This window comes from Rosa rugosa, chromosome 2 (genome assembly GCF_958449725.1).
Source record: "Rosa rugosa chromosome 2, drRosRugo1.1, whole genome shotgun sequence".
Taxonomy (NCBI): Eukaryota; Viridiplantae; Streptophyta; class Magnoliopsida; order Rosales; family Rosaceae; genus Rosa; species Rosa rugosa.
The window spans coordinates 36,205,545-36,259,379 of NC_084821.1; the positions used below are offsets into that span (position 1 = coordinate 36,205,545).

The window sequence follows — 53,835 nt, forward strand, 5'->3', positions numbered from 1 at the left end:
AAAAAAAAGGTATTTAGAATAATGGTACGTGAACTATCTTTTTTCATATCATTTAGATCTTTTTTTTTTTATGGAAATAAAATACTTAAAGAAGGAAGCTTCTTGTGCAACCAATGCTTACAACGTCAAACATTAAGGCTCTAGACGCCTCACTAGGAACCCTATCACTCTAGGACATAGGAGAAGTAGCATCATGTCCTAATTTGCAATGGCATCAGCTACAAAGTTTGCTTCCCTATAGATATGCTTAAAGGAAATTTGAGAAAAGGAAGTTGCAATAGTTCTAAAGTCTTCAATCATTTTTCAGCAGTCTCCAAGGTGGGATCACTACGCCATTAACTGCATCAATAACCAGCTTCGAGTCTCCTTCAACTTCAACTATAGTCAAAGCTTTGTCTTTGGCCGCAATCGATCAGGCTATCCTTGAGTGCAGTAGCTTGTGCAACATGGGTAGTAGAGTTGCCAACATACTTGGTGGCAGCAATAACTGGTCTTCCATCATGGTCTCTAAAACCACTAGCAGTTGAATCTCTACTAACTGAACCATCAAAATTGATTTTAACAAAAGAACTAGGAGGAGCAGACCACTTAATTGTGGTTGAAATGTTTGAAGTTTTTGCTCCACTAGTACTAGTGTTAAAATCAGCAAATCTTTTCATTATTGCTTCAACTGACATAACAATTGACATAGGATTAGCATAAACTGTTCTGAAAATAACATCATTTCCAGTCTTCCAAACCTGCCAGCACAAAGTAATAATCTTTGCAAATAGCTAGGTCAACGTTGTAAGGTTAGAGTTCCTCAAAAACTCTTAGATATCCTTCCTCCGAGTCCACTGAGGTGTTAATAGTACTATGTGGCAGTCTATGAAATAACCAGATCGTGTAATAATGCATTCTCATATGGTAGTTCCTATGGCGCATGAGCTACTACAAAAATGGGATAGCAAAAGATGTAACTCTATTTTAAGGGCAAATATTTCTCATGCATATATTTGACTTCTTTTTTTTTGTCAACATACTCAGAGAGTCATAGCCTTTTTTCTTTTTGTCCACTTCAAGCCATTCTTCATGGTTACTTTATTGGACATTTGGTAGTTAATTTCAACTATTGCTATGCTCTAATTCAAAGCTGTTGTTGTAAGTACGTAACTAGAAACTTTGTTTGGGTGGTTGGTAAATTCGTTAATTCAATCCATTCCCACCAATTTGTTCCCCAGTGGGATTGATGAAAATGTTTCGGCCACATCCTTGAACAATGAAGGAGAAATTGAAAGCTATGAACATATCAATATTTGTTCTTTTCTTGTTACTAGTCTTTATCAAACTTTCAAACCCTTGTACTAATTCTTCCAAAATGTTCTCCATTCTCCTCTGATAAATAAGAAGTGAGTTCAATGATCTTGGAATGAATTACTAAGGTTCCCTATTGAATTGGCCAGGATTCGAAGAAAAGTTTGATTCTTTAGTTTTTTTAGTTCATAAATTAATATGACCCTTAATCATGGTCAAAGAATAGTACGAAGAGACTACTCCCAATAGACAATATATATAAGCTCCAAGTAGTCTATGCTAATAAAATCAACTCGCCTCCTAGGCAATCTATTCTACCTAACTCTACTATGCCAAGCATGCCATTGTGGTACGAGAGAGCCAGGTACTTCTACAGAGACTTCTAGAGAAGCTCCCACTAGCATAGACATTGTTCTAACTACAACTAAACAACTCAAGCAACTATCACCTCCTTACCCTTGGAAGCTTTGGGTGTACCTTTCTCATTTGGCAAAGTAAACTCCGGGAGGCCATTCACCATTTTTTCTATCTTCTTTGAAGCCTTGCTTTTCTTCATAAGTGAGGTTTTCACCACCTTGCAGTCAATTTTCACCTTGTTTTTTGCACCTCGAGGACGACCCCGCTTCTTAGTACTCTCCTGAGAAGAATTCAAAACAATCCCATAGTAACATTGTCCAAATTGGTTCTGCCCACAGCTAGACTGAGCCTTGGTTTCTTTGGAGAGACACCATCTTCCTCTAATTAATCTTTTCCTCCTCAAACCAACTGCTGGCGATTTCATGGCCACAACCAATTCACCAAATGAAGGTTCGTTAGTCTCGCCATCCTCGTTGTCCTCCAGACTATCAGCATTAGCCTCGACTTCACTCTTCGGGTGCTCGGAACCCCGCACCTCCTGACCATCACCCTCAGGTACCAACTTGCTACCGGAAGAGCCCTCCCCTGCTGGTCTGGGATGGAGTGCCCTTTGAGCACGGGCCTTTAGAGTCGAGGCCGGGATAAACCGATTCAGACCCCCATTCCCATCTCCACCTACCTGAACAAGAAATTCATTTTTATAATTAAAATCTTGTTTTTACATACCCATGGACCATAGACGATCAAGTTCATATTATTTAAAATAAATATTTATTTTCATAAAATAATTTTCACACTTTAGAGATTAAATGTAAAATAATGAAATTTGGTTCGTAAATGAACCATGTGAGATTTATTCACCTCTAAATCCCACTGTGTCTTCATACGCCATACGAGATACATAAGCGTAAAATCCGTCTAAACAATTTCGTCAACACCTGAATAAAATACGACCTGAATTGATTTAGTACCAAAACACTAAAAACAATATAATTTTTAACTCCCAAATTAATCTAAAAATCCAAAAGTAACGCCAATCGAGGCAAAACCTCATCTAAGACCACCTAAAGTCTCCGGAACACTTCTACGGTCAATATATCAAAACTACAAGTCGATTGGACGGACGGATCCTCACGGATCGAAAATTGAGACAATTGCAAACAGTAAAAACCCTAACAAATTCATACTAAATCTGAAAATTACGTATTATATATCAAAACGATCGTATCGACGAGTAGAATATAAATAAAACCAGAAACTGCCCCTGACATGGCCGAAACGCCATGCGCTGCCACAAGTGGCAGCACTTTCACCACCGCCAGCCAAACTCACAGCCACGTTAATCCAACTGTCCAAAATGTGCGCAATGAAGAGAGGAGCAACTTTAATACCTGGAGTTTTAGTCGAATTGACCTAGATCGGCCGAGATCAAGCTCACAAGCCATGGATTTACTGTTCAAGTTGAGTGGACTATTTTCCGGTGAAAATCGTCCACAACCACCACCATGGATCGAAAGAGTAAGCTCACACGAGAAGAATAAGCTCAGTTTCATGCCTTGCGCTCACCGGAGTTGAGATTTCCGACCGGGTCGGACCACCACCACACTTTGCGTCGTTTGATCTCCGTCCACGGTGCATGTCTGAGTGAGCCGCCACTATGGGAAGGAACAGAAGACTGAGGTGTGTCGGTCTAGGCCGGGTCCGCCGTCAGAGGTCGCCAGAAAATGGATTTCCTATCGAGCCGGGTCGGAGGGGTTGGCTGAGAGAGAGAGAGAGAGAGTTTCTTCTTGAAAATTCCGGAAGTTTTTTTAAAAAGGAAACTTACCTTTTTTTTTTTGGGAAATTTCTATATATACTAAAATGGAAACTTTTACCAAAAGCCATAACTTCTTCATACGAACTTCGATTTTCATGTTCCGCATATGCACGAACTCGTATCAACGCACTCTACGACTTTCGTGAAGGAAGTTTTTGGAAATTCCCAACGTATAAAAGTCACCTTTCGTGAATCCCTAAATCGACATTTTCTGAAAATCATTCGTCCAAAAATAATTTCACATCATCTCCGAATGTTGTAATTTTGCTCACAACCATAAAATTATTTCAGGAAAGTCATTGAAAATTAATTCGAATTTTCGGGGTATGACAATTCGAACCGCCTCCTCCTCCTCTACAAACGCATGGGTGTAATTCGAGCTATCCAACCGCAAAGAAAGAGAACTGATAAGAAAACCATTCGCGGTGCCGAATGGAGAAACCTGGTTTGTTTGACGGATTTCGGCCACCTTCGGCAACGTAACCACCTGGATTTTGAGCCCATGCTCCGCTAATCTTCTCTTGACAAGCCTCATAACTCGATTTGATCGGAGAAGCGAAAATCGAAGCATTGAAGATCTCGGACACCATGTGCTTTCAAGGTAAATTCCAGCCAAATGACTCAGATTATGACTTTTTTGTTGTTTTAAGAATGGTTGCGCTTGTTGTAAGGAATAATCTGGCATATGTGTTGGACCAATTCAGGGTCGAAGGTGGCGGCGAGTGAGGCCTACACGCAGCCACTTGTGGCGGTGGGTTGATACACCTAAGATAGGCGTATAAATAAATCCCTAAAATGTCAATGGTTATCGATGGTAGTATAGGAAAGAGGGTGTCTCCTGTAGAGGATTGTAACTCAACAATTGCAAAACGGACTCTAAAAACTTAAAATAGACACTAGACAAAGAAAAAAATAAAAACTATACCTAGCCTCAACTAAAAATTATGAAATTAAATACACACTGAATAGAGACACAGGAAAATACGCACACAAAATTTGGGGGTAATCAGAGTTGAATTTCTATGGTAGAATAAATAAACAAAACAGGTGACAGAAGACCAATGAAAATAAAATATTATTTTGGGATTTTGGTTTTGATCAAATATGAGAAAACTAAAAGAACATATTACAGAGGGAGAGCAGGAGCTAACCCTAGCTTCGATGACGATTTGTCACACTGTGCTCAGTCTCGGCGCTCAAGGTTGACGGGTTTGGCTTTGGTTGCCATAGGCTTCCAAGGAGGAACTGTGTGTGGAAAAGATCGATCGGTGGTTTTCAATTGAAGCAGATCGAAGACTACTGTTTTTGATCTGTAGTGCAGCATCGAAGGTCGACGGGGGTAGGTTGGTGGCGTTACAGGTCAAGGTCGATGAAGAGCAGGTCGAGGTCATACCGGATTGGCGCCGAATACAAACCGGCTCAGATTTGGGTTCATTGGTGGTGCTCTGAATGTTTGGTGTTCGGATCTAGTTGGGTTTTCTGACCGGAGCTGTCTGGGTTTGGATCTTTACTGATTGAAGTGAGATCGAGTGGTGGAAATGTCGACTGCCGGAAGTTCAGATGCCCGCGGCGGCGACGGCCTGGTAACGTGTTTGGGCTTCTGTTTCAAGAACTCGCATTTGTGTTTGGGCCTTTGGGCCTGAGCCCAATTTGAGTAAGTAGATTTCAAAGAAGAGCAAGAAGACCAACCGGTTGCCGAGGTTGTTAGCTGCTAGATTTTAATTTCTACTATTAGACAATTGGATGCAAGTCTTGTTTAGGTAGGGGTAAACTCTATAAGCTTTTCTACGATATTTCTAGTTGTGATTTGTACCACAATTGCGTGCCGGAAAATTAGACTAGATGAATGATTTTTTCCTTAGGAAGCGAGGTTATTCTTGGTTAGTTAGGGTTGCGTCATGCGAGCGTCCCTTTAGACTTTAATGAGTTTATTTTTGCTTAAATAAGTTATCCGGTTTTCTGGATTTTCTTATGTAGGTTTTGTTAGACTCTGGCCTGTTTTCATGGCTTGATTATTAATGCAATCAACTTCTATTCCAAAAAAAAAAGAAAAAAAGAAAACTAGCTAGGAACTACTTCTCACCACTAGACAATGATTACACCTATGATGTATTTACTAACATGTTCAATTCATTCAGATATCCTTACTCAAGCTAAGTCAATGTTGTGTTGTACTTAACCTATCAACCTTTCTTACTTGGTACATTAAGAGAATGATGTTTTCAACTTCACTTAGCTTCTAGAATGGAACCTAGAGTGATGTTCTAGCACAGTTCTCACCTAGAAGTCATTAAGGTCTAAAACATTATGAATAAGGCTAGGCAATGTCGGTACTGATGTTGTCCTAGTCTACCCAAACGTTGGTTTATATGAATGGGGCTCTACCCAGACGTTGGTTTATACTAACAGGGCTCAAGTCATTTACTCGTTACTCTAGAATGCAAGTGATCATACAGGACACTCATAGCTTTACAACCCAACATGCATACTAATGTTGCGCACCATCATTAAACATACAGAGTTGATCAATGAATAAACAATAACCTAATGAATATCCGAAATCCAAAGAACATATTAAATAAACACCAACATCATAGTTATACCATGTCTAGGGCTGAAAGCAGCCCCTAACTAAAAGAAAATTAGCTACTCATTATCTTGGAAAACACACAAAAGAACTACATGAGTTTTGGAAAGAAGAAGGAATCAAAAAGATGGAAAACAGGGCAAACGATCGATCTCCATGTTCCAGCGATCGATCGTTTCTGGGCTCCGAACTTTACTTCTTCTCCTTGAGTTGCTTGAATGGTTTCTTGCTTCTCTTGTGCGTTGTAGACTTTGATTGTGACGTCTAGAAGCCTTTTATTTATTCTTAAAACTCTTCTACTTTGTTTCCTTGTGGATCTCTAACTCTTTACTTCAAAGAAAAGTCATAATCCATCGAGAATCCTTATTGAATCAGAATTCCACGCACTTTCCTTCTTTAAGCCTTCTTTTCCTAATTTGCTTCAATTCGAAAAAACTAATAAATACAAAAAAAAAATTATCTAAAAATAATATAAACTAACAGAGAAAAGCATAGGATTAAATAATAATAATGTCGCATAACTTTGGGATCGATAGGAATTTTTGAAGTTTCAGAAATTCGGGTTTCAATTCTGGAAGGTCCGACCATTGGATCGACCCCATTTTTCGATAGCTTGCTATAGTTATCGATTCGACATAATCAATGAAATTTGAGCTCGTTCTGATATGGTTTTGAGGTTTCAACGAATTATCATTTTTAGGGTTTCGATTTTTGTTATGTTGGGTCTATTTAGTTCATAATACCAATTTATTTAGGACCACGTGTAAATCGAGCTCGAGGAGGTAGTGGCGGCAGTGGTTAGTGAATTTGGCTAGAGTATGGCTTTGATTAGGGGGCGGTGATTGTCGTCAGGGTCGATCTCACGTTCGAGGCCGAAATCGAAATTCTTGAAGAGGATGCCAGAGTGGTGGAGGCCAGGCAAGCATACGGGAAGACGTTCAGAACAACGTCGCCTGGGAGCGTCAAGAACACGGAATTCATTTTGTAATGGTCAAACGGGCTTGGTTAACCGGGATGGGGGGGGGGGGGGGGGGAAGAGCTGTCAGTGGCAGTTTTTGTAATTATTGTTATTTATAGTGTCAGGGTGCTAAGGGGTGACCTAAATTATTTTAAGTCATTTTTTACCTAAAGTATCATAAGGCACATCTAAGTGACATTTCTTTATATTATTTTAAGAAGAAAATAAAATTATATTTCAAGTTTTATGTGAATGCCTGATTTCAATTGTTCGCCTCATGCCTCCTAAAAATCAGGAATGATGTTCATGCATCCCTATTATTTCAGAAATATTAATTGAAATCATTTTGCGATTTACAATGGAGTTCAACAGACTCACAAAGAAAGTCAGACTCACAAATAGATCAAATAAAAAGTGGAACTGTATAATTGATGATAAATGAATTGTGAGAAATGTTTTTAAAACTTTAACAGTAACACAGGTTGCTGAATATCCTTCCAGCTTATTGAGGGTATTTATTCAAATAGGAAAATCATAACAAGTAAAACAGAACCAGCAAGCCATATTAACTAATTATATTAATCTTCTCCTCATGGCTTGGGAGCGAGACCAGCCTTAAGCTTTTGAATGGTAGATACGTCAGTCTTGAAGGACAAAGCCAAGACATTGTCATCGATGTTGGTGGCGAACAAAGTGGAAGGAATTGACACAGTTCCTGCACTTGCACTTCCAAAAGCAGAAATTGCTATAGCTGGGCTTTCTGAGTCAGCATTGTATTGGAAGTGTACAAGTCCCTTGGGAAAAACAAACAGGTCACCTACCTGAAGAGTCTGAGTAAAGAGGTTGTTTTTTGTGTCGACAAAGCCAACTTCAAGGGAACCGCCAACAAGGAAGAGGAGCTCAGCAGAGCGAGGATGAGTGTGAGGTGGGTTAGTAGTGCCAGAAGGGAATTCAAGTACTGCATATGAAACACTCTGACCATTAAGAGCAGGGAACTCAGCGGAGGTTGCCTTCAGAACTGTGAAGTTTTTGGGATCTTCTTGAAAGATAACACGCATGCCGGTGTATGTGAAGAAGTTTCCATCTACTGTTCTATTTGGGGGCGCAATGAAGTCACTAAGAATATCTGGATCTCCGGCCATTGCCATTTCAGCGATTGCAAGAGAACAGATTATTAGTGAGAAGAATTTTATGGTTGAAGTTCTCGAGGCCATTTGATTGACTTGTATTGAAATGGGATTGGTATTGTTGGATGTGATAGTACTTCTGAAATGGAGGAAATGCTATTTATAGAGTTTTCAATTGTGTGATTGGAGTTGAACATAGTGTTGCTGCAGGCCGGCCTCCGTATAGTGTCAACTGGCATACTGATGAAAATTACAAAGCATTAATTATTTCTTGTTTCGTTGCTGCAAATTTACAGTTGTTTTCTGTTCCCTCTTGCTGAGGTTGTTGCTTTGTTAGCTTTTTTAGCTACTGTTTCTTGTTGTTTGTCTGGCTTTGTTTGGAGCCTGGTTTCTTCTATATATTCATTCATTTACCAAAAAAAATTTACAGTTGTTTTGTTTCTCTTGATCGAAATAGTTAGATACCAAGAACTTTAAAAAAGACATGTTTTGACTTTTGATCATCTCCATCTATCCTTACTAAACTATAGAATTAATGGAATAGAGTAGAAGCATATGCTCAGATCTTCCTCTCTTTTGGAAAAAAAAAAAAAAAGAGGAAGATCCGTAGCTTCTATGTTCATTGCGGGGTAACAATAATCTTCAAAATTATTGAAGCCTGCTAGCAGCTGCTAGTTCATCAACCACTTGCCGTAGTTAATTAGTGGGAGACTGGGAGCTGCTTGCTTCAAGTACGTACGAAAAGGGAGAGGCTTAATTTGAATTGATACAAGACTAAGTAATAAATCATTGATGGTTTGTAGATGAAAATGCGATAGAAGCAATAGCACGTACAGTCCGACTTTTACATGGAACACAGAGGACGTACATGATAGACAAATACACATGATAAAGGAATGCATAAAAACTGATATTATCTCCTCTATATTAGAATTGGGGCGCGTGCATGAGAGTAATTCCTCATAGATCTTGAGCTGGTTGGTCTCACTGGGAACCATTAACAATTGATACTGTGCCCTAGAGGCTGCTGCCGTTGGGTACAAGTATAACCACTAAATTAAATTGTTAGCGATTAGAAAGCATGGTCAATTTGCTATCGTAAGTTTCACCTTAATGTCAATTTGTTATCTTAGGTTTTATATATTTCAGCAAATGCGTTACCTTAAGTCAGGGGCGGAACTAGGATTTGAAACTTGGGCCGGGGGTGTCGAGACTTGAATATAAGTTTTCGACATGATAATTTTAACTTTTTATTTTTAGTAAGATAGTATTATTATTTAAAAAATAAGAAAAAATATGTATCAAAAACAATATCTCCATGCACAAATCATTAATTTTTTTTATTATCCCAGCTTACAAAAAGAAAGAGATCAAATATATGTAACCGAAAGAAAGGAAAAAATCAACATATCTTAATCACAAGATAATGAAGAAAATAATTAACTCATTGACTTCATTATTTCTCAAAAATAAAAACAATTTGCTGTTCTATTAAGTAAACAATTTACTATATCTCATGTGGGCCAAGTTAAAATTGTTTTGAGAATTGGGGGGTTGCATTAAGAACAATTCTTAGGTTCACTCCTAGGGTGAACGAGCAAATTCACCCCATTGTCGATTAACATACTTTTACTTAATAAATTCATAATCCAACGGTCCATATCTTAAATAAACCTTTAAAGATCATCTTTGTAAAAAATCAATCGAATCAGAAATCGTTTAATTATCTAATTGAATCAAACAAATAGATGGTTTTAACAACACTTACTACTATTATGATGAACCGTTCATGTATTTCATAGAAATGAATAACTAAAAAGTTTTCAATTTGATTGGTTTTTTACAGAGCTAATCTTTGTATGATATTATACAACATGAATGGTCAGATTAGGAAATTATAAAGTTATTATGCCTTAATCGACAATGGGGGTGAATATGCTCGTTCACCCTAGGGGTGAACCTAAGAATTGTTCTTGAATTAAACACTCCATATGTTAATTATACACTCTTTAGCTGCAAAAACCGTAACATCGGTCCGCCTCTGCCTTACGTTTTATATATTTCAGCGAATTTTTCATTTAATAAAGATATATTTCAGCGAATTTAGGTTTTCAAAATTAGCCACTTGCTACCAATCTGTCAACTTAATTAATTTTCGCCAGTTCCTTGTGTACCATTAACACAAACAGCAAAAGTAGACTAAAAAAAATCCAGACGTAGCCGCCCTCTTCTCTCTAAACTAGGGTTAGGGTTTTTGACTACGTAACCTCTCTCTCACGTCAATGGCAATTGATGCAATGGCAGCCCGCTTGGCCTCCTCCCTAGCGTTGGCTGATGGCAAGAAACCGGTGGACCTGCGTCCATCCAAAGGACTGAGACAACCCGAAGCTTTCATGGTGGGAAAGCTGCTCGCGGCGCGGGAATACTCCCGTCGCTCTTTCCTTGGCATGTTCCGATCTGCATGGCGGATCAATGGCAGACTGAGCGTTGAAGAAGTTGGAGAAGATGATAGGGTTCTGTTCACTTTCACAGATCCCTCTGATGTGGATAGGGTTTGGCAAGGTGGACCGTGGGGCTACAACAGGGCTCTTGTAGCACTAGCGCCGTACGACGGTATCAGCCCGGCAAGCGAGATACCATTGAAGAAATCATTCTACTGGATGACGCTGCAAGGGGTACCGCCGGCGTTCAGGTCTGAGCGTATTATGCGCCTGATCGGTAGTACGTTGGGAGATTTCAAGGAGTTTGATCGTCCGGCTTTCCGGACCCGAGTCCTGCGCATCAGGGTCGAGATCGACTATGCAAAGCCTCTCTTGTTTCGTCGCCGCTTCTGGGTGGAGGATGAAGTTCAATTCATGGTGTAGTTTCGGTACGATAAGTTGTTTGGCAGATGCGGTACCTGTGGCCTAGTTACCCACGTTGGCCTTCCTTGTTCAGGGCTAGATCTGGAAGAAGATAGTGATACACCAGTTGGAGCGGTGGCGCAGCCCACGGCCTTGGCAATACTACGGGGACAGGAAAACCCTAATAACAATAGGGTGGTGGTAAACAATCAAACCTTGATCTTCAAGGCTCAGATACCAAATAGCATACCAGAAGCTTTACTTCCCCAATCTGTGGTGGCCATGCGTCATCAAAGACAGGTGCAAATTCGAGAACTGAGAGAGCCAAGAATCAATGGAGATCCAATTACAGGACAAAGGCGAAGCAGGGAAAATGATGAGGTAGTTATTTCTCCAAAAAAATTACGCTTAAGTCTTGCTATTGGGAAGAAAAATTTGGATGCAGTGACTATGGGTTTATTGGAGGGGCCTTCCAACAACAGTGATCAACCAAAGAGAAAAAGAGGATGCCCTGTTGGAAGTGTGAATAAGCTGCCTTATGGAACAGCAGGAAAAGGAAAAAAGAAAGACGGTGAACCTGAAAAGACAAAGAGCAAAAAGACCAACCTGATGCCGAGGTTGTTAGCTGCTGAGGAGCCTGAAACTAGTACTAGCTCTAACCCTAAGGGGAAAGAGATGGTACTTGCTTAAGGTACAAAATTTCAAGACATTCTGAACTTCAAGCCTTCTCAAGTGGGAGTGATTTCTATATACTTTCTAAGATGTTTCTAATTGATATGTGTACCACAATTGAGTGCTGGTAGATTAGACTAGATGAATGATTTTGCCTTAGGAAGTGAGATTATTCTTGCTTAGTTTGTTGGCTTGCTGTTTCAGCGAGTGACCATTTAGACTTTAATGAGTTTAGGTGTGACTTAGATAGGACATCCGGTTTGTTCCGGCTCTTCTTATGTAAGTTCTGTTAGACTCTGGCCTGTTTGTTCATGGCTTTGATATCTAATAAAATCAAATCCTTTCAAAAAAAAAAATTTAACACAAACATCAACAATCTTGGTCAAAACAAAACTACCAAAATATTCCAACGTGTTGTCCACATATTAATATTTGGACTGGGGAATTCATATAAACAAGTTAATTTAATGGAAGCGTAGCAGATTGTCTAATTTTAAAAACCTATGCAGCAAATTGGTTTAATTAACACCTAGATCGAGTATCAATTTGGCACTAAAATAAAACCTAGGACCAACACTGGTTTCTTTTTGCGAACAACATCTCTTTCTCATCAATCCATAAACAAAGTCGATTATCTAACCCTGAAAAATTTTAGAGAGCGTAAACAATCCATGTTTAGTTATCTGACCTAGCAGCCGCTCTGCTAGGGTGAGGTTGAAATTTTTTTCTTTTCAATCTAGAACTTCATCCATGTTAATGGATGCCTTCCCATTCGTGGGGTTTGATAGTGGTTCCTTAGCCCAGAGGTGTCTGGTTTCTTCTTGTTTTGGGCATTTCAAGAAGGAGGTGGGGCGGATCCGAGCTGGTGATATTGCGGGTTTTGGCTCGATGTGGTTGCGTTCTGGTACTGGTGGTGGTGTTCTTGGTGGCGGGTCTTCTAATCCCCGTACGGACAACAGTGGGCGGTGCAGCCAATCAAGAAGAACCGAGGTCGGATTTGGGATCCCGATTCGTGAGGTAGGATGGGCAGCGTTGCTACAGGTGACTGTTGTTGGTGATGGCGACCTTTCTAGTGGCGGTCGAACTCTGGTCTGGGACTGATCCGGGGATTCTGTCGGAGGCTTCAATGAGGACGGTGGCGTTGAAGATGGCGGCGGCGGCGGTTTGGTGATGGGACAAGCTGCTGCGCTGGGTGTCCTTAGCAGAGTTGGTTGGGTCTGGGCCCTCTCATGGGCTTGGGTTTCAATCTTTGCTAGGGTTTGGCTTGCATTTTTCATATTTGTTTTTTATTTTATTATGATGGATGAGGAATTTGCATCCTCATCTATTAGCAATATTTAAATTTCATTTGGGTCGCAAAACCTAGTTGCTCGGTTGTTATATTTATTTAAACTGCTTCTGAGCTTTCTAGGTTTTGTTAGAATAAAGGTGCGTGAACTTCCTTAAAAGGTGGGTGTACCCGGGAGTGCGAGGTTCTGTTTTTTTCTAGAATAGGTCCTTTGTATGTCCTAAAGGACGACTCTTTCTGTTGGCCCCTCAAGGGTGTGTCGTTTCTGGTACTGCTTGCTGAATTATAAAATTGACTGACCGCCTTCGATTCAAAAAAAAAAAATCAATCCATAAACAAAACCCTTTGGTCTTCTCCTCTTCTTTCTATTATTTTTCTTTATCTTCAAATAAGGAAAAATTTAAGGGTGGTTCTAGTTAGACCTCCAAATTTGCTATTTGGACCTCCAATACTTAGTACACCTCCAATTTACTTTTTAGAATACTTGAAAAGCTAAGTAGACCTTCTTATTTTTACCAAAACACTCTTGAATATGAGATACAACAATCTGTTACTCTACTTTTTATCTGTATTTTCAATCACGAGAAGAAGAATAAATCAAAATCACATGATATTGCTCTCTTATGAGTAAGTCTCTCCTCGACCAAAATTAATCAGAGGGTTGGTTCTCGATCTTGACATGTTGCTGGAATCCATTTGAATTTGCTAAAGAAGGATTTCAAGGGTTTTGGGTTAGAAGATCGAGTAATAACTATATCATAATATTTAATTAATTTAGTTTAAGGAAATTCCAAATCAGATTGTTTTTAATTTACTTTTGTATTCAATGATAATTATTATTTTTATTAATTGGTTTAGGTAAATTATAAAACTATATAGGCAATATAAGGAAATTCTGGAAAAAAAAATTAATTGAATGTTATATTTGGGGGAGGTAAGAAGAGTATTTGGTTTTTTTTCTATTTTTCTCTCTGTCATTTAGATCCCACAATATGTGGCAGTCTATTTTTTTTTTTTATGGAAATAAAATACTTAAAGAAGGAAGCCTCTTGGGCAACCGATGCTTACAACGTCAAACATTAAGGCTCTAGAAGCCTCACTAGGAACCCTATCACTTTAGAACATAGGAGAAGTAGCATCATGTCCAAAATTTGCAATGGCATCAGCTACAAAGTTTGCTTCCCTATAGATATGCTTAAAGGAAATTTGAGAAAAGGAAGTTGCAATAGTTATACTGTCTTCAATCATTTTTGACCAGTCTCCAAGGTGGGATCACTACTCCATTAACTGCATCAATAACCAGCTTTGAGTCTCCTTCAACTTCAACTCACTACTAGAATAAGTTAATCACACGACAGTCATCACACAACACATGAGTTTTTGCTGTTGTCTGAGTTAATCAGACGACAGATTTTTTAAACCAGTCGTTTCACCCTCTACTCATCCAACACATCGTTATTTGTTAAATTTGAGAGATTTCAGACAACAGTTATAAGGACATCTGTTGTCTGAATAATGGAAACAATTAATTTACATTTATTTTTTTCCACTCAAAACCAAAATCTTGTTTCCTTCCCTTAGCTAAAAAACCAAGATCTCTCCAAAAAAAAAAAAACCAAGAACTCCCACCCAAACCGCTCTCGGCCTCTTTGGAATCGCCAAAATCGTGTTCCCTCCCTTTGCTAAAAAATTAGGTCATATTCTCCCGGGAAATTCGTCCAAACAGTGTCTGAACTTTTCCAGACTATTAATTTTCATACCTATACTTTGAAAAATGTCATAATGGTACCTGAAGTTTTGGCCCCGACCTAATTTCTGTACCTAGCAACAGTAAAGTCGTCAAGGGTGTTAAATTTTGAGGGGTAAATCTGGAACTTCAGGTATTCTCAAGGGAAAATCTTCTAAACAGTGTCTGAACTTTTCCAGACTATTAATTTTCATACCTATACTTTGAAAAATATCAAAATGGTACCTGACGATTTAAGCCTGACCCAATATTCATACCTAGGAACAGTAAAACGGTTGACTCCGTTGAACAGTACCAGAAAAGTATGCCAATAACTACCATGCCCAATACGAGATTCAAATACCAATATCAACATGGTATACCTAGATCTAAATATTCATATACCCGTATCCAGAAGAACTCAGGAAGATACGCGTACGATGCCAGACCACCGCCAACAGCCGTGCTCAGACCCATACTTGATCGGAACCCGACCTTCATCTACATCGACGACCTGAATTCGGAATCGTCCTCCGACACCCCAGAACCTGACTTAGGGTCCCGCGTCAAGGCTTTCTAGCAGATTGCCCAAACTACGACATCCCGTTTTGACAGAGATCGGAATCGCTTCGCCATTCCATTTCTGACAGAGATCGGACCCAGACTTGACCCAAAGTGGAATTACCAAAATTTCAGATTCCTTTGTTATTAGACTCGTCGGATTCCAACCTAAAGCATTGAAATTTCCTTGTGCATCCACCCAAATAATCTCCATGATTCCAATTATCTGGTGAACTAGGCTTAAAACCGAGCAAACACTTGCAAACCAAACCATTTTTGCTGTTATAGCTACCAAAATTTCCACATGCATCTACCTAATCACGACTTTTCTTTCCTTCTTCTCTGTTGTCTTCTCCCAAACCCATCAAAAAAAGAAAAATTGAAATTGATTTCAGCTGCAAATAATTGAATTTGATTTTTTGGATTGTGGGTTTTGGGATTTTTGATTGAAATCGAAGCAGAGAAGATGCTGGAGAAGATCGCGTTGCCGGCGAAGCCATCACTGAGAGGGAATAATTGGGTGGTTGACGCCTCACATTGTGGATTCGATCTGTACTAGCGAATTCCAACATATCTTCTAGTACCAGAGCTTCTGTTAGGAGTAAAGAACCCGAGTTCAATTTTTTCTCCTGATAGAAAACTGAGGTAGGTAGCTGAGTTCTGCGGCTCTCAACTGCTTTGGAATCAACTCCCATATTCGAAGTTGCGATCGGATCATACATCTATAGATGTAAGACGAAGACCTTTGACTTCGAGGTCTGGGGGGCAATGTTTGAACCCAACGGTAGTTATTGGCATACTTTTCTGGTACTGTTCAACGGAGTCAACGGTTTTACTGTTCCTGGGTATGAATATTGGGTCGGGCTTAAATCGTCAGGTACCATTTTGATATTTTTCAAAGTATAGGTATGAAAATTAATAGTCTGGAAAAGTTCAGACACTGTTTGGAAGATTTTCTCTTGAGAATACCTGAAGTTCCAGATTTACCCCTCAAAATTTAACGCCGTTGACGACTTTACTGTTGCTAGGTACGGAAATTGGGTCGGGGCCAAAACTTCAGGTACCATTATGACATTTTTCAAAGTATAGGTATGAAAATTAATAGTCTGGAAAAGTTCAGACACTGTTTGGACGAATTTCCCTATTCTCCCACCCAAAATCGTGTTCCCTCCCTTAGCTTAAAAATTAGGTCATTCTCCCACCCAAAATCGCTCTCAGCCTCTCTGACTCACCAAAATCGTGTTCCCTCCCTTAGCTAAAAAATTAGGTCATTCTCCCACCCAAAATCGCTCTCAGCCTTTCTTTCCCTCACCATTGCTCTCAGCCTTACTCTGACTCACTATCAATCCCCCTCACCCTCAATCCAGTTCACCCTTTCACCCTCGTCAAGCCTCTATCTCACTCACTCTCGCTCTCACTCACACTCGATACACTCTCAGTGGGCTGTCTCCGTCGACCGAGACTCACCCTCGTTCTTCTTGGTTTAAATCTTCTGGGTTTCATAACTCAATTTGTTCTTAAAGACCTTTCTATTTCTCTCCCTTCCAATTCAAGACCCTTTTGATTCTTCCTCACCTTTTGTCGCCACTGTTGCTCTAAAACTTTGATGGGTTCTCTCTAATTCCAACTCTTCTGCATGGGGTCTTTCTGGAGCTGCTGAGCTTTTTGACTTGAGGGGGCTCAAAGGTGATCAAACTCCGTCTCTTTTTGGTGTTGTAAGAATCATGCTTTTCATATTAGATTTTGATTATTCAGTGGCTCAATTTAAATTGATTATTCAGTGACTTCAACCTCCGATATAGCAGAGAGAGAAGACTGCGTCTTCTACAGACCAACTCGTTTCCGGAAACGAAGCCCCAATTTGAGGTTATTTCTAGGGATTTGATCTAATTTTCTTCACAATTATACTTGAATATGCAATTTGATTGCCTTTCCCTTGCTATGTGTTTGTATGCAAATGTTAAGTTTTCGATGGCATGAGAATTGAAGAGACCGTAGATGCAATGTACAATTTGGAATAAAAGTAACTGAAAGATACATTTTTTTTTTTAATGAGTTGTTGAGTCTGTTTATGTGTTTGTGAATTTTGTGTATGAGGGCTCTGATCGTGTTCAATGAAATTAGGGTATCGTTCCTCTGTAATTGATGGGCTTGTTTGTTGGATGAAACTAAACCAGTTCACATTCTATTGAAGATGATGGTGGTAATTATAGGAAACTATGAAACTTGATGGTTTAGCAATCACTTTTCAGGTTCCAACAGGTGAAACCTTGACTTTTGGTGATGATAGCTTTATGAGTTTTGAGGAGACTGGTGTCAAAGAAGTTCGGAAAGCTGCATTTGTTCTTGTTGCTGGAGGACTTGGGGAACGTCTGGGATACAACGGAATTAAGGTTTATAATCTACTGACTATTTCAATACTTAGTTTTCCCCATGAATATCCATGTTTTCTTGTGCATGTCATCAATCAAGAGAACTTGATATACTCGTTATGCTAATTATATCTGATAGGAGTGACGGCTTTGTCTGTCCTATCTTAATTGGCTTACTTCATTCTTATCTCCTTTCTGTAGCTCCAAGTTTTTTCTTCTTGACTTGCATGTTTTGATTCTTTTCCATCTAGCATCTTCCTTCTGAACCAAATGTCTTGTTAGTCAAGAAGACTGAACCCCTGGATTCATTGAACATGGTCAGATTAGGTTTCTGAATCATTTGCTTGTTGGTGCTGGATTAAGCTGTCCGGCGATGCATTTTTTTTTTTCTGTCATCAATTTCTTCTTTTGTATTCTTGAGGTGTGCTATGTTCTCATATGGACATGTTTGTTGATCATATATTCCCCGAAGACTGTAGGTCTTGGTCAAACTTGTACACAATTTCCATGATTATATCAGGTATCTGTCTGATAAGTAGCTTGCAATGGGTCTATTCCTGGAGTGAAATAGATGCCAGTGGCTTTATGTGAAAAATTTTACATATCAATAGGGCTGATATGGATTAAAAGTGGTCCCAACATATTTTTTATTATCATTTTACATTTTGCAGGTTGCTCTTCCCAGAGAGACGACCACAGGAGCGTGTTTTTTACAACATTATATCGAGACAATATTGGCTCTTCAAGATGCTAGCTGTCAACTCGCAGAAGGTTTGTCACTAGCTCAGTGTCACATAATATGTGGTTAGAGATTGTAGGATCTACCTTAGAAATATTTCCCCATTTCTACTTTATAGCACATTATGAATCTGAACTACAAGATAGTTAGAATCCAATGTCCACCCAGAACTGGTATGGAGCAGCATTCTGGGTCAGGTGATAGCTCTGGTTTTGACCTATAAAAATCCATTTCTGTTTGCTTCATATATTGGGAAATTTACTACATTTGATAAGTACTTCTAAATACTAGATAATCTCAGAAAAATAGATAAAGATTAGATGTTAGAAAGATACTTTTATCATGAGACATGATAAGATGCCACTTGGCAGAGAAGCAAACACGGTGCTGTTTGTTTTCTTTTTCCTGATATGATGTAAGGAATGAGAAAAAGCTAATCCTCTAATTTTCTTCCTTTCTTTTATTAGGGAGTGTATGATTCAAGTTGGAATCTTTTGGGAGGAGTGTATGTTTTGAACTCAGGACATTAGATTTGGGCAGAGCAAGTTTAGTCGGTGAATTAGACATGTTGAAAAAGCCCCAGTTTTTATTGCTGGAAATCCCTTTTCGTTTGAAACGCGGGGTTGGATGTGGCCTTCTATTCTTGAGAAGGTTGTAGGGAGAAATCGAATTATGAGCGAGTTTATTTCTTTTGGAGAAGTAGGGGTTTGGTTATATCATTCCCCTTTAAACGCTTGTGATATAGTTGGAAGGACTGAATTTTATTGATTTACATTTAATAAGAATAGTTCACTGTGTTTTTTGGACAAGCCTCTTCCTCTATGGAAACAAGAGCATAAGATATGCTTCCGAATTCAAATAAGAAAAGAAGAGAAGAAAGAGGAGAATTTGGCAGCTTTATGTAGATTTTATTGGTGTAAAACTTGTTAGCTTAATTTTTTTCTCCAGGAATTATTACTCCAAGATCTAATGTGTTTATATCTCATACCATCGGGCAGTGCATTTATTCAAAATTTGTGATCATTAGCTGAATTGTAATTTCAATAAATAAGCATGGGCTTTCGAACTCTCAACAATTGTGGCATTGGATGGTCTCTAGTGTGGGAATCAAGTTTATCTGTTTTTATCTTTAAGTTTTGTTACAGGTTAACTAGATGTATGTGTTTTTGTTAACATTGAATTTATTGTAATAGAATACCTACATTTAAAGAAGCTCTCCTTTGGTTTTTATTAATATTGGTGTTTATATAGCTACTAAAGGTATATGGTATAGGCATTGGGTGATAGCATGCATGTTGATTTATAATTTCAGCCTTGCCTAGAGTTGTTTTTAATAGTTCATCTATTGCTCTTGATAGGGAAGGTTGGTTGGTATCTAAAGATCTGAGGGTTGAAGAAGGTTAGCTGGTATCGCTGGGCTGAGTTAAGCTTGCTATCCTTAAGGTATGTCTCTTAATTTCTTCTCTGAACATGACCTTATAGATAGGACTCATGCCTTGTAGTTTGCTGCTTGTGGTTGTGAGTTATGTGATGTATATATGCCTTCTGGTTTGCTGGTTGTGCTTTTGAGTTATGGGATCGATGTATATATGCCTTGCATTAAAGCTTAGAGATGTTAATTTTATAAATGGTTTACATTTGGACAATAAAACAGAATATTGTGCGGTACAATTTATGAAACAGTTTTTATAATTTTAGTTCTAAGAAGTTGACTATTCTAGATTTTTTTTTGCATAGTTGGTATTTAATATAATATTTTTAGGGTATTCCGGAGCAAAAGACCGACAAGGATTGTGGATATTTTATAATGAGATACATGAAGGAAATAGTGGAGGATAAAAACTTGGACTTTTTCAGCAAGGTAAGCAAAACTAGTTGAGGTCGCTTGGATTATGGTTATTGAAATATGGGTTACTGTGATTTTGCACAATTGAGTTCTATAGATTCTTTTTAGGAATTATGGGTTACTGTGATTATACTCTTTTGCACAATTGAAATATGGGTTACTGTGATTTTGCACAATTGAGTTCTATAGATTCTTTTTAGGAATTATGGGTTACTGTGATTATAGACTCTTTTGCACAATTGAAATATGGGTTACTGTGATTTTGCACAATTGAGTTCTATAGATTCTTTTTAGGAATTATGGGTTACTGTGATTACTGTGAAATATGGGTTACTGTGATTATAGACTCTTTTGCACAATTGAAATATGGGTTACTGTGATTTTGCACAATTGAGTTCTATAGATTCTTTTTAGGAATTATGGGTTACTGTGATTACTGTGAAATATGGGTTACTGTGATTATAGACTCTTTTGCACAATTGAAATAGGGGTTACTGTGATTTTGCACAATTGAGTTCTATATGTTCTATATATATATATATATATATATATGTATATGTTGCATAGATTCATTGTTGCACAATTGAGTTCTATAGATTCTTTTTAGGAATTATGTCAACTACTAAGTACAAACCATTTTGTTTCAGTGGGAGAGAAGAAGTAAAGCAGCATATTTCCAGGAGGATATTGATGTGGTCAGAACTGAGTGGGCAAAGTTTGTGGTTAAAACATATATGTAAGATTTGTGTTGGTACTTCTTGGAGACCTAGTTCAAAGTTTGTGGTTATTTTTGGTTGGACAGGATCAGTAGCTAGTACTTTGAATTGATATGTAAGAAATACTTTAACAATTGGGTACTCTATTTCTAGTTTCGGTGTGTTTTGGCAATGTATGACAATGATGTGCTATAGTAAATGACATTTGAACCAATTTGTGTTTCATATTTGTCTATTTCCAGAATCAGTACCCGTAGTGCTTATTCAATTCAAACAACATATATAAGGCTATTAATTATGGTAGTACAGTATCATCAGACAACACATAAATTTACACACATAATACCTATTGTCTGAGGAACATTCACACAACAGTTTTACTAAAGGACACATTGTGTGCAATTCCTTGCAACGACATGACCACACTATCACTGATGTCTGAGGTTCATTTCAGACAACAGATGCTTCCGGCACATTGTTATCTCATACGCATTCAGACAACACTTACATCTCGCAAACTGTTATCTTAAATAAATTTCAGACAACAGGGGAAAAAAGTATCTGTAGTCTGAGGTTCATTTCAGACAACAGATTCTTCCGGCACATTGTTATCTCATACGCATTCAGACAACACATGCATCTCGAAAACTGTTATCTTAAATAAATTTCAGACAACAGGGGAAAAAAGTATCTGTAGTCTGAGGTTCATTTCAGACAACAGATTCTTCCGGCACATTGTTATCTCATACGCATTCAGACAACACATGCATCTCGAAAACTGTTATCTTAAATAAATTTCAGACAACAGGAGAAAAAAGTATCTGTAGTCTGAGGTTCATTTCAGACAACAGATTCTTCCGGCACATTGTTATCTCATACGCATTCAGACAACACATGCATCTCGAAAACTGTTATCTTAAATAAATTTCAGACAACAGGAGAAAAAAGTATCTGTAGTCTGAGGTTCATTTCAGACAACACCAAAATAACAAGCTGTTGTCTAAGTTAACACGCATTAGATTTTGGGTAAATTCAGACAACACATTTTGGCTTATATGTGTTGTGTGACTGAGCAACAGACAACTGTTATCGACAGTTGTCTGAACGAGGTCAATCAGACATCAGGCTACTAGACAACAGCAGGTTTTTCATTCAGACAACAGTCGTTCGACAGTTGTCTGATTAACTTTGTGGTATAGTGACTCTAGTAAAAGCTTTGTCTTTGGCCGCAATCAGGCTATCCCTGAGTGCAGTAGCTTCTGCAACATGGGTAGTAGAGTTGCCAACATACTTAGTGGCAGCAATAACTGGTCTTCCATCATGGTCTCTAATAACTAAACCACTAGCAGCTAAATCTCTACTAATTAAACCATCAAAATTGATTTTAACAAAAGAACTAGGAGGAGAAGACCACTTAATTGTGGTTGAAATGTTTGAAGTTTTTTATCCACTAGTACTAGTGTTAAAATCAGCAAAGCTTTTCATTATTGCTTCAACTGACATAACAATTGACATAGCTAGGATTAGCAGAAACTGTTCTGAAAATAACATCGTTTCTAGTCTTCCAAACCTGCCAGCACAAAGTAATAACATTTGCAAATAGATCAACGTTGTAAGGTTCTAGTAAGAAGAGTTCCTCAAAAACTCTTAGATATCTTTCCTCCGAGTCCATGAGATGTTAATAGTACTATGTGGCAGTCTATGAAATAGCCAGATCGTGTAATAATGCATTCTCATATGGTAGTTTCTATGACACATGAGCTACTACAAAAATGGGATAGCATAAGATGTAACTCTATTTTAAGGGCATATATTTCTCAGGCATATATTTGACTTCTTTTTTTGGGTCAACATACTCAGAGAGTCATAGCCTTTTTTCTTTTTGTCCACTTCAAGCCATTCTTCATGGTTACTTTATTGGACATTTGGTAGTTAATTTCAACTATCGCTATGCTCTAATTCAATGCTGTTGTCGTAAGTAACTAGAAACTTTGTTTAGGTGGTTGGTGAATTCGTTAATTCAATCCATTCCCACCAATTTGTTCGCCAGTGGGATTGATGAAAATGTTTCGGCCACATCCTTGAACAATGAAGGAGGAATTGAAAGCTATGAACATATCAATATTTGTTATTTTCTTGTTGGTCTTTAGCAAACTTTCAAACTTGTACTAATTCTCCCAAAATGTTCTCCGTTTTCCTCTGATAAATAAGAAGTGAGTTCAATGATCTTGGAATGAATTACTGAGGCTCCCTATTGATTGGCCAAGATTTGGAGAAAAGTTTGATTCTTTAGTTTTTTTGAAAGAAAGAGTTCATAAATTAATATGACCCTTAATCATGGTCAAAGAATAGTACAAAGAGACCACTCCCAATAAACAATATATATAAGCTCCGAGTAGTCTATGCTAATAAAATCAACTCGCCTCGTAGGCAATCTATTCTACCTAACTCTACTACGCCAAGCACACCATTGTGGTACGAGAGAGCTAGGTACTTCTACAGAGACTTCTAGAGAAGCTCCCACTAGCAGACATTATTCTAACTGCAACTAAACAACTTAAGCAACTATCACCTCCTTATCCTTGGAGGCTTTGGGTTTACCTTTCTCGTTTGGCAAAGTAAACTCCGGGAGCCCATTCACCAATTTTTCTGTCTTCTTTGAAGCCTTGCTTTTCTTCATAGGTGAGGTTTTCACCACCTTGCAGTCAATTTTCACCTTGTTTTTTGCACTCGAGGATGACCCGCTTCTTAGTACTCTCCTGAGAAGAATTCAAAACAGTCCCATAGTAACATTGTCCAAATTGGTTCTGGCCATAGCTAGACTGAACCTTGGTTTCTTTGGAGAGACACCATCTTCCTCAAATCTTTTCCTCCTCAAACCAACTATTGGCGACTTCATGGCAACAATCAATTCGCCAGATGAAGGTTTGGTAGTCTCGCCATCCTCGTTGGCCTCCAAACCATCAGCATTAGCCTCGACTTCACTCTCCGGGTGCTCTGAACCCTGCACCTCCTGATCGTCACCCTCAGGTACCAACTTGCTACTGGAAGAGCCCTCGCCTGCTTGTCTGGGTTGAAGCGCCCTCTGAGCATGAGCCTTTAGAGTCGAGGCCAGGATAAACCGATTCAGACCCCCATTCCCATCTCCACCTACCTGAGCTCCGAACACCAAGGAAGAGCCAGCCGCTGAGATGTTATCAACCTTAGCCATAACCTAATCTAGATTTCTCCTCGTCGGGGAAATAGATTCCCTCAAAGCCGCATCTAGAGGCCGGCCAGAACACGGCAGTCCCACATGGGTGAACTTGCCACAATCAAATTCCAGTGTCCAAACATATTCTCGAAAAAGAATTCCAGGTCAACATCAATCCCGTCTTCCACCATGAAACAATGATGGAGGACAATCGGTTACATGACACTATGTCAATAAACCCATCAGACGACAGAGCTTAGACGACAGAATGATGGTTTTCTGTTGTCTGAATAATTTTAACGACAGAATGAAAAAATTCTGTTGTCTGAATATAGTGTATATCATGGTAAATGAGGTTTCTGAAAAAGGTTTTGTTTCAAACAACAGATTTCTGTTGTTCATTAAACTGAGATTGATTTAGTTTTGGTTGTTTGAGATTTTTTTTTTTTGTGAAAGGAACTGTTTCTAAAAGTTGTGTTTCAGACAACAGATTTCTGTTGTGCAAGAAACTGAGATTGATTCTCACTTGTTTGGTTTTTTTTTTTTCCCCCTTCCTTTCTGTTTTTTTTTTGGCACAACGTGAAGACATATTCGTCTAACACTTAATCATATTTTGGCCCGAAAAATTCGTCAAACTGATAGAAACCTAGAAACAGTCTCTCTGCTCGCTTTCGCTCTCAAACCAATCTTCTCTCTGGTACACAACAGAAATCTTTGAAAGGAAAACCCAATCCAACATCAATCTCGATCGATTCATGGTAGCTTGAATCTTAGCCATCTTCTTCTTTCCCTTATTTGTAGACTCCTCTTCGATAAGCTCGACGAGCTTCCAACTGTTCTGTTCAATGAATCAACCCTAAGTATTCATCTCACTTTGCCTAGGCAGCAACACAGGCGGTTTAAGCGGAGCTTGTTATCTCTCTAACCCAAAAGCTGAAGAGAAAAGTTCAAGGCCAAGCCCACTGATTACTACCACTTCTCCACTCACGAAGAGATGGGTATTCAATCTCTCTCTCATTCTTTCACTTTTTCCTCTATTTCTATATATTTGCAAGGTCTCAGCTTCTTGGTGTTTTCCAGATCTAGATGAATTTGTACATGTTTTGCACATTCCGATTTTGAATTTGGAGTTCAATTGAAGATTCAAAGCTAGTTGGTTCAAAAAAGAGGTAATTTTACTCCTACATTTTTTTCTCTTGCTTTACTGGTAGTGGCAGTATGGCCTTCCCTCTTCGGTCCTCGCTCTTTCCTCATCTATGTGATGAAATTGTTAACTTAAATTATCAGTGATATAGTTTTATCCATGTCTTTGCTTTGCTTTTTAATTTATTTGTTTTGTTTTTATGTCAATGTTTTTTGCGGGTTAGGGATTTGGGGAACCTAATTGGGTTGTACACAGAGTGACACTCTCATTTGCTGCCCAATTACTCATTCGATCAGTTTGTGCATGAAGTGGAACAAGTGGTGGCCACAAAAAGAGTCAAGGTATCCGATATCCTCCTTCTCGCTCTTGATTTTAGATCCTTTTAAAAATTTGCTTCAGATTTTGATTAATTTTTCGGTCTTTTCGAGTATATGTCTCTCAGAGAATTGAGAGAAAGAGATTTTGATTACTTGTTTAGACAATTTCTTTGATCACTAAGTCATGTGTTTGCTCAATAACTGGGATAGTTTGCAAATGTTTCATGCACCAGCTGCAGTATGAGGGCATTGCTACTTGTAGTTATAGAACAGTAATCTGAGATAGAAAATTGAAATACAAATTACTTCTTTAGTGATGAAGTTAGTTAACATTGATTTGTGGAGGTCGTATTTACGTTTATAACCTTATTATGACATCCAAATGCATTAGAATAAAAAGTAGCATGTAAAGGGAAGTGGGCAGACGGTTTGAAAAAGTACTAAGGAGCTAAGAAAGGTGGAAAAACGATATGAGTTGTAAAGGAAAATGATCATGGAAGGTGTAATTGTGCTTTCTGATATCCAGAAATCGTCCACTCCAGAGCCATACAATCTATTGGAGATTATGAACTTTACCAAATGGCTATTGTGTCTTGGTTTCTTTATGTGGGTGATCAGTGAAAATGTGGGTGATCAGTGAAACTCAATAGTTACTACTAATGCAACATGGATTTCATAGTGTTTTGTAATGTTGTATATGAAGACCGAGGATGGTAAACTTATTGAGATTAAACCATATGTTCGTATCCCAAGGACGTTTAAGCTATTCTCTGGTGTCATGTGTAAGTCCATCTTATTTCCTTGTCTTACATTATGCTTTATAAATTGTTTCTGTTCTGATAAAATGTGAGGAGGAATATCATCATTTTTTATCTTATTAATTTCTGATGCTATGCAAATATATACTTAGCTAACAACGGTAAAACAAGAAAAGCATGTTGAATGTAAATGCATGTAATGAGCAGCCAACATTGACCACCATCCATGTGGCGATGCCTTAGTTTAACTGACTTCTATCATGTTCTTTGCTTTTTCTTGAAAACCCGTTTAGTGGTTTATTTAATCCTGCAATTCACCTTGCAGTGCAGCTGCCACAGAAACTGAGTATATCTGCCGTTGGTAAGCGTGAGAAACTTATGCGTATGATCAAGAACCCTATGACACAGTATTTACCTGTTAACTCCCGGAAAGTAGGTGAGTATATTGTACTTTGGAAGCATTCATGTCACATCCATTATGAATGTCATGATGTATTTTTGCATTTCAGGACTCTCGTACAGTTCAGAGAAACTAGTTAGCATTCAAAAATATGTTGCTGCTGCTGAAAACAATATGGACCTTGTTTTTGTGGTATGGTTTGTACTAACTTGGCGTTATCTTTATATATAATATGGTAAAAATGGTTTGTACTAACTTAAAAAAATTATTTGTTAAGAAAACCTGTGAGAACATTAGGATTCAAAGGAACATAGATAGACCCAGACATTATTAGGCCATGCATTTTCTTTATGGTCCATTGTATTTGAACTAATTGGATAGAAGTAATTATTTGAAATCATGCATTACTTCCGGTTACGTCTTTTATGTAAATATCTATTGTTAATAGTTTAATCAAGCTATTAAACTATAGAATATTAGCTGTGTTTTTGGGATTCAAATCACAGTAACTGCCTTAGATTAATGTACTAATGTACTAACTTTTCACAAGCTTTAGATTGCTCTTGAGTCTTTACCATTTTGCATTGATTAAAGCTTTAAACTTTTCACAAGTTCATATTTTGTGCTTTGGATTTTAGACTTTAACTTAGCCTGAGAAATAACTGTTGGTGTGATTTTCTTCTAATAAAACGTGGTTGTTATATCATTAGGAGTATGGTGCATAGAAGAAGGGAAGCTTTGACAAGATGCTTGCAGATGGTATGGTAGTTTTGTGCTTTTATTTATTTATTTAGGTCTGCTATAGTGATCATGTTCAACACACTTCCTTTTTAGGCTATATTGCATGTATACGTAGACATTGATAAATGGTACTTGCATTGATTTTGGTAAAATGGTTTTTTTCACATTTTTCAGGAGCAAATGAAAAAAAAAAACAAAAAAAATACACAGCTTCAGTGCCTGGGAAGTCTGTAGTTTCTATGCTTGCAACTAGTCTGAATATGGAATGGACTTGTGGAGAGAGCAAGGATCATATTATTACTTTTTTTTAATTTTTTTACCAAAAGAACTCACTGCTGATATTTTATTTTTTGCCAGATAACACTCACAGGGTTCATATTCTTGCTCACATTTGCGCTGCTTGGCTATGTGAGTAAAACTTTTCTGCCTAGATATATTCACCAAGGTTGGATTCAACTCCTCTTAGATGGGTCAATTCTGCTCATGGATTGCTACTTTTCCTATACCAGGTTTGCTTAAATCATGTTCAATTTATGTGTTTGCGGTGCGCCTCTTGTATTAATTAACATAACATTATGTGTACATTGGGATTTCTCCATTTTGTTATTGCCTACTCATTGGATAATTATCAGGTAGCTCAAGACTAAATAATAAAGGTTCGATGTTGGACAAGGAGTTCAGAAGTTCAAAGCGGGCGACAGAGTTGTAGCATTTCACCATGTGAGAAGAGCCTTTGCTTCAGAATTGGAATGAACAGAGGTAGTAGAAGAAAATGCTTACAACTGAAGCTGCTCAAGGCACAAGGTTGTGTTGACTACTTGTTTCTATGTAATTAGTCAAGATAATGCATTGATGACTTGTACATTTGGAGTTGTTAATATAAAGATTCATATATATATATATATAACTGATTCTTTGCCTATAGCTAGTACTTGTGTCTATGTATCTTATTATGTCAAGATTGGAGGTGTTAGTTGACAGGCATAAGAACCAAAACAAGCTCAAATCTGAATCAACATCAAACAACAAAATTCAAGCAAATGTCTGTTGTCTGAAATCACCATAAACCACAGATGAAGCAGGCTAACTATAGTCCCTAGGCTAATCAGACAACAGAAAGATCTAAGAAAGTTCACGCTTCTACATATTCAAACGACATATTTCTGTCATTTTAGTAAAAAAGAAACAATAGAACTTTATTGTTGTAAATCATTATGGCTATATCATGTAAATAGATATAGGGTAAATCATTATGTTGTTATAGGCTTACCCTTTCCATGTTTTATGGATGACTTTAGGAATCCTTGTTTTATGGAGGACTTTAGGGGTCCTTGTTTTATGGAGGACTTTAGGCTACATGTTCCCTATCTTCCACTATATGTAGTCCATTTCTCATCCATGTTATAAGGATGAATACAGAAAATACTACACTCCTTCTCTGCATCTAAACTCTCTCTCTCTCTCAAGTTCTTTGAAGCAAAGCTCTCTCCATTTTCTGCATGAAACACTTTCTATGTTCGTTTTACAACACGTTATCAGCACGAATAGCTCTACGATTTGGATTGCAGATTGACAAGAGGAGAGGTGAATAACTCTTGGGTTGCAGAGAAGAGGCAGTTCATCATTCAATCAACTTCACTCTACCAGCTCTACAACCAAGTAGGTTTTTCCAAACAAAAACCGATTTTGCTGTTTCATTTTACCTTCTGTTCTCTGTGTTCCAGTATTTATTTGAAATAGTAAATCAACTCCAAAACTCACCAAATTTTGTATGCTGGAACCCCTGTGTGTTTACTGCATCTCTGTAAATTTTCATATTTTTCTGGGTAGTTTTGCTTAGTGTTTCAGTTCGTCTTTCGACTGTTGTTCAGTAAGAACTGCAGTCATGATTTATGACTTTTGTTGAAGCATCTAGTTTAACCTAATCCTCTATGAGAGACACTTATTTCTCTTGCACTATAATTGGCATAATTGAATGAGAAAAAAGGAAAATCAGTAGCTTTTAATTTAGCTATCAACTTCTTCAGTTCATGTATATTGTGGCAAATATTTATATATACTTGTTTGGACTTTGTGATAATGATACATCTTTCCTTCATTATTTATTATGATAATGTTTTGTGGTGTTACCTGCTCATATTAAATTTAAATATTTTACCCGCTTAAATTCTTTGCATTAGAATATATATGTGCGGAATGCAGGTACTTAACGAACCGGAAGTTCACACACATAAACATTGAACCAAAATTTCATACATAAATATTGAACCAGAAGTTCACATATAGTATCGAACCTGTAGTTTTGACAACACTGAAATATTATGAATCTTTCCAAGTAGGCTCACCCAATTCGATGTGATGTCTAGGCAAGATACAATGAGGTTGTGTACTTAAGAGAGCCTCGCTCCACCCAAACCTCATATTCTTACCTGGTCGTATTTAATTGGAGTTACCAAAAGGGTTGAGTAATAACTTTTCATTCCTTGGCAGACCAGCTTGAGCCCAGCAGGCCCACTCTCCCTCTGCGGGACCTAGCAGCCCAGCAGGCCTCACACACCATTTAAATTACGCATGAAAGGCCGGGTCACAAGCCCGCAGACTAAGCCCGATAGGCTTCACTATCAAGCCCATTCCTTTGGTCCAGCAGAATCAAATAAAAGGAAAAATGATTTGATTCTACTGAGATTTGAACCCAGACAATGTACATGTCATTATGGCTATTGCAAATAAATTCACCATATTTCATATGTGTAATTAATTGCCAGAAGCATTTATTCACATAATTGTGTGACAATTAATATGTTATATTACTAGCATGCAATTAATATCTCAATTGATTTGTGATTTCCATTTATTCAATTTGTGAGATATTATTTCAATTTGCTCTATTCAATATTATTGTGTTACTTGTCTAAATTTTCGCACTAGAATATATGTGTAGAAAATGCAGGTACCTAATGAACTAGAAGTTCTAAATGAACCAGTAGTTCATACACATATCGAACTTGTAGTTTCGATAATGCCATTTAAGAAACTTGAAGTTTCCTTCATAAATTCACCACACATGATAAAACCAGTAGATTTTACATGTTTAATCCGATTTTTCATACCATGTTATAGAACCTGAAGTTCCTATTAGTTGCTTATGGACGATATTACCCAAAGCACTAAGATTATTTGTTCCTTTCCTGTAAGAAATACCAAATCTCAACAAACTTGACTTTGTTTCTTTGGAGGTTTCCGGAAGAAACTATCTAAAGTGGTTCAAGATGTGATAATTCATCTAACTGCAAAGAAGATGAGATCAACAATCAATGCTAACAATGTCGTCATTGAGGCTTTTAATATGAGTGCCATAATTTTCAAAGGAAACATATGGAGAAAACACTCCAAGTTGAGTATCCGATGAAGAGGATACACAGATTCTTTGGGTCGCTCTAGAAGAGCACTTTCACCATCAAATGACCATTTTCTTGCTTGAAGCAAGACATGATTGGCAGAACGAAATTAGCCCATATGACCGTCTGCCACTTGGCCAAAGCCCAAGAGGCCATGTAATCAGGCTCCACGTGGCCAAGGCCCACGTGGTAGGAACCATGATGCCATAACTCAGCAAGCCCAAGTTGAAAGGAACACTGGTCCGGCCCGCTGCCACCAGAATCAGCATGATCTTTGTTATCAATGTGGAGGAATTGACTGCTGGTCCCGCACCTGTTGTGCGATAGCCTAAGCAGTAGATGAGTATTACGCCGGTCGCGGAACTCGAAATACCAACTTTATTAAAGGGTCATTTTCTATCGATTCCACACTAGAGATCACGGATTTTCAGGCAGTTACTGAACATACCGAGGATTAGAACTCGAAGACATGGGTATAATTGGCCCCTTGTGCCATATCTATTTCATCTTAATGAATGAAACATCTTCGGATTTTGGTGATTTATGTTTTCAATTATTTTGGATTATAGAAATGTGGTTATGTTCGAATATATTTAATTCAATAAACTTATTCATGCATGTGATCCATTGAATTAAATAAATGAATAGGCATATTCTGTGGGGAAGTTTGTTGTCTGGTTAAAAGTGCTATTACGCACACCATATTCCCAGATCGGAGATATTTTTCAAACTTATTGTCTATTCATACCTCTGTGACAACCGTATCAGGCCAATCCAACCTGATAGAGGGTTATGGCAAAACCCACTATATGTTGTCCAATGGTACTGAACCTACCATTAATGAGGCCTTATAATCTCCACGTTCCAGAAGAACGTTATTGAGTATTAAGGATATTCGAACCAACGGTTATCACGCTGAAACCACTGAGAAAAATGAGTGTAATATCTTTGCATAACCTCCAAAGTGTGTGGCCAGAAGCGTACATTGGAGAAATTGGAATCTGTTAGCTAGAAGCTAACTAATTTAAGCAACTACTTGCTATGGCATGACCGTTTGGGACACCCAGGTCAAAGTATGATGCACCGTATCCTCAATTCATTGCAGGTGCATCCCCTTCTGAATAAGGGTCTTGTATATAATGACACGCTATGCCATACTAGACCATCATATGCAAAGACTAGTACATACATCACCATTTTTCTGCACAGAATGCAAGGGAAATTTGTGGACATATATATCCAACCACCATGTGGACCAGTTAAATATTAATGGTTTTGGTTGATGTATCGACAAAGTGATCACATGTTACACTATTGTCCACAAGAAAACGCTGCTTTTGCTAAACTCTCACCCAGATCATGAAATTGAGGGTTCACCACTCGGATTATCCCATAAAGTCTATAAGACTTGATAATACCGGAGAGTTTACATTGAAGTCTTTCGATGATTATTGCATATCCCTTGGGATTGATGCTGAACATATAGTTCCCTATGTTCACACCCAAGATGGTCTCGCAAATAGAATCTTGGTAATGTGCACCAAGCTTCTAGTTTTTGCGTGGGGCTATGCAATCTTGCATGCAGCTATGTTGGTCCCGTTGAGGCCCACTGCTACCCAACCTTACTCCGCGTTACAGTTGGTAACTGGGTACGAACCTGATGTTTCGCACTTACTCGCATTTGGGTATGCAGTCCGCGTGCCAATTGTGCCGTCACAACGTACAAAATTGGGTCCTCAACGAAGGATGGGCATATATGTCGGTTATGAATCCCCATCCATTATACGCTTTTTAGAGCCCTTGACAGGCGATCTCTTTACCGCTAGATTTGCGGATTGTTACTTTGATGAGACAGTCTTCCCGCCGTTAGGGGGAGATAAGAACGTTACCGTTCCTGATGAACGACGTGAATTGACGTGGAAAGTCCCCACTATGTCTCATCTTGATCCCCGAACCGCACAATGTGATAATGAAGTGCGGAGAATTCTAGATCTACAGAGTGTAGCCCAAAATATGCCAGACGCTTTCTCTGATCTAGCTAAAGTGACGAGATCACATATACCTACTGCAAATGTGCCTGCAAGGATAGATGTCCCTGTAGGACGCGTCGTCCCAGATGGACGAGGTACGACCATGGCGGCTAACCAGTCACATATCCCTGCCCAGAAGCTAGGTAGACCACTAGGTTCGAAGGATTCTTATCCCCGGAAGAGGGTAAAACCGGCACAAACGAATCCACTAGACATCGCGATCTCAGCTGATCCATCTCACGAGATAATTCCAGATTATGGGTCCGTCCTAGAAGAGACAACGTTGGGGGACGCTCCAACGTCTGAACCCACTCCCGAGAATAGAGAAATCTCGGTAAATTATGCATGCTTAAGTGAGATCTGGAATCGGAATGAGATTATCATCGATGATATATTTGTATTCGCAGTAGCTACCGAAATTATAAATAACGATGACATCGAACCTCGCTCCGTTGATAATGTCAACGTAGAGACGACTGGCCAAAATGGAAAGAAGCAATCCAGGTCAAATTAGATTCCTTGACAAAGAGAAAGGTGTTTTGGACCTGTTGTTCCTACACCTCCCCATGTTAAACCTGTAGAATTTAAATGGGTATTTATAAGGAAGCGTAATGAGAAAAATGAGATTGTGATACACAAAGCTCGTCTAGTGGCGCAAGAATTTTCTCAACGCCCTGTGATTGATTACGAGGACGCGTATTCTCCCGTAATGAACGTCATAACGTTCCACTACCTTATCAATTTGGTAGTTTCCGAAAAACTGAATATGCAGCTTATGAATGTGGTCATAACTTATCTCTAGGGGGATCATAATACAGAAATATACCTGAAAGTTCCTGAAGAACTTAATATACCCGATGCAAATAGTTCTAGACCACGGAACACGCTCTCCATTAGTTTTGAGGCGTTCACTTTATGGATTGAAACAATCCAGACGGAGGTGGTATAACCGTCTAAGTGAATATTTAATCAGGATGGGATATGTGAATAATAAACTATGCCCATGCGTGTTTATTAAGGAAACAAGTTCCTAGTTTAGAATTGTGGCGGTCTATGTCAATGACATGAATTTGATCGATACTCCTGAAGAGATCAAGGAAACCGCAAAGCACCTGAAGTTGGAATTTGAGATGAAAGGCCTTGGGAGAACAAATTATTGTCTCGACCTGGAGCCCGAGCACAGTGCAGATGAAATTTTGGTCCATCAACCAAATTACATCCAGAAGATGTTAAGATGCTTTAATGAGGATAAAAGCAAGCACACCCATGGTCGTCTGAAGTCTAGAGAGAACCGTATCGTCCTGCAGATGATAACGAAGAGATATTGGTACCAGAAGTCTCATATCTAAGTGCAATAGGCGCATTATTGTACTTGGCTCAATGCCCTAGATAGGACATCTCATTCGATGTGAACTTGTTAGCTAGATATAGCTCTGCGCCAACACGCCGCCACTGGAATGGCATGAAAGACATTTTTCCGCTACCTTAGAGGTACAACGGATATGGGCTTATTCTATCCCTACGCATCAAGGAATGGATCAAACCCCCTTGATCCTCAGAATGATGCTCGCCTTGTTGGATATGCTGATATAGACTATCTATCAGACCCGCACAAGGCACGTTCCCAAACTGGTTATGTCTTTACCATTGGGAATACTGCAATTTCTTGGAGGTCTACGAAATAGACACTTGTTGCTACCTCTTCGAATCATGCTGAGATACTAGCTCTTCAAGAAGCAGTATGTGAATGTACATGGCTAAGAGCCGTTACAAAGCATGTTCGAAGCACATGTGGACTGCATTCCACCACTGATGAACCAACCATTATCTACGAGGATAATGCTGCTTACATAGAGCAGATAAAGACGGGTTTCATCAAAGGAGACAACACCAAACATATTGCACCGAAGTTCTTCTTCAATCAGCAACAACAGGAGCATCAGAAGATTGAAGTCAAGCAGATTCGATCTGAAGATAATCGTGCAGACCTCTTTACCAAGTCACTACCAAAGTCTACATTCCAGAAGCATGTTCAAGGTATTGGTCTACGTAAACTATCTGAATTACCTAACATGTAATTTTCAGGGGGAGTCGAAATCAGGGGGAGTATCCCGCAGCATATACACTTGACCATCGTGTACTCTTTTCGTCCTTCGTTCAGGGTTATTTTGTCCCACTGGGTTTTGTTACCTGGCAAGGTTTTAACGAGGCACATCTTTAGAATGGTCACCCCACTTATACTACATCCTGAAGATGCTTTGATTTGACATATATGCATTTGCTCATCTTTTCCCTTCGACCACGGGTTTCTCCCACTGGGTTTACCGGGCAAGGTTTTGGTGTAGCAAATCTAAATGCATCCCTCTCGTAGACATACTACCTACTTATGATGCTAATAAGAAGACTCCACTTATCTCCGAAGCTGTGATATTACTACTCCACACTCATACGCGTTGTGCTCTTTTTCTCCTTCGACCAAGGTTGTTTTTTTTCCCACAGGGTTTTTATTACTTGGCAAGGTTTTTGATGAGACAACTTAGAAGCGCACAACCCATGCAACACTATTGACATGAAATATCCAAGGGGGAGTGTTGTAAATCATTATGGCTATATCATGTAAATAGATATAGGGTAAATCATTATGTTGTTATAGGCTTACCCTTTCCATGTTTTATGGATGACTTTAGGAATCCTTGTTTTATGGAGGACTTTAGGGGTCCTTGTTTTATGGAGGACTTTAGGCTACATGTTCCCTATCTTCCACTATATGTAGTCCATTTCTCATCCATGTTATAAGGATGAATACAGAAAATACTACACTCCTTCTCTGCATCTAAACTCTCTCTCTCTCTCAAGTTCTTTGAAGCAAAGCTCTCTCCATTTTCTGCATGAAACACTTTCTATGTTCGTTTTACAACATTTATGAGTATATGTTGTTCATAATTGAGTCACACAACAGAAAGACCCAAGAAAGTTCACGCCTCTACATATTCAAACGACATATTTCTGTCATTTTAGTTAAAAAGAAACAACAGAACATAACAAATATATGTTGTCCACAATTGATTCACACAACAGAAAATAACCAAGATAGATCAAAACTCTATATATTCACACCACAGATTTCTGTCGTCTTAATGAAATACATACGATAGAGTTTTATGAATAGATGTTGTCCAGAATCTTTTACAACAACATAATACTGTCGTTTGATAACATCTTCAACCTCAGAAAGTCATAATTCGGCATATCTCGACACAATCAGACAACAGATTATTGGCCGGCCTATGTTGTTTGAGTGAAATATAGATAACGGGTAATATCTGTCGTCTGAAAGCCTAAGAGATATCAGGCTACTAGACAACAGAAATTTTCTGAATCAGACAACAGCCCTCGGCTGTTGTCTGATGGGTTTATTGACATGGTGTGAGATCCACTTTCACTCAAATCCGGATTCGACCTGTGTCGAACTCAATCGTGTCTTTTTGCAAATACCGCCCTAGGGCGTAGCCCAGCCTACGAAGACACCTATCAGAATGGAACACCTGAGGGAGGCCTTTGATCTTCACCCAAAAAGCCAGTGAATTCAGCAGTACAGCCCCAATTTGCCCAACACCATCATATGGCGCCAGAACAACAGGCGCACGATCGAAGCCCCAAGGACCTCCTCGAAGTATTCTATTCCCATCCGACTGGTTAGACAGAGTAAAGAGGAACCTGTCATCATGCTCTTGCACCGTATATCTACCATTGAGTCTCCAAACCCTTCTGAACATCTTCATGAAAGATTGCTTATTGAAAGCCCTAGCTGTCAAAAGCTTGCCAACCAAGTAAGTTTGTGAGTTGCGCAAGCCCTCTCCTCGTGGTGGCCTCACCGCCATCTCGTCCACAGCATCCATGATCGCAAAATTCAAACACAAAAAAAACCTAGAGTTTTCTGCTCTCTGACGTACACTCACTCTAGGCAGCTAGGGTTTTGTGGTGTTATAACTTTGGCTAATATATTATTAGTTTGGTTCTTTAGTTGGCAAGAAATGACCTGTGATAATCAATATTATTGTAATAGTAAATTTATGATCAACTTATTGACATATATACCCTTCCTCCACATAAATGATGTGTTGGATGAAGAAAATGATGGAATTTAAATAGAAATGAGGAATTCTAATTGATGGAGTTGGAGATTCCATTATTTCAAAAATTTTACAGAACTAGTAATTATTTCATCTAAACGCACACGCCAAGGGTGATTATGTAGAGCAATTCAAAGAATTCAACAAATAAAAACAAATTTAGAACTGAAGAACCATGATATCAAGCTTGTTGTTGAACCATTTCTGTCCTCATGGCTTCGGAGCAAGACCGGCCTTGAGCTTTTGAATAGTGGCTACATCAGTCTTGAAGGATAAAGCCAAGACATTGTCATCGATGTTGGTGGCAAACAAAGTGGTAGGAATTGACACAGTTCCTGCATTTGCACTTCCAAAGGCAGAAATTGCTATAGCAGGGTTTTCTGAGTCAGCATTATACTGGAAGTGCACAAGTCCCTTGGGAAAAACAAACAGGTCACCTGCCTGAAGAGTCTGAGTAAAGAGGTTGTTCTTTGTGTCGACAAAGCCAACTTCAAGGCTTCCGTCAACAAGGAAGAGGAGCTCAGCAGAGCGAGGGTGAGTGTGTGGTGGGTTAGTAGTGCCAGCTGGGAATTCAAGGACGGCATATGAAACACTCTGCCCATTAAGAGCAGGGAACTCAGCCAAGGTTGCCTTCAGTACTGTGAAGGTTTTGGGCACGTCTCCTCCAACAAGAATACGCATGCCGGTGTATGTGAAGAAGTTTCCATCTACTGTTCCATTTGGAGGCGCAATAAAGTCACTAAGAATGTCTGGATCTCCTGCCAATGTCATTTGAACAATGGCGAGTGCAAAAATTAGTAGCGAGAAGTATTTGAGGCTGGAAGTTCTTGAAGCCATGGTTTGAACTTGGATTAATCTTTTGATGTGTGCTGTGGTATTGCTGGATGCGATACTGGCTAGATAATGCAGATACTATTTATAGAGTTCAATTGGGTTGAAACCGCGTCAAATAAAAGAAAGATAATGGGGTTTCAAATAGATTATTGCTGCAGGCCTTTCTGATATAAACTGGTGATGTATACAATGCCTTTCTTGTTGTAGTAGGAGTTCTGCAGTTGTTTATTATTCATTTTTCTTGAAATAGATACCATGAACTCGACAACTTCTGCTTGCCACCATCGTTATATTGAAATAAAACTGGGGTTAGACCTTCTTTTCTTTTGGATGTTCATTGGTTCATCCATTCGATTGCGTATGTGGTCTCAGTTCACAACATTCTTTGCTATTAATACTTTAATAGTAGCTAGTTCCAAGCAAAGCTCAAATTTAAGTCGGTTTTATATATGAGGTCCAAGTTAGCCAATACTTGTGTCGATACAAATGTAGCAGACCTTGTCAGATAACCTAACGTGTCTGACTCTGTCAAAGATGAGGATGCAAAAATAAATGCCAAACACCATTAATTGATAAATACTAGAGAGAATATGTGAACATTGTTTTGCAAGAAAAGCAGACCAGGAAAGAACTAAAGATTTGACAAATAAGTCAAAACGAAACTTAAAAACCTCTTTTTTTGTTAACAACTTAACATTACCTCATAATATGGCAGGCGGCGGCAATACCAAGTCGGGATTGGTGCGTGGTGGCGCGGCCGGAGTTGCCCCGTTCATGAGTTCTGTTGCTGTGAAAGGTCGGATCAAGGGTTTTGATGCTGAGATGGGTCTGGGTCTACCTTTGGTGGATCTAGGCTTTGGGCCTCAATTTTTGGGCTTGGTGTTAGTGTTTTGTAATAAGGTCTTTCAGGCTGCATGCTGACTCAGGATCTTGAATTGCTCAGAGAAAACTCTATTATTGTTACGTTACTAGCTTTATGTAGGTTGCTCTACGACTTCCTAAATAGTGATGCAAGTCGATTGTGCCCTTCAGAGGTGGTCACTGTGTATTGCTGACCACATTTTCTATTAATAAATTGACACCCAATTTCTTTAAAGAAAAAAAATAAATAAATAACATTACCTCATAATCAAACTTCAATGCATGTCTCATTAATGGACAAATAGTGAAGACTTATCTGGGGACACTAAGGAAATCGAGCCGAGAAGTTAATAGTTCTGTCATAATTAGAGCAATAACAGATTAAGTAGATTGCTGTATTGTTTCCTAAATAGTCTTGTGTTGATCTTTTTTAATTTATCTTAACATGCATGAATATCAAATTGTTTAACTTCTGTTCTTTGAATAAGGGTTTAAACTTAAAACTGTACGTCTCGAGCGTATTCTCTGGCTCTAGTTTTTATAACTGAAAGTGAAGTCCTTTAAAAGAATATTAGAGATGTGATCGTCGAATTTAAGCATATACTTCTGCAATTGAAATTTAGTGAGGAGAAGATTAGAAAAGGTTCCAATGTTATTGGGTACATTCTTCAAAACATGAAAAACAAACAGTACGACTACAACTACAACAAGAAACATTGGAATGTTCATCTCCAGCTGATATCAGATATAGCTCCATGCAAGAAAACAAACTCTCTTGCCTTTTTTCTGTAACTATAAATAATGTCTTTCTGGAAACCGAAGAACCTCATCCAACTACGTACCCAATATCACAAGTCGATCTTCACATAATTAATCAAGTTTCCAACCATGGCTTCAAGAACTTCAAGCCTCAAATTCTTCTCACTACTAATTTCTTCACTTGCCATTGTTCAAATGGCAACCGCAGACCCGGACATTCTTACCGACTTCATTGCCCCAAATAAAACAGTAGATGGAAACTTCTTCACATTCACGGGAATGCGTGTTCTTGTTGGTGGAGACGAGCCTAAAAACTTCACAGTATTGAAGGCAACCTTGGCAGAGTTTCCTGCTCTCAATGGGCAGAGTGTTTCATATGCCGTCCTTGAATTCCCAGCTGGCACTACTAACCCACCACACACTCATCCTCGCTCTGCTGAGCTCCTCTTCCTTATTGACGGTACCCTTGAAGTTGGCTTTGTCGACACAAAGAACAACCTCTTTACTCAGACTCTTCAGACAGGCGACCTGTTTGTGTTTCCCAAGGGCCTTGTTCACTACCAGTACAATGCCGATTCACAAAACTCGGCTCTGGCAGTTTCTGCCTTTGGAAGTGCAAGTGCCGGAACTGTGTCAATCCCTACCACTTTGTTCGCCACCAACATCGATGACAATGTCTTGGCTTTGTCCTTCAAGACTGATGTAGCCACCATTCAAAAGCTCAAGGCTGGTCTTGCTCCCAAGCCATGAGAATATATAACGCCAGTAGTAGAACAATTTGTTCTTCACTTGCTTCCTCTTCTTTTGGTTTTTCGTTCTTTAATTAATCTGCTTTGAATAATTATCCTTGAAGGTGTTCAATGGATATGTTGTCAACTAGTACTACACTAGTTAGCATCCCCACACGTTGCTGCGGGTTTATTATTTGCCTGTATCTGATCAATAAAAGCCAGAGATATTAGGTCTTTAGACATGCCACCCATAAAGCAACATTCGGAATATAAATTGCAAAATACATTTACATTTACAACTTTACATAACAGAGAAGCACAGAGTTATTGGGAGAAAAGTAAAAACATTATATACTTTTGTTAATAATAACAAACAAAGTTAGCAAAAGATCTTTATCACAAATAAGCAAAAGTTGTCGAGTTTGTTTATGTAGATTGACTTCAGTTTGAACCGTATCATATAAATGACCCAAATTGTTGAAATGAGAGCAGCAAAATCTAGCACAATGTGCATATCAACCTCCATGATGGTACTCACTCTTGACGTCTGCAAAATCTAGCACAATGTGCATATCAACCTCCATAACAGAGAACCATCTTATGTTAGTGCAGAAAATTTTGTAGCTTGAAGGCTTCACTGGATCCAATCAAATGGTAGCCAACTGCAACAAAACCACATTGAACAGAAATTATTAGACAAATTGGAAGCCTTTAAAGCCGATGACGACAAAAGAAAAACAGAACTGACCCCCAAAAACTCGGAATTTTCTTAGGTACCCCATACCCGGATGTTTGTCATACACCTATTTTGTTAAACATTTTAGACCATTGGATTAGTAATATATCCAATGATCCAAAATATTTAAAATTTGGTAACCTGTTTAGTCCTTAGCCAATTACTATTAGTTAGCTAGTATTTATTACTAATTAATTTTATCATTAGTCAATTAATATTGTTTGATTATCAATTAACAATTACACTATTGACATTTATGTTTTTTCCTTATTAAAAAAAAAAATTTCTAATCTAGGCTCACGGAATTAGTATTAATTAAATGGTCTTTATTGCTAATTAGTTATAGCATTAGTATTTTCCTTAACCAAATATAATTATTTTTACATGCATTTTACGACAACCACAACAATTAATGTAAAAATAGATAATCTTTGTTTTAGATGTAGTAACTACTTCACGTACAACTTGTTATTATTGTTTTTTGAACTAATTTACAAATGTTACCACAATGTGTTATCATATATGTAAACCATTATATTTGGACTAAAAGCACGTATGTTCTCATTGGTGTAATGAAGTTCTCCCTTGCGTAACTTAAGTAATATATTGTGTAATTTCCATCGTCGAAGTTGTAATTACTTTCAGTCAACGCAATTTACCACAAACTACAACAATTGATGTAAATGATCATTTTTGTTCTAATTGTAGTAATTACTCCCCCTACAACCTACTTACTAGTTTATGGACAATTTAACAAGTTTGACAACAAATTTGTTGTCAGAGTGGTAAATCTTTATGTTTTTATCATTATGAGATGATTACTTCAATGAATATGCATTTTACCATAATCCACATCAATTGATGTAAAAATGGTCATTTTTGTTCTATTTGTAGTAATTACTCCACTTAAACTAATGTACTAGTTTGTGGACAATTTAGCAAGTGTGACAATAAATTTGTTGTCAGAGTGGTAAAATTTTTTTCATTATCATTAATGAAATGATTACTACAATGACTACACATGTTACTACAACCCACAACAATTGATGTAAAAGTGGTAACTTTTGTTCTATTTGTAGTAACTACTTCGAAAGTGGAATTTAGGCAATGACTTAGTGAGCAAGTCTGCCACACTGTCCTCAGATCGAACCTAATTCATTTTGATCTTGAGGAGAGTCTGTTGTTGCTGATTAAGCTTGGTGTTGTCGCTTTGATGTAGCCTTGCTTCATTTGTTCAAAACAAGCTGCATTATCCTAAATGCTCGTAGGCTCATCTATGGTAGACTTCAAACCACAATTGTTCGAACATGCGTAATTATGGATCCAATCCATATACATTCACGAATCTCTTCGTGAAGAGCAATAGTCTCTGCATTGTTCGAAGATATAGCGACTAAGGTCTATTTTTGTAGACCTCCAAGATATCACGGTCTTTACCCATGGTGAACACTTAACCATTTTGGGAATGACCTTTGTGTGGGTCAGAGAGATACCCAACATCAGCTAAACCTTCCAAAACACATGTCGTTTTGGGATGGGGATAGTGGATGCAGGCCAGTGTTGGCGGCGTTCCTGGTGTGTGATGGGTCCGAATCCATCATCTCTCTGTAGGGATAGAACAAGCCCATATCAATTGTACATCTTAAGTACTGAAAGATATCTTTTACACCAATCTAATGGCGTCGCGTTGGCGCAGAGCTATATCTTAGCTAACAAGTTTATGGTAAATGAGATGTCCGGTCTTGTGCATTGAGCTATGTACAATAATGCGCCTATTGTACTTAACTAGGGCATTTCTGCCCCTAGCGCATCTTCGTCATCATCCTTCGAACGAAGAGGATCCTTTTCAGGATCAAGACTACGGACGATCATGGGGGTGCTTGAAGGTTTGACCTTGTCAAAATGCCTAAACATCTATCAACACGATGCTCAAGTTCCAAACCGAGACATAATCGTGTTCTCCCATAATCCTTCATCTCAAAATCGGATTTCAAGTGTTCAGCGGTTTCCCTTAACTCACTACAAAAAAAAATTGCAACAGCCACGGCGGCCTGCCGTCGCAAAAAGCTGTTTTGCCGTCGCAAAAAAGCATTTGCGACGGCTCTGCTACGGCAAAGCTTCTGACGCCGTTGGTGGCGTCGCCAATATTTTTAGCCACGGCAAAATGCCGTCGCAGACCACCTTTGCGACGGCAAATCTTTGCCGTCGCAAGAATATTGCGACGGCGCAATTGCCGTCGCCAATGCTATTAGCGACGCCACCAACGGCTACGGAAGCTTTTTGCCGTCGCCAAAAGTCACTTGCGACGGCAAAAATGCCGTCGCAAAAGTGTTGATTATAAATAAAAAAAAAAATTGGCATGCATATTTGCATGCCAATTTTTATTTATTTTTGGATAAAAGTTTTACAGAAAGAAAATGTTAACTAATTTCATACATCTCAGCAATGTTCAAAATTCACAAAATTAAAATACAAAAAGCTCATGTCTGATAGGCAAAATTTATATACTGAAGTGCAAACTATGAAATACTTGGTGATTGGAAAGCGTCTTTTCTCCATCTTCACTAGATTCTGGAAACTTCAGCAAACCTTTCAAACTCCAGCAAACAGAACCAAAACCAAAAATAGTTTCAGACACCTACCAATATCTTAGAGGATCCTACAGTCAAAACATCATCTAAAGTAAACATGACTTGCATTCGAAAAGAGCAAATGAAACTCTAATGAAATAGAACCTACTACTGAGAATTCAATGTCCTCATAGTTTATTCATAGTGTGAAGTAAGTTTCAAGAAAAAGGTCATGTCTAGTGTAGTACCTTTAATACATAATACCCTGGTAACAAGTGATTTGCGAAGCCAAAATCAGCTGCAAAGACAAGTCTTTTCACACCTGCAAGATCAAGACCAATTAATGAACAAAAGTAACAAAATACCATAATAACAATAATCAAATTCAATTATAGGTGAGAAGTAGAGCATAAAAAAATTTCTCATTTTCAACAATGGAACTTATCCAATTGTTGAAACGTAGTTCCAGTGATTATGCTCCCAAGAAATATGTTAATAAATCTGAGTTTTGTGATAATTAGTAGCAGATCTCCTCTCTAAGGCTAATATACTAGTAAATCCTTCAAATTTGGACATTATCACCAATATAGAAGGAAGAAATATCAGAAAAAAAGCTTCAAAGAAATTCCAGGGAGGAAGCCTTGAATAAATGACTTTATGAATTTCCGAAAAATGGGATGCTGTTAGTATAGTCAAAATATATGTCCAAGTGTACAGTAAAAAAGATATTGCAAATGAAGATATTTATAAAGAAAAATAGTAGAGTCAAGTAACAAATAAATTACATTTTCCTGAGATTAATATACTACAGAGACAGATAGAAGTACATTGAGTCCAATTGTGCTGTTGTTATCATTACCATGTTTGATAACAATTGCATCAATACCAATGAAACCTAACATCACACACTAGAGAATAAGAACTACTGAGCAAGCAGGATTGCATATATGAATAAGAAGGAAAAAAAAAAAACTCCATTTAAGGACATAGAAATTTTAACATTGATAGAAGGGTACGGAACTATAGAAGAAGATAAGTTTTATACCCAAACAAGAACACTTAACAGTGATTATATATATATATATATATATATATATATCACTCATCTTATTTGCTAGTTGGTTCAAATTCATATAACTACGCAAGACTAGATCTAGAAGAAACCAGAGTAGTTCTTAAGAGTACCAGCATAGGACTAAATCTCTAGGTGAAGGACAACTTGGCACACAAACAAAACCTTGTCATGCCTTCGCATCAGATTTAAAGCTATTAAATGAACAGGGAAAAAACTGGTTGGCAAACGAACAGTTACGTTGAAGGGTATATTCAAATTGGACAAGTTTTGAAAAGGCATGATCTAATAAAAACAAATCTTTAAACTGCTCACGTCAAAATCAAAGTTCAAATTTAGCATATTACACACATGTAATTTTTAGCACTGAGATTGCCACTAGTAGGAGAAACCAAAAAGTTATAAACCCTACCTGGTTTCTAAGTTCCACCATGCGCGGTTCCTTTTCCAAGTTTTCCCCTATTTGATAAAATAATAATTAGACTCCCGTTTTTTCATGTAATTCACCAAACCCATAAGGACAGCACCACCAACAGCAATTCCCGGCATCATATCGCCTCCTTGAAGGAATTTCACTCAATCAAGACTAAATCACACTATCACACATTCACAGCAAACTTAGAAGTAAAAGCATAATTAGTAATTAATTCATTAACAATCAACAGTTACTTCTTCTCTTCAAACAGAAGAACAATGCGAAGAACTGAAGAATAATCAACATCAACACCAACACCAATAATCAATGTTTCAACAATCAACACCAATTCATGTATCCAAAATAGATCAGCAGATTCAGTAGTCAGTACCCAACTACCCACTAACCAAAATAATGAAATACAAATTCAAACTTCCAATCGTATCTCTCATTCCATCGATTTGAATGGAATTTGTAAGAAAATGAATTAAAGGTAGAATCTTTACAATGAAATTAGTTTCCTTTGTACAGAAGATCATCATGGTTTCAAAGGGTATCAAGCAATGACATGGTTTTGGGATTGATTTTAGCAGACTGAAGATTCATTGCGGTTGAAGTTTAGAAATTAGAACTTACCGTTTCGAGGCAGAGGCACGGAGCAGAGGGAGTCTGAGGCAGAGACGCGGTGGAGCTGCGGTGGCTTGGGGGAGGGCGGAGAGCGAAGAGCTGCGGTGGAGCTGTGGTGGCTTGGGGGAAGGCGAAGGCCGAAGAGCTGCGGTGGCTTGGGGGAGGACGAAGAGCGAAGAGCTGCGGTGGAGCTGCGGTGGCTTGGGGGAGGGCGAAGAGCTGCAGTGGCTTGGGTCTGTTTTGCTGGTTTTGGGGATCGAATGAATCGATCTGTTCTGCGGTGGCTTGGGGGAGGGCGAAGAGCGAAGAGCTGCGGTGGAGCTGCGATGGCTTGGAGGATGGCGAAGAGCGAAGAGCTGCGGTCGCTTGGGTCTGTTTTGCTGGTTTTGGGGATCGAATGAATCGATCTGTTCTGCTGTGGCTTGGGGGAGGGCGAAGAGCGAAGAGTTGCGGTGGAGCTTGGGTCTGTTTTGCTGGTTTTGGGGATCGAATGAATCGATCTGTTTTGCGATCAAAAGAAAAGAGCTTAAAAAAAAAAGGCCTAAATCCGCCTACCCAGAAAGAAAAGAAGAGAATAGAAGGCGTTGAATGTTTCAGGAAGAAGAAGAGAGTTTGTGTTTAGGTTTCAGATCTCAGGGACAGGGAACTAAAATCTAGACGCGCCTAATTTTCGTCTCTTGGCGCCTTGGAGCTAGGTTAAGTTTGTAAATAAAGGCTACGGCAATTGCAGCGAAGCAAGTATTAGGAAAAATTTTGCTACGGCATTTTTAATGCCGTTGCCATTTAAGCATTTTTATGCTACGGCTCTCCTTGCCGTCGCAAAATTTTTTATTTTTATGCTACGGCTCCCCTTTGTCGTCGCAGTTTTTTTTTTTTTTTGCGACGCCTTGTTTCCCGTAGCAAATTTAGGACCAATAGCTACGGCATTTTTGCGCCGACGCTAACTGGGGTGGCCATTGCAATTATTTTTTGTAGTGACTCTTTAAGGGCTTCCAATGAAGATCATGTCCAACATGAACCGCGATAGAATCCGAAACTTGTTATGGAAACGCGTGGGCATATCCTTTCCCAATCAAGTAGTCACTTTAGTGAGCGTTTCAACCTCTTTGTAAACGCGCTCCGTGGTCTAGAGCCACTTGACTTGGGTAAATGAAGTTCACCATGAACCTTCATGTATATTCCGTATCTAGATCCCCAGAGAGATACGTAGTGACCACATTTGTAAGCTACATGATCAGTTATTTGGAAACTACCAAACTGACAAGGTAGTGGAGTGCAATGACATCCATTACGAGATAATATGTCTCATCGTAGTCGATTCCAGGGCGTTTTGTGAGAAGCCTTGCGCTAGGGCTGGGCAGAAACTGGCAGAGAAGCGGTTACCGACCGAACCGCACCGAAAAATCCGGTTCGGTAACCGAATCGGTTCAAAACGACGTCGTTTTTGAAGAGAACCGCACCGAACCGCTTACATGCGGTGCGGGTTCGGTTTAGGACTTCGAACCGCCTGCATTTACCGAACCGAACTGCTATGTTATAAATATATATTTATATAATTATTTTTAATAATTTTTTATATTATTTGGTACTAACTACTAACCCTAGCTAGCTTTGTGCGTTCTCTGCACCTTTTTGACTGCTGTGCAGTTTGTCCCCCACCAAACTAGTTTGTCCCCCACCAAACTGGGAATAATTATTAGATTATTCCTAACATTCTCTCTCCATCTCTCGGCCGCATCCTTCATATTTGCTTTCCCAGTTTTCCTCATCTCTCCCACAACTTCTCTCCCTCATCTCTAACAGACTAACACGACAGCTGCTTCTTCGAGCATTGCCGTCGTCGGTGCTTCTTCTAGCATTGCCGCCGTCGGTGCTTCTCGCCGGTAAGGATCGAGTTCCCTTCTCTTCTCTTTCTCCTTCGATTTTTTTTTTTTTTTTTTCAGTTTTTGTGTTTAAAACCAGTTGATAATTTGATGAGACTATGAGAGTGTGATCACACGTCCTCCTCTTTGGCTTTGTATTAGCCTTTCAATTTTACCTCTCTTTCGCACCACTTATTTTTTCAAGTCTACAGGTTTTTAAATTTCCAGGTATTGGTTGCATGTTTTAATATGCGGTTTTGGGTGCAAACCGAACCGCACCGGACCGATAAAACGGTGCAACCGAAAATGCAGTCCAAACAATGTAAATGCGGTTGCGGTTTGGAAAATGGATCTACCGAATAATGCGGTGTGGTTGCGGTTTCAGGTCCAAACCGACCCGAACCGCACCGCGCCCAGCCCTACCTTGCGCCATAAGGCGAGATTGCCATCTCTTTTTCTCAGCACGCTTTCTAACGAAGACCCAGTAGTCAATAGGTTTTATGTTAGGAGGTGTTGGCATCACTAGCTCGAAAACCTTCCTCTTCGTTAGAGAATCCATCTTAACCTGGATCGCATCTTTTCCATTTAGGCCAAATCTCTCTACGTTGGCATTCATTCATCAACGGAGCGTGGTTCGATATCATCAGACTCAACAAACTCATGCGCAACGAAATGTGCGACTACATCATCAATTATGATGGAGTTTCTATCCCACATCTCATGTACACTAGTGTAAGTTTCATAGAGCTCTATATTCTCAGGAATAGGGTTCTAACGTTGAGGCATCCCCCAACGATAACCATAACCCGGAAGATTCTCATGAGACGGATTTTGAGTGTCGATGATCAAAGGATTGGAATGTGCCAAAGCATCCTTTGAACCCACGGGCCTCCCACGCATCTTAGCTGGGGCCATGACCTGTAACGCCAAAGTGCCACTCACTATGGCGTTGGCGCCATACCTACCTCTGTAGGGTGTGGCGCTACATCCTCTTGTAGGGACATCCATCCTTGCAGGCATGTTTGCAGCATATTTGTGTGATCTCGTCACTTTAGTAGGGATCGAGATGAGACATAAAGGGGACAGACTACGACAATTCCTGTCGTTCCTGTTGAACATTCGTGTTCATATCTCCCCCTAACGACGGGAAGACTGTCTCACCAAAGTGACATCCGCAAATCTAGCGGTAAGGAGATCGCCTAGCAAGGGCATTAAGTGGCGGACGATTGTTGGAGTCTCAAATCCAACTGAGTTGCTCATTCGTCTGTAAGAACCCATTATAGAGCGCTGTGGGGCGCAATTGGCACATAAATGGCACACTTAAATATGCGTAAGTACGATATTTGTACCCAGTCACTAGCTATAACGCAGAGGTAGATTGAGTGGCAGTGGGTCGTAGACGAATTAGCATAGCTGCATGCGGTATTGCATCACCCCAGGCGGATATTGGTGCGCATTACCAATGTCCGGACTACCATCGTAGTCGTTTCCGCGAGACCATTTGGGTGTGCTCATGGGAATATGATATCCAACATCAGTCCCAAATGCAATAACTATCGAAAGTCTTCGATGTAAACTCACTAGCATAGTCAAATCCAATTGACTGAATAGGATGATTCGGGGAGTGAGCCCGTTGTCATATGATGTGTGCTAGGAGTGTTTCATAAGCAGCATTACAAGTGGACAATGGCACAACACGTGACCAGCGTGTTTGCATATCAACCAACATCATGAGATATTTAAACGTCCGCAAGTTGGTGGAATCAGTCCACAGAATCCCTACGGATTCTATGTAAGAACATAATGAGTATTTTCATATCCTTTGCATAGGACGGTCTCAGTCCTAATTTTCCTAAGGAAGTGGCTTTGTAAAATGAGCGAGAGGCCTTAGAAGCAACCAAGGAGAGTTTTGGTTGGGCCTGAGCGTTTGAAACGCATATTGAAGCAAAGTTTGTGACTACATCACCCATCATGGTGTCATGACCATGGGAAGTGGCATCCATGGCATTATAACCATGGGGATTGACATCCATGGCGTAGCCATGGGTAGCGCCATATATGGCGTTGTCACAAGGGACTTGGGCGGCCATATGGCGCCCCAAGACAGCTGCAGCGCCAGATGCTGCAATTGTTGCGGTCTTGCTAAGTCCAGGAACCAATTTTTGATTCTTGCTTCATTTCGCTCGAGGGTGTCCATGTGAAGTCTTTAGTAGACGGATCACCATATCATGACCAGGGTTACTTATCCTGTCGAGACAAAGCCAATATGTGTCTAAATCCAAGAGATCTTCTCTCATAACTTTATTGGATTTAATAGCTCGAATAGTGACATATAGTCCACTAGAGAGACACATAAACTTCTCTAAGATGCGCCTTCGTTCGCAATCATTAGAGGCATTGCAAAGGAACTCATTTATGTTCTCTACATGCGTTTTCGCATGGAATCCGTTGGCTATCCATAGGTGCGAGTTGCCCTAGGAGCGTAGAGAGTTTCTGTGACATTAATCAAGGTGCCATTTGGCAAAGAGAACTTGGGCTATTCCATGTCCTTGAATTAATACTGATGGCCCAACCATCGTAGTCACAAAGTAACATGCTCATGAATCAAAATGGAGTCATAATGAAAAGAACTCAAAATTTTATTCATAAGCCAACGGAGTACATCATTGTCTCTTAACCATTAGGAGAATCTAATCCAAATGCTTAGCTAATGCAAAACAATGGTAGTCGTCTAACTTCTTTCGGTAATTCCAACGCAAATGTGACCAGGTGAGTAGGGAGATGTCGGTGGAGCAAAGCTCGCTTAATTACCACTTATCTCAAAACCTTCCTAGACATCACATTTACATTGAGTACGCCTACTTTGAAGAAAGACTAAACCATAGGCATCTACTACAAAAATAATATGGCAATTGCCTACATCTCTTGGAAAATAAAGACTTAAACAGAATTGGCGATCTATTGATCCCAGCCAGATTCGTAGTCTTCAACCCTTCACTCTAGATCATCTTCTTGATCTTCTTGTTCTACATAGTGAGCTTCTCTTGCTTCACAATATGTTTTGTAGGCGGTGACAATTTCTTCACGAGCTCTACAAATGTGTGCCCAATGATCAGACACTCCACATTGAGAACATACATCTCTTTGCTCAAACTCCATTGATTGAGGCGCTTTGAAAGCGTCATTAGGATGGCTCTTAGTGTTGGTGGAGCCACCAACATGGCCAGAGGCGTTGCCTCCCTCTCTCTTTCCACGTTGACCTCTTCGGTTCCGTGTTCGCCTATTTTGGCGATTACCTTCCCAAGTAGAGCGATTATATGGACCAGAAAGTCCAGAAGTATCCCTAATGTTAGGGTTTTGCTCTTGGCGCCTTCTCTTAGGGGCACGACTATAATTGGATTCCTGAATATGCTCTATTTCCACTAATCTCGAATTATAGTTCTTCACAAGGATGTTGTCATACTTTTCAGTGATATTCATAGCTCCAATGAGCTCATGAAACCTTGTGATCCGTCCTGCAGTAACATCAATTCGATAGTTCTTAGCAACCATCAATGCAGAAACGGGGAAGGTAGAGAGAGTCTTCTTAATCAACATCGCATTGGTGATCTCTTTACCACAGAATTCCATTAAGGATTTAATGCGAAGTGCTTCCGAGTTGTAGTCAAGAACTGACTTGAAATCATAGGAGCGGAGGCTATGCCATCTCACTTCTAGGTCAGGAAGCAAGGAAGGAGTCACGGACGTTGCCAAATATTTCTTCGAGTGAGGCCCACAGCCTTCTGGGGTCTTCTTTATTCATACACTCGTACTAGAGCGAATCATCCATATGACGAGTTATTAGGATGATGGCTTTCGCCTTATTTGCCTCTAAGGCTGCTCTATTTGCTTCCAAAGCTTGAGCTTGCTCAACAGTTAGCACGTCCTGGCTAGGCTCGAGAATCGTATCCAGGATTCCATCGGCCTTGAGATGCTGGCGGACATCACGAACCCACCTGTGATATTCAGAGCCAGTTGTTCCCAATGGAGCAAAGTCCAATTTGTTCAGGTTACTCATCCTGAAAGAGAACAAGAAATTAGGGTTAGTTTCGGAGCGTGTAAGGCTACCATGAAAACATATAAAATTTCTGAGCGGAGTCGCTTCCAAGAAATTAGGGATTTTCTGAGTGTAGTCGCTTCCAAGAAAATCCGATTCCAAGAGGGGTTTTTGGATTAGATCGAAACGACGATGTATGTGGTCGATCGTTTTCTTCTCAACAAACTCTAAGTTTGGAGGACTCTACAAGCTCTAAGCTTGGAGTGAGCACGAACCCCCACAGTTCGGCTATTGGTCTCCCCTATGAAGAAGAAAGGGGGGTAGAAGAAGGGATGTTGCAAGTCCCCGAGAAAAGAAGAGAAAAAGGAGAAAAACTCAAAAACGGGAACTTTAATCTAAAAGACTTACTTGTTGATTCAGGGCTTGAGAACACGCGCATGTTGGAAAACAGGCTGCGGGGATAGGCTGCTGGTGCTGCAGGGCCGCGGGGGCAGCAGATACAATGCGCGCAGGAGGGAGCAGCAAACGCAGGGGCTTGTAGGAGCTGCTGGGGCAGCGGGTGAGCGTAGGGCTACGGGGGCAGCAAGCGAGCTTAGGGTTGCTGTGGTCGCACGGTCGCGGGCGTGTCACGGGAATGCGGAGTCGCGGGGGTCGTTGCAGATATGCTGCGGGGATGCGGAGATGTCGCGGGGCAGCGAGGATGCTGCGGGGCTGTCGCGGGGCTGCGAGGAAACTACAGAGATGCAGCGGGGCTGCGAGGACGCTACGGAGATGCCGCGGGGTAGCGAGGAAGCTGCGGGGATGCCGCGAGGACGCTGCGGAGATGCCGCGGGGTCGCTGGTGAGTCGCGGTCGCAAGGGCAGGCGAGGGCGCGCGAAGGTGGAAGGCAAGCAGGGCTTGCGGGTGCTACAGGGGCAGCGAGGCTAACCTGGTAGGGTTAGCGTTGAGTTACGACGCGGGGGCTGCGGGGCCAGTAGTAGCGCAGGCAAGGCTAATCCGGTGGAGCTTGATCAATTTCTGGGGTTTTGGTTTCTAAAGCTAGGGTTAGGGCTCGTGCTGATAACGTGTTGTAGAGAAACTGAAATTGAGAGGAATTTGCTGTGTATTCTCATTGATAATAGGGGCCTCTTTATATAGAGGATTACAATGCATAGAATCTCAATCGTACAAGGAAAGTAATCATACATTGAATAGGAATCTAGATCTTTCTAATTTAACCCTATTACCACTAGGTCAAGTAACCTAGAGTTTGGGCCAAACACAAATAGAGATATCCTTAAACATTTACAAGATTATCAACCATTTTACAATTCTGACAACATTTGTGTTGTGAACATGGTAAACTTAATATTAGAGCAAAATATATGTAAGTACTCAGAGCATCTTTTGTAGACTCTCTATTTTAACTCCTTAGCTATTTTAGAGAGCATGTTTAACTTTTTATCTATTTTAGCAGCTGCACCAGACTCCTAAGTAGCTCTCTATTATAACTTTTAGCTATCTCGCTCCTAAATATAGAGAGCGAGATGAGGCTCTCTATAATTTAAAACATTCCTTTTGAGTTATTTTATATAAATTATAAATACATTTAAACTATTTAATCTTCATTTAAAAAGTAATATAAATTCAAAATTAGCTAAAATAGAGAGAATTGATACAGACGTATTTCTAAAGTGGCTAGCTAAAATGACTTTTTAGCTACTTTGGTTAAAATTTGACTCAAAAATGGCTAGCATTGCTAAAGATGCTCTCAGTATTGTAAGGAGCTGAGGTTCTACATTTGATAATCAATGTTTTTTTTTTTTTTTTGAAAGGAATGAATTTTATTACTAAGTACGATTTGAATAGTACATAAGGGCATCCAGTATAAATTCTGGAGCATTAACAAACCACTCAAGATGTACATTAGAGTCAAAACTATGATTGGCAAGCCTATGAGCTACTGTATTTGCTTGCCTAGGAGCAAAGATGACACTAACTCCCACATTAGATTTTAGCAAGTCCTTGATATCAAGAATCAGAGCACTCAAAGGAGATAACGCACAGTGCAAAGTATTAAGAGCCTGGACAGCCAATAAACAATCACTTTCCACCACAGCATGAGAAATTTGCATTGCCTGTAGTAATTCCAGACCATTCTTCATAGCCAGCAACTCTATATGAAGAGGAGAACTGACAAAATTCATCCTGTGTGAGAAAGCAGTAAGGAACTGCCCTTGGGAGTTTCGAAGCACACCCCCTGTACCTCCGAACTGGACATTGGTCAGAAAAGCACCATCAACATTTAATTTAAGTACATGATCTTCAGGGACCTACC

The 53,835-nt window shown here is 39.3% G+C and overlaps 3 protein-coding genes and 5 long non-coding RNA genes across 12 annotated transcripts; 5 read left to right on the top strand and 3 right to left on the bottom strand.

The window, feature by feature from the left end:
* Positions 1-7,412: 7,412 nt before the first annotated feature.
* Positions 7,413-8,271, bottom strand: LOC133732933 (putative germin-like protein 9-2). The gene has a single exon (XM_062160542.1). It carries the CDS (start codon positions 8,223-8,225, stop codon positions 7,602-7,604), a length of 624 nt encoding a protein of 207 aa, XP_062016526.1. The 5' UTR covers positions 8,226-8,271; the 3' UTR covers positions 7,413-7,601.
* An 8,154-nt stretch (positions 8,272-16,425) lies between these two features.
* LOC133733846 (uncharacterized) lies at positions 16,426-19,332 on the top strand. Of its 4 annotated transcripts, none has more exons than XR_009857934.1 (5): positions 16,426-16,914; positions 17,010-17,094; positions 17,481-17,621; positions 18,272-18,371; positions 19,128-19,332. It is a non-coding gene; the product is annotated as an uncharacterized LOC133733846 (long non-coding RNA). The 4 variants fall into 4 exon arrangements; XR_009857935.1 differs by having other exon boundaries at positions 19,150-19,330; XR_009857933.1 differs by lacking the exon at positions 19,128-19,332 and adding an exon at positions 18,807-18,885.
* A 700-nt stretch (positions 19,333-20,032) lies between these two features.
* On the top strand, positions 20,033-21,115 carry LOC133728285 (uncharacterized). The gene is made up of 2 exons (XR_009855773.1): positions 20,033-20,200; positions 20,833-21,115. It is a non-coding gene; the product is annotated as an uncharacterized LOC133728285 (long non-coding RNA).
* Positions 21,116-25,456: 4,341 nt separating this feature from the next.
* On the top strand, positions 25,457-28,311 carry LOC133728735 (uncharacterized). 2 transcript variants are annotated; one of them, XR_009855979.1, is made up of 5 exons: positions 25,457-25,579; positions 26,639-26,905; positions 27,424-27,472; positions 27,812-27,963; positions 28,087-28,311. It is a non-coding gene; the product is annotated as an uncharacterized LOC133728735 (long non-coding RNA). The 2 variants fall into 2 exon arrangements; XR_009855978.1 differs by having other exon boundaries at positions 26,639-26,749; positions 26,823-26,905; positions 27,812-28,311.
* Positions 28,312-28,868: 557 nt separating this feature from the next.
* On the top strand, positions 28,869-30,308 carry LOC133734110 (uncharacterized). The gene is made up of 2 exons (XR_009858083.1): positions 28,869-29,113; positions 29,945-30,308. It is a non-coding gene; the product is annotated as an uncharacterized LOC133734110 (long non-coding RNA).
* Positions 30,309-36,906: 6,598 nt separating this feature from the next.
* On the bottom strand, positions 36,907-37,914 carry LOC133734209 (putative germin-like protein 9-2). Its single transcript, XM_062161850.1, has one exon. The coding sequence runs from the start codon at positions 37,850-37,852 to the stop codon at positions 37,226-37,228; it is 627 nt and encodes a 208-aa protein (XP_062017834.1). The 5' UTR covers positions 37,853-37,914; the 3' UTR covers positions 36,907-37,225.
* Positions 37,915-39,551: 1,637 nt separating this feature from the next.
* Positions 39,552-40,438, top strand: LOC133734010 (germin-like protein 9-3). Its single transcript, XM_062161672.1, has one exon. The coding sequence runs from the start codon at positions 39,599-39,601 to the stop codon at positions 40,217-40,219; it is 621 nt and encodes a 206-aa protein (XP_062017656.1). The 5' UTR covers positions 39,552-39,598; the 3' UTR covers positions 40,220-40,438.
* A 2,928-nt stretch (positions 40,439-43,366) lies between these two features.
* On the bottom strand, positions 43,367-44,502 carry LOC133734610 (uncharacterized). The gene is made up of 3 exons (XR_009858427.1): positions 44,334-44,502; positions 43,755-43,828; positions 43,367-43,595 (listed from the first exon to the last, which is right to left on the bottom strand). It is a non-coding gene; the product is annotated as an uncharacterized LOC133734610 (long non-coding RNA).
* Between the last annotated feature and the right edge of the window lie 9,333 nt (positions 44,503-53,835).

Coding starts and splice junctions, on each gene's coding strand:
- LOC133732933 (XM_062160542.1), bottom strand. CDS start 8,225: ATGGCCTCGAGAACTTCAACCATAAAATTCTTCTCACTAATAATCTGT.
- LOC133734209 (XM_062161850.1), bottom strand. CDS start 37,852: ATGGCTTCAAGAACTTCCAGCCTCAAATACTTCTCGCTACTAATTTTT.
- LOC133734010 (XM_062161672.1), top strand. CDS start 39,599: ATGGCTTCAAGAACTTCAAGCCTCAAATTCTTCTCACTACTAATTTCT.